Source organism: Emydura macquarii, unplaced genomic scaffold (genome assembly GCF_026122565.2).
Source record: "Emydura macquarii macquarii isolate MOO-44397 ecotype Brisbane River unplaced genomic scaffold, CSIRO-AGI_Emac_v2 contig_1119, whole genome shotgun sequence".
NCBI lineage: Eukaryota > Metazoa > Chordata > Testudines > Chelidae > Emydura > Emydura macquarii.
The window spans coordinates 12368181-12440269 of record NW_027131256.1 but is presented as its reverse complement, the minus strand read 5'-3'; the positions used below and the strand labels follow the sequence as shown (position 1 = coordinate 12440269).

General features: G+C 41.1%; 1 long non-coding RNA gene across 1 annotated transcript; it reads right to left on the bottom strand.

The window, feature by feature from the left end:
* Window positions 1–24832: 24832 nt before the first annotated feature.
* LOC137151884 (uncharacterized) lies at window positions 24833–39854 on the bottom strand. The gene is made up of 3 exons (XR_010919391.1): window positions 39758–39854; window positions 27545–27648; window positions 24833–24948 (listed from the first exon to the last, which is right to left on the bottom strand). It is a non-coding gene; the product is annotated as an uncharacterized lncRNA (long non-coding RNA).
* Window positions 39855–72089: the final 32235 nt, after the last annotated feature.

Sequence of the window (72089 nt, the reverse complement as noted above, 5' to 3'; positions counted from 1 at the left end):
AGAGCGTAAGTGAAACAAAGGAACCTTGGAGGCTTGATGTGACGTTGATGGTGAGAGCTGGACAAGAAAACTAAATTAGGAGGGAAGTGGTGACAGACAAGAAAAGGAAGAAAAAAAGATCAAGGTGAGACACAGGAGTCCTCATAAGAATCTTCCTTCTCTAACTTCCATCAGCTGGGAGAGGGGATAAAAATTAAGGAAAGTAAAGAGGTTGAAGACAAAAATAAATAAATAAAAATTGCAGAGAAGGCAAGCTGTAAACAAACACAAGATACATCTGCATGGCAATTAGACACCCACGGCTGGCCAGCGTCAGCTGACTCAGGCTCAGGGACTGTTTAATTACAGTGTAGACGTCACAGAGTCCTAGAGCCTGGGCTTCAGCCTGAGCCCGAATGTCTACCCTGCAGTTAAACAGCCTCTTAGCTTGAGCCAGCTGCGGGTTTTTAATTGCAATGGAGACACATTCACAGAACTTATGCTCTGACCTTCTGGATGTGGTCCTGAGCACCAGGTCAGGTTTTGGGATGTATGGACAGGTTTTTGTGGAGGATCCCGGACTACTTCTGCCCATGCTGTACTCCTTCTGTGAGTAGACAACGGTCTCCAGTGTTCAGCTACTTTTACAAACAGCTCGTTCACCTTTTAAAAATATTATATCAAGAGACCTTCCCCCTCCCCCTCACTTCTCCCCTTAGAGACGGAATGAGCTTCTGACGGGGAAAAGTAGAGGTGCAAGAGTGGTTCGTAAGTGTACTAAAAAGAAGTAGCCAGTTGGTAACTGGATAGCAGTTTTTCTCAATTTTTGCCAGAAATGGTGACCATTATTCAGAAATGAATGTATTTCAAAGTGAGGCTACGATTATGTGCAAAGTGATATTGCATCTACTTTATTTTTTTTTTGTTTGCTCCCGATAAAACCAGATGATTTTGCACTCCAAGGCTTTTATGTTAATGGCAGCTCCTATTTAACTGCATTCAAAATCCTCTTTAGAATGGAAACTGAAAGAGATCACAAGCAACTTTGATACTATCTGGGTGATTTCTTTTATGCAGGCTTCAGTAACGTTAATATATGTAAGAAATTGCTTCACACTTTTAAACACTTAGGAGGAGAATCTGGGAGGGGGGCAGGGGGAAGTATCCATTGATTGGAGAAAAAGAAAGGGGAAATGTACCACTCCTAGGTGGGAAATAGGATATTAAAGCAAAGAACATCAGATTGGCAAGAGGTTAAAAACTGACTGTTTTATTTGTCAGTGGATAAGTTTTCAAACAAAAAAGAAGTCACTCTCAGAAAGCTGCTGCTCTGCTTTGAGGACCAGATTCTCCTATTGGCTTCATTGAGTTTGGATTAGGCCCTGAGTTGGCCCATGCTATTTATTTGTGCTCTCTCTCACAGGTGAGTGGGGAGGCCAGGTCCACCTCCCTGATGCCAAACAATCACATGTACAGATGGGAAGGAAGTATCATAGGCACATTGTGTCCCACATTGTTTTGCCCCAAAGGAGTTCATTTAATTGGATATTGGGGCTGACAATGTTAATAATGCACAGTGTGACAGGAGGTGATAGAGGCCCATCTGTAGCTGGCAGGCTGGACTGATCAGATCAGGAAGGTTACTGGTCTGATCTCTGGCAGAAGTTCAAAGCTGGAATTAGATTTTGAGACAACATTTCCGTCTTTGTATGCTAAGGCGGGGAGGTGTAATGGTCCTTTTATTTGGAATGGAACTATCCATCTAGGCTATACTGAGAGGTTATTATTTGGATTTTGGTCACTTATTCATTTCCAGTTACGAGGATGGATGGATAGATAGATATATAGATAGATAGATAGATATCTCAAAAAGCGGAAGATGCTGAGAAATCTGTATTTCTTTTCCAGTTTAAATGCTTTATTGACACAAAAATAAAACAACCCATGCAAAACGAGATAGCAAGATAAAGAAAGAATGATGAATCACATCCAAGCATACAAAATCCTAATGGAACCTTAAGGGGGTCAGGGGGAGGCGAGCAAGAACCTTCAAGCATTGTATGAAATAATCAACTCCGTCCTTGTTAAAATAAAATGCATATTATTTTGTGTGGCACTGTGGGCTGAATAAAGTGTTGGCTCCCAACTTTTTTGTATCGGTAAGGTTTCCTGGCCAGAGGCCTTAGAAATTCCCATTGTGAAATGCATGGCGCACCATTCCATGATGTGAAGCATCGGAGAGTTCAGTCACAAAAAAGTACTTGGGTGAGCCTCTTTTGAGCGATACGTCCAATTGATCACTGCACATCAGACCGTGAAACTCATAAGGCTCCTGAATGCAAGGCTTGCACAGAAGCATCATTTACATGCAGCTGAGTGGCAGATTGGAGGTACTTTAGGTGGCCATGTTTCCAATTTCAATGTGTGGCCAGAAAATTTCCTCCATGGCAATGTGCACAGACCAGAACCAGGGCTATTTCTCTGGCTGGATTATCTGGAATACACAATCACAGTTCATGCTCAGCATTCTATGTAAAAATGGCATTTTTAACAAGTCTGCTCATGAGTCTTTATTTGCACATGTACAAAAATGTATGTATTTGTTAATGATCAAACTCTTGAGAAAAGATTTATTTACAACACATACCAAAGCAGGAATAGCCAGCAGAGGTGGGCATAAGACAGGGTTATCACTCAGGACATGTTTTCACTTACATCAGAATGAGGGACTGACCACTCTAAAACTTCCATCCATTCACTACTGGTCTTCAGACAGAAAGCAGTTGACTCCATCCTCTCTGGAGGTGGTTTTGGGTGTTGAAGCAAGGCTGGATACAGTTACAAAGCAGCTAACGTGCTTTGTATATGTATGAATGGGGAACTGCACTTCAGGACCCACTCCTAATTGATGGAAAAAAGCAAATGTAATTTAAAAGCAAGTTGGGGACTTCCCAAAACATCCTGCTTTCAAGTGGAAACTTGGGTGGGAAAAACCAAAGCTACTATCTAATACTTCCAATATACAACAAATAAGAAAAGGTCACAGCTAGAGACGGGGCTCAGGCAAAATAGGAACCAAACCAAGTCTTGGGTCTGAACATGAATCCAATATTTTTGGAAGAGCAGAGGAAACTTTTTACAGCACTGGTTTTTAATCATAGTTTTCACATCTGGTTTCTAGTGAACCACAGCATTTACCATAGGAGGTCGGCAGATTAATTTAATTCAGGACTAGATTGTGCCTGGCCTTTACACAGGTGCACTGCACTCTGCCCCATTCCCTTGAGTGAGCTGCAGAATGGCCAGGTGCAACTGCAGTTCCTGCACTGGGGGGGAAGGAAGGGAAGGTGCTCCCGTCACACCCTCCTATGATTACATAGCACTCCAAGGAAGGCCGGACTGAAAGAAGGTTGTGCTGTGACTCGTGTCTGTCTTTAAGGCTAGCACACATGTAGAGAAGTTTGTTGCACTCCATAATGGAGTATAGAAGTGTCTGTACTCCCCCTTTGGCCAGAAGGGTTATGGTTCCCTAAAGGGGTCTCTCAACCTCTAGTGTGTTGGCGGGGGGGGACACTGTACTTTAAAAACATCCTTTCTCTCTGCCTTCACAGGACCAAGGGCAACATCAGACAAGGAGTACTCTTGCTATAGCCTCAAAACTGACTGTTGTTTTTAATTAGAATGCGGCCACTGTTGCCCTGACTAGACCTCTCCTGTCCTTTAGCACAGAAATGGCTCTGTTCTGCTTTACAGTACTTGCCCTTTTCCATCGAGCTGCAGAGTAAAGCTGACCAGATTCCAAATGTGTCAGCCCACCAGCGCACCGCGTGCTAGATGGGAGGGGGGGGAGAGAGACATCCTTAGAACATTTGTGCAGCTACATCTCCAGCTGATTCTTTTAAATGCTTCCTTGTTCAGCAAGAAACTCAAAAAATACTCCTCCAGAGCTGTTTTCAGGAGCACCCCATTGGGCTTTTATTGTGTTTGTTTGTTTGCAAGTGGTCAACAATTTTGGGAATGAGCACCATGACCGAGAGAGCAAGAGAAAGTTGAACAACATTCTGCTCTGAAACAGGCTGATTAAGGAAGTGAGCACCCACTGTGCTGTATTGAATTTCGATTAGGCATTCTGAAGAAAAGTAATGCTGGCAAACTGAGATTATTTAACCTTTTGGACTCCAACACATCAAGAGATGTCGAGTGAAGCTTGCTTTCTTCTTTAATTCAAGGGCTGGAAAAGAAAACGTGTCTATAGCAGCAATATCAGGTATTTCTAATTTGGTTTCGGGAGGGCCTTGTCTACACTGGGAAAATTTCCCACTGAACAGGTGTTAGCATATATGGTGGCCATTGTGCAGACAAGGCTCTGGAGGCAAGATCCATTTTACCACCCTTTCGAATAGAATTGCAGCTGTTTTAAATCCCTGGTGTTAGAAGAAGTGAACATTATTTTTACTGCTGTTTCCCAGAGGGAAAGAAGTGAAAACAAATTAAAAATCGCTGGTATTGTTACTACAGAGAGATTTGGTCCGGGCCAGATCCACAGCAGGCATTAATTGGCATCGCTCCATTGATGTCATCGAAGCCCTGCTGATTTACACCAGCGGAGGCTCTGTGTGCGCACATGCAGACACAAATGCATACATATTTGTAACTGGGCCCAGGATTTACAATGCTTTTATTTTCTCATTTTTTCTGAGGAGGGCCGTATCTTAGGTGCCCCAATAGCAGAGATGCCACTAGCCCAGTACATGGATTAAATTACCTAGACCAAAACTTGGAAAAAATGCTGGAGTGTTTTCCTTCACTACTCTTCATTTTACTTCTTGTGCCTGTTCCACCCTTTTCACTGCATTTTCTTCCCTTTGCCCTTCCCCGGCACTCAATGGCACACAGAGTGTGTGTACTGTTGCAACCATGGATGCCAATTCTCTTCACTGGAGGCCACATAAAATAGGTACGTTGAATGAATTTTCTTACTTTTGAGCTTATCTTGAGCACCAGCTACTCATTCATGACTGCTGGACTCAAAGTCCTCTGACATTTGCAGTATTGTCAATGCACTCTGGAAACAGAGAGCTGCCACTCCATTTCTCTCTACGTTTTGGTGGTGGTGGTGGTGACGATGGTCTGGCTCAGTCTGCTGCTCCATTCTGTTCTTAGAATCATAGAGTTGGAAGGGACCTCAGGAGGTCATCTAGTCCAACCCCCTGCTCAAAGCAGGACTAACCTCAGCTATATCATCCCAGCCAGGGCTTTGTCAAGCCTCAGCTTAAAAACCTCTAAGGATGGAGATTCCACCACCTCCCTAGGTAACCCATTCCAGTGCTTCACCACCCTCCTAGTGAAAAACTTTTTCCTAATGTCCAACCTAGACCTCCCGCCCTGCAACTTGAGACCGTTGCTTCTTGTTCTGTCATCTGCCACCACCGAGAACAGCCTAGCCCCATCCTCCCTGGAACCCCCTTTCAGGTAGTTAAAGGCCTCTATCAAATCCCCCCTCATTCTTCTCTTTTGCAGACTAAACAAGCCCAGTTCCCTCAGCCTCTCCTCATAAGTCCTGTGCTCCAGCCCCCTAATCATTTTTGTTGCCCTCCACTGGATTCTCTCCAACTTGTCCACATCCTTTTTGTAGTGGGGGGCCCAAAACTGGACACAATATTCTAAATGCGGTGTGACCAATGCTGAATAGAGGGGAATAATCACTTCCCGTGACCTGCTGGCAATGCTCCTCCTAATGCAGCCCAATCTGCTATTAGCCTTCTTGACAACCAGGGCACACTGCTGACTCATATCCAGCTTTTTATCCACTGTTACCCTTTTCTGCAGAGCTGCTGCCTAGCTCGTCGGTCCCCAGTCTATAGATGTGCATGGGATTCTTCCTTCCTAAGTGGAGGACTCTGCACTTTTCTTTGTTGAACCTCATTAGATTTCTTTTGGCCCAATCATCCAGTTTGTTTAGGTCACTCTGTATCCTATCCCTACCCTCCAGGGTATCTACCACTCCCCCCACTCTTAGTTGCACTTTTTTGATGATTCCTGTGCTATCCCACCCTTGTTACGCTGCATTTTAGAGTCGGGAACAAGGATGGCGGAGGGATTAGATGATCAGTGGAGCAGATGAATGGTGCAGCAAATCACACGGTGTCTGAGCACTTCCAAAAACAAGTTATTTGTGAGGAAACAGATTAATTTCTCCACTGCATATTTATTCTTTTACTTGGACCTTACAAGAAGCAGTGATAGGGAGAAGAAATAAAATTGTCTGCTGATAGATTGTGCCCTTTTAACAAAGTACATGCTGCTCCTGTTTGCTTTAAAGAGATTAATTCCATTTAAAGGTGCGCATTTGAAGTATATTCTATATCTTATTCTGAACATCTTTAATTGGCTTAACTGTCAGGGGTCATGGAATTGAGGTAGGGTCTAGATGAAATGTTCATTCTGTACAGGATGCAGCATGACACTGCAGATTGTCAGTTGTCCAAAACAAATTAGGGTTGCTTAGCATCTGTCTTTCTTAGTGTTGTTTTTAATCTAATAGAGCCTCTTGCTCTTTGCTATATTCAGTCCTTTAAATTGAAGGATCCAACTAATCTAATCAATATCAGGGGATGATTTTAAGGATGACACATCTAGTTACAATCTCATTTTAAAAAAATCAGAACCACAAAATATCATTGATTTCCAACATTTATTGCAGTGCAATTGTAAAATAGAGTGCTATAAAGCAATGGATTATTACTATATATTATAGCAATATTATTGTAATATTATCCTTACCTACCATGAGGCAGTGATCATTATTAACATTTCTTTCAGTTTTGCCCGTTGCCTTAACAACAAGATATTCCCCCCAGCTCTTACTTTAATCTTAAAATAATCTATAGTATTATAGTAATCATATTGTTATCTTAACATCTATTTAGTATTATACTATAAGTTGCAGTGGTTGCAATTTAAAATCTTTACAATTGTTATTTGCCAGTATTTAATGTTATCATGATATTCACTGTGGTGATTTGGTTAGTTCACGTAAGCTCTCCATGCCTCAGTTTCCCCATCCATACAATGAGAATTATAATACTAGCTATCTATAAAATGGGGATGTAATATTACATGGGTGTTATGAGGATTGGTTATTTTCTTCACAGTGAGACATGTTAACCTGTGGAATAATCTCCCAAGGGATATGCTGGGAGCTCCATCACTTGAGATTTCTAAAATTAGACTGGACAAAATGGCAGAAAATGTACTATGGCATAGGGAACAATCTTGCACTGGCCTTGAGGGGAATGGACTGGATGATCTAATAGGTCTTTCTCCTTTTCTAAATTCTATGAACAGCAAGTAATCTGTGTGTCATGATTTCCCTATGTCAAGTTCGATATACTGAAAGGACAAAAGTAAAAAAAAACAAAAAAACTCTTAGTTAAAGTTAAGCTAACGCGACAGTTTATTTTGCCTTTTAATTTTCACTAGTGTGAGCATTGCCTATGACCACATCGGATTTCTACAGCTGAATAAAAGCTTTTAAGGCTTCAGCAGCAGCCGCCAGTTTGGAGTCTGAATTTTGTACACATTTTGTTGGCACATTGTGGGGAGTGGAAGGTCCACAGGGGCAATTCAAGAGGCAGCACTGTAAATGGCAAGGATTAGCTTTAAATGTTTCACAGAGTTTTGCAACATTAAGTCGACTTCAAATTTACGATAGTGAATAGCTATATGCAATGAATAATATGTAGATAGCTATACGTTTGGTGGTTATAAATTGCTTTTCAGCTCAAAACTTTACCTACCCTTCTGTGAGTGACAGTAGATAAAGGATCTAGAGTAGAAATCATTTCAAGCAATGGATGCAAACCGATCTTCCCAGATCTGAATTTTAGAGTGGAGTTAGGGGGAGTTTGTAAATCTGAATCTGGATCCAGATCTGAAGATACATAACGGACCAGACCAAAAGCCTGAACCAAAAACTGCAGAACCTTGCAGAGTCGAAAATCAGGATCCAGATTTGGTGATTCAAGTGATCCCTCATTATTTCACCCAGCACCAGGATGGAGCACGGGAGATCTTTAACAGTGCACAGCTGTAAAGACACTACACAACTATTTAAAATAGGGAAGTGAGATTTTCCAAAGCATGCAGTATTAGCATAACTAAACTACCACTGAGGTCAGGGGAAGTTTTAACTTTGACTTCATTAGGAACAGAATTAGGTCAATGCTGTGTGCTTTTGAAAATCGCACTTTTAAGATGCTGATTTTCTGGGGTGCTCCTGTAGCTCCCAATTATTTCAAATGGAGTTGTGGCTGTTCAGCAACTCTGAAAATCATGTCTGAAATATGTTAGATGAAACATGTTACAATACAAGGCATGTTCATATAACTACGCACCACAGGAGGTTTGGGAGACACAATCCCAAAGAACTGACTCAAATGACCAAGAAATGCAGTCGTAATAGCCGTGTAAACCACTTTACCAAAATGCATTATCATTTAATTTTTAGTATGCCCAGAGACCTTAAGTTAAAAGAACCCAGTCCTTTTATAGTTTTTTTTTTTTTTTTTTTTTTTTACCATTTTATTAGTAGAACTGCATACACTTCCACAAGCAAAAGCAGCTTCCAATATTTTACACATAACAGGCATTACACAAAGAAGAGAAACATGAAAATTTAACACTGAACTTTCAAAATCACCATATTGCACAAGTTAATCCGCTCCTAGTCCATTCAGTTGCTGCCACCAGAATTAAAAACCAGCCTGACCACTTTTCCAATGTAAGGAATGTTCTACTGAGCCCTGCTGCAATTTGTTGATGGCACTAAGGTTGTGAGTCACCTCTTGTATTAGTGCATATTAAATTGGATGAGTAGCTACAATTATTGATAACGCCATTTCCTCATTTCAAGTGAAATTTTTATGAAAAACAAACAAACCAACAAACCAACCCAGACCTATAATTATTAGAACAGAGATGATCGAAAAGGGCAGACACCTGCTCTACCTGGCATAATGCTGGAAGTTTCATAGCCAAGAGAGGTAGCAGGAGATTAGTGAGTCTAAGGAATGTTAACTGCTTTTCTTATGCACAAGACAGAACATTATATTCTGGCTGAGTATGTGGAGCCTCATATCTCCATATTCCTTCCTGTCTAAGAGCCAGACTGAGATCCGCCCTCATGGGGGGTGTGCGCACAGGAGGGGCAGAAAGCCTCCTTTCCCCTTGTACCAATCACTATAGCAGTCTGCGAGCAGGGACTGTTCACCTTTTTCTTCTCACTTTTTCTTCTATTTGGGCAAATAGCCCAAAATAAAGCAGGGAAGAGGTGGAGCCAGGCCCCCCACCTGATGGAACTTTGTGGGGTCAGCACACCAGGGAGTTCAATCTGCACCGTACTAACGGAGCAGCTATGCTTCCCCAAGGGCGCTGCAGCTCTGCACTGTCCCCTACACCGGCCTCTGTGTGCATCCCACAAGTTATAGCCCTGTGGGCCAGAAAGGTAAACTGTTGGAAGCAAGGCTTAATGGTTGTTCACAGCAGACTTTAGGTTTCATTTTTCCTTGTGATATTCACCTAAAGCAGTAGTATTTACATGTGCATTCACAGTCCTATTTGCAAAAGGCGCAGTCACATATCCTGCTCCTTTTTCTTTGTTCAGTTGCTTAGGCATCTGGACAGAAGTTGAAAGCTTACAGTCCTATTTCTGTATTGTATTTACTTCTCTCCAGATTCTTTCCCCTGGAGCACACATGCCAAACTCCTCTTCTCCTCACTCACCATCAAACTATGTTGTTTAATGTATCCATTTATTTTTAAACCTCTCTCACTTCAAGTTTTTAACCTCTTACCATCTTCAGTGCAGAACCCGCCCTAATCACTCTCCAAATATCCCCTCCCATGGCCACATGAGTGGTACCTGTTCTTGCACAAAGGAGAACATTTCCACAAATGTTATCTTTCCCCTAAGCAGCCATTGAAACAAAACCTTATTAGCTCACGCATGGAAAGACAAACCCAAAATAAAATTGAGAAGATGAACATGGCTCAAAGCCACGTCATTTTAGCATTTGACAGATTGATCCCAGAATTTTTTTTCCCCACCATTTTCCCAGATTTAGTTAAGCGTTATATTAAACGTCGTCAGGCCTCATTCCTGCATGTAGCCATACTAACATATACCCCTGTGCTTGCGTGGATTCCCTCTGATGTCACATATTTTACCTGTACGCCTATTTAGGACCTGGTTGAAGTCAATCTGACTAAACATAGGCACAGGAGTCTGTGCTAACACATCCTGAAGCCAGGTTGAGGCTTTAGAATGGAAATCAGTTTGCAACCTTCAATTACACCTCATCACAACCAGCAACACAGTCACTAACGAACGCTTGCCGAGTTAGCCAGTAAAATCATTGTTCTGACGAGTAATCATTGCTGCTTTCGAATGAGCTTTTAAAAAATTGAAATCTATCTTTTCTGTCATGAAGCAATAATTTATCTGAACTTTCCATCCTCTCAACAGAAAAAATTCTTTTACAAATCCAAAACTCAGCAGACCCAGCAATCAAAAGTCCAATTGTTCAGGATTTTATTATTTGTAAAAAAACAGTCTGCCAAACAATTCAATTTCTCATCTTTACATAAAACTCAGCAGCAAGTAGGGTTGAACCATTCTAAAGTTGCCTCATCAACTACATTCTTTTTCACAGACAAGAATATGAAGAGTGCCAGAACTGAAAAGACGTATTTTTTGTTTTAAAAACAATGAACATATCCTCTTCTTTTATATACTTATTATTTATAGCTATGGGCAATAAGCATAGCATGTTGGGTAGAATACAAAATAGACCAAAGAATACCTTTTGAATAAGGAACACTATTTACACAGTTCTATTGGCTGTATAACCTTTTCAACTGTGTGGAGGTAATCAGTCTCTAGCTTTCCATCCCAGCAAAATGGCTGTGTACTTCAAGATGTCTTCCGTTTTGTGCTGTGTGTGTGGGGGGGAAGGGGTAAGAAGGCGGAAATACATCAGTGGCCCAGAAAACATGTCTCCTTACTCAAATGATTGGCCATTTCTGTAGTAGGATTTTAAAGTCACATCCTGGGTATCATAGCTGCTTACCCAAAGAATTCCTGATTTGATTGTTTAGCGTAACACATCTTTAATTACTTCTTTTATCAATGTTCCTTGTGAATAGGCTGTAGAAGTTAAGATCCAACTGAAGCTTACTTTCTTGATCTTGTGTCCTTGGTAACAGCACCTAGTAAACACATGGCTTTTACTCTCTCTATGGTTATGATTTCCATTTCATAACCGCAGGGAAGCACCTCACTATATTGATAAGGGATTATTATTGCACTTCTTGCGTGGTTCTATTTACTCAGCCTTTGTCTTTGTCATAACACACCAGCATGTGCAGTCATCTGTGATATCCTCTGTAGGGACCTATGCAAGGAAATCAAACTGCAAGTTGTCAAGGATACCACAGGGCCCACAAGAGGTGTGAGGCCTCCTCCTCTTGTCTTATCACTAGTGAGGGTCTTTTATGCTATTTTTCTCCTGTATCATTAATGGAAGGATTGGGCAGTCATGCCTGATATGCCTTCCCCTCCTATGCTGATGCCAGAGGAGGGAATCAACCTACATGTTGCTATATGAAATTAACCTAGGTCCCCCCAAATGTAGTCACTTGTCCTTCTCATGCTTAAAGCTGACCCTAGAAATGTACACATACTCATATGCACAATGCATACGTTATGTACTGTATGTATAGGTATTTGTGTAGTGGGTACACAAACTGTGATGCCTTTAAAATACAGAAAATTATTTACACCAGAGGTTTTCATGAAAAGCTCCATTTTGGATGATTTTAAGAGACTGACTATTCCAATTGCCATGAATACCATTACCAGAACTGTTCCAGAGGGGTAGCCGTGTTAGTCTGTATACAGCAAAAACAACAAGAGTCCTGCACTAAAGACTAACACATTTCTGCGGGCATAAGCTTTCATGGGCTTCAACCCACTTCATCAGATGCAAGAGTTATGCATCTGACAAAGTGGGTTGCAGCCCACGAAAGCTTATGCCCACAGAAATGTGTTAGTCTTTAAGGTGCTGCAGGACTCTTGTTGTTATTACTAGAACTGTGGCCAGGTATTTCCTTTCATGGATCAGGGAAAGGTGAGGGGGTTTCCTGAAAATCTTTGGCTGCTTTCAATGTACATGCATTCACATCCCTCTCAAAGTGAAATTGTCCACTTAAATTGTCAAGTTTAGCCTGATTTATGGTCAAAGTCATGTGAAATCATTGGGTAGGTCTACACTGCAAACACACACCCACAGCTGGTGCATGTCAGCTGGCTCGGGTTCTCGGGGCTCAGGCTGCAGGGTCATAAAACTGCAGTATAGATATCCAGGCTTGGGCTGGAGCCCTGGCCCTGGGACACCACGAGGGGGAAAGGTGCCTGAGCCTGGGCTCCAGCCCAAGCCAAATCTCTACACCATAATTTCTAGCCCCGGAGCCCGTTCCCTAGTCAGATGACACGGGTATTGAAATGCAGTGTAGACCTACCCATTGAGTCTTGCAGCGTCTCCACTTCAAATTATACAACTCAATCAGGTTTGCTTGAACGTGGGTCCAGGTGGGCAGGAATTTCAACACATAACCCATGTTTTCTGAAAGGTTTGTGAACCTTGCTAAATCTGCAGGAATTCTGGGTTTGAAATCAAACTCAGATTTGACTTAGGGTCAGGTTTTGTTATGAAAGTGTCATACAAATTGCCACCATTCTCTTGTTTGTGTGGTCAGTTCCCCACTACTCTCCAGGGCTGGTTCTTGTACTTTGCAAGTAACACCCTCCCTCCCCAGTGAGTTTAGCTTTGCAGGTCCATTAGCGAACTTCCATTCAGTATGATCATACCTGTGAGGAAAAAATAATTGCACCACATTGCCAAGAACCACGTGGGTAACTAAAGTCTTACTCAACTGACCATGCATCAAGAGCACTGTGACAACCAACTTTACAGCCAGGACTCCTGGAAACATTACAGCCATAGATAAAATTTAAAGGTGCATTTGTGTATAACTGGCAATTGCCTGAGCTTTGATAAAGTGATTACAAGCTCTGACCCATGACAGCTGCAGCCAGCTGGGTTAATTTTCTCCTTTTGCTCAACTTCAGCCTACCTAGAGAGAAAATATCTTTCATTCTCTTGTCTTTGACCTTCCCCTAAATAATCAGAGATGTTTCTGAGGCAGCACAAATAAGCACTAAATATTTTTCTTCTTTTGCTGCATTTGAGAAGGTATGCCGTTGCAGCCTGGTTGGAGTTATGCCCTTTTGACTAGTCACTCACTCACATGTAAAATTCCCAGTTTATATCTGAGACTCTTTCATTCCCTTGTAGTTAAATGTATACAATTTTCCTTTTTTTCTGACATGGCTTTGTGTTTGCCTTGAGTATCTGTGTGCAGCGCATTCCTGTCACACCTCCAAATGGGCCACCCAAAGCTTCCAAGACTCCAAACAGAATAAAAATGATCATGTTTGCACCAAGAAATGCTTTGAATTCTGTCTTTTTCTTTCCCTTAACTTTTCTGACTTTTTTCAGGTTTTGTCACAAAAGTGTCCTTAAGTCAACATCTATACACAGATACTCTAGTGACTAGGACCCTATAAATATAATGAAGGCATATAGGCAGGTGCTATCAAATCTGGTGACAGGAGTTCTTTTAAAAAGGTTGGAGTTCAGGAACAGCTTATGCGTTTATCAGATGCTGTTGCAAACATCTGAACCAGTGGGGTTTGCAAAACTATACTTACAGAATTTCTTACAGAAACTGGCTGATGTGTCAGGTTTTTAGTACCTCCAGTTTCAGAAAAAGCTGGAAATAACATGAGAAAAAAGCTTTCTTGGAATATATCGGCACCCCTAAAAATGCAGACGCTAATGCAAAATAGTGCACATATAAAAAAAAGCTTTTTGAACCTCAGTGACATTTGGTTCTTGTTCTAGGAGCAGATGGTACTAATGTTGCCATAGGAGAGCTACCCATGTAGTCTGGTCATGGCCAATTGTCAAAGTCTTATGGCAAGGGAAACCCCCAAAACTGACAATGGAAATGGGGTAACAACAGAAAGCAAGCAGAGAGGTTTTATTAAGCAAAGTCTGTTGAGGCATTCCTCCTTACTATACAGAATTTCTGCAGGTGATGGAGGAGAAGTGCAAGTGAGCATGTTTCCTTGGTTCTCCATTCGACTTAATTTTGCTCAAATACTCAATATGGCTATAAGAAGCAAGGAAGTTTGCTTAACTATATGTGCTATTGTTTGTTACTTCCCGGTACAGAAAACTCACCATACACACTGCAAAAATCTAACACTCATTACTCAATACTACTGTAAGCACCTCTCTAACCCTTATTAAGGAGAAGGCAGAATATGTTCACAGTTATCTGAAAAATTGAAAGAATATTGAATAGGATATTTGACCATTTGCTTCTGCAAATAATAGGGCTCTTTTGCTAGAGAACTTCCACCCAAATAAATATTTTCTTAGGAGTCAATAAGTATATCTAATCAAACTGGATAAAATCACTAGGGGTAAAATCCATAACTGGTGCTGAGGGCCAGCACTGGCTCCCTTGTAAGTGTTAAAGCCCATAGGAGACCTGCTGAGCTGCCACACGATGGAAAGGATTGCCATAGATTGGTGGATGCAGAAGATCAATACGAGGACAGCATAAAAAAGGTCCTGGGTCAGGATCTACATTCACAGATTAAGTGACCCCAATTCTGCCACACACCCAGCACGTTGGGGCTGCAGCTGCTGTGACAACCTGTAGACTGAAGCACCAGCTTCAGGGAAAGCTGCACAGCAACTTCATATTCTTCCCCTGACACGGGGGTGAAATTTATCTCCCCAGTCTTCTCACACTTATTTGGGCCATATGAAGATAAAGTGGAGAGAATTTTACCCGAGATTCATATTTTTGACTCAACAAGCAGCAGTGAATTGGTCAACACACAAGCATTTAAGTCGTCATTCGTAAGGCCCTATTTAACTTGCAATATTGCAGATTCTGCAATATTAGGCGTCCACCACAATTTTGACAGCAGGAGGCCCTGCTGTCAGCACTGGGCAGCCGGCAGTGAGAGCCTCTGGCAGAAGAAAATTGTGGAAAAGTAATAATGGCCTTTATTGCTGTAAATAATAAGGTCCATTATTACCTTTCCGCAATTTTCCATGGCTTGTCCGCAACTCAGCTGCCATTTTTTGACACTCATCCCTCAATTCAATTAGGACCTTAGTCATACCTTCTTAAGACGAATGGGAGAAGTTTGGGGAGACTCTCTCCTTTACACTGCTAATTCAGACTATCTGCTGCAGAAGACAGATTCAATAAGAAAATCATGCATCACTTTGTAATATCCAGGTTGTTTCTTGCATACATGAGCGCTAGAAAAAATTAATTTGTATTCATTTCTACAATGTCAGAATATATTAGGCAACAGGAAGATCAGATTTTGGCACACCAATTTAAAGAAAGTTTTCAAAGAATTGGCCAAAATTGTTGTTAATATAAAGTTAGAAATGTATGAATCAATTGACTGTCCACCATTTGTGCTAAGAGGCTTTGTTAGATCAATAGAAAAGGTTGTGTTGGCCCCTGTATTTTCATTTGACATGAAAACATTTGGGCAGACTAAACCAAGGGAGTGAATGAATAAGGGACTCTACCTCCTTTTCGTAAAGCTGTATGTGTAATGTAGCCCGTTTTATATGGATTTAAATGTAATCTGCAAGTGTGCAGGACATATAAAAGAATAAATTGAACTAGAACACAGAAAACAATAGCACTGCAGTACTACTCCTCAGCCATCTCCATTTTCTCAAGCCTTAGTTTCTGTCAGAGTCCCCTGAGGTGCTTTGCTGAATTCATTTTTGTTAGAAGTTGTTCCACTGGATCAGGATGCCAGAAAATGAAAATGTATTATTCTCAGGTAGCACTGCCAGCATTCCTGGGTAAAAAGCACTGATGCATATATATTGTGATTCACAAAGGGCCTGATCCTAAAGTCTTTAAATAGGCATAACTCCTGGTGAAAAGAGCACAGGATATGAGTGAGTAAAGGAGAAGGCAGGACAGGGTGAAAAACAGTTCTGCAAGAGGACTTTGTCTGTTTAAAGCTAAGCTGCAATGATATCCAAATCACTTAGACCAGCAGCCAGAGACAAAAGCCAGCAGGAGCAGTGGCATAGTAATTATGTCATCAGGCAGCCTGATATCGTTTTGTCTCTGGACGTTCTCTCCCCTGAAATGGTTGTTTGCTCCAAACCCCTCCCACTGTTCCCTCGAACCCAGCCTTACTGCACCTGCCATCTAGACTCCTCTTTTCTCTCCCCTTCACTCCATCCTTTTAATGTTCAATCTCCCTTCTTTTGTCTTTCCATCTAGCTAGTCTCCTCCTAGCAACACCCCTACTCCCCTAAAATATCAAACCTCCGTTCTCATCCCCCCACCAAATTTTGGCCCTAACGTAACATTTGCAGATCGCTGTTTATAGGTTACATTCCTTTTCTCTACTTCATGTCTGTCTTGCCTATTTAGATTGTAAATGCTTGGTCTCTCATGCTATGTTTGTACCATGCCTATCACAATAGGGCACGGTTAGCTCCTAGGCACCAATATCATACAAATAAATAACAATACTTTGAGGTTCAATCCTGGAAATAAGATCAGTCAAGTTTTGCACAAACTATTTTTGATCTCACAAAGGAATAAATAAAACCACAACAGTTATTTTATTTGTTAAGGATTCCTCTGAGCTCGCTCTCTCTCTCTCTCTATACACACACACATACACACTCTCTAATGACACTATAAATATCATAAAAACAATTTAAAATACCACTGTTTAACTATTAAAAATGGTCCACTTAAAAGTCAAACCAATAAAAGCAAACAAGAGGGCCCCAAATAAAATAAGGGTGAAAGGAATGAGAGTGAAAGATGATACACGTGAGGTTAATCTAAAGCACATATTTGGAAAAAGAAAGTTTTCAGAGGCTTTTTAAAACAGAAGTGAGATGACCTGAGACAGAGTTCAGCAGCAGAGTAGATTCCACAAGTTCATGAGTGCTTGTCAACCCTAGGCATGATAGCGAGATAGCTAAATGGTAAGTGGCATATGGTCACAGCTGGGATATATCCAGCTGGGATGAGGGTTAAAGAGGAAACCTGGCATATAGCTAAGGTCTACACCATAGGGGCTAAAAAACCATCATGAGCAATTTATAGTAAATCTGCCTCTTCATAAATAGTGAATCTAAAAAAAATACAGGGCAGGTATGATATGGTCACAGGATATTACATCAATGAGCAAACATGCTGCTGCACAAGGATCTTTCACATGTGATGCCCCATCCATCTGAAACACCCTGTGAGCATGTGGAGATACCACTCTGATATTCAGATGTGGCCGTGCTCCAGTTTTCCTACCCACAACAGTCCTCCACAAGCTCATAGGTTGCTGTAGTGTTTTCGACCTTCCATTCAAAGCACAAAACTTTCTGTTGTAGGACAAAAATAGTCTTATACAAAGTAAATCCTTTTGCATCATTTCTGCCAGTGTTCCAGCCAGGCTCTCACCGCTTCCTTCCTTCCTTCCACCCCCCACAGGCATTTCCACTCAACTTCCGGGTGGAGCAGCTGAGGTGTATACGTGACTAGTCCCTCTCTCTCTATCCCGGGTCCCACTCCCATACTGTCTACAGAGGTACTCACTATTCCACTTCATGTCTCATCAGAGACCAAGACTCAGGTGAGTTTAATCTCTTTGGAGACTATTTGGTCTTTATATAAATGCACAGATTACAAATGGAGTCTTGTGAAGCAATTCAGTTGCGCATGTAAGTGATCTTATTGCTTCACAATTACACTGTGTCGTGACTTTGTAATGCATATTTCAGAGCATTGGCAAAATGTTTTTGATTGTTGCCGTCTCAGTGGGGTTTTGATTGTTTTCTTTATCTGTCCCATTTATTAATACTTTTAGTTTGCTTAAAGGCATCTACTAGAAGCATTAAAAAGTTAGGACAAAAGATCCAGCCACATATTAGTTGGTGAATTAGAATTTTTCCATGAGCTGGAAACGTTTTTGAATTCAGTACAATTTCTAATCATCAGCTGGAATAAGAAACGGCAGGCAGCACAAGCTAATTATATGCTCAGCATTGTCTGCAGTGAAGTTACAAATACTAATAAAGATTAACTTAAACCATAAAAATTATATTACATAAAAATAAATAATGCTTTGGTGCTGTTAAGGGATAAAGAAGTATATTTATTTAAAATAAACTTAAATGCCATTATCAACTTTCACAAATCCTTGCAGCAGTACAACCAATCAGGAAATAAGCACACTAAGCTAAGAAATATTTATAAGGAGGAGGACTGGATGGCTCAGGAGATTTGTAATGGATTAGAGACCCTTACACTGCTAGGTCACTAAATTTAAAGCCTATCCAGTCCAGAAATGATTAAAACTGGAGAACTATCTACACAGAACAATTTATACAGCAAATGTAGCCCCCCCCTTTTTTTGTGAATTATCCATGAATTATTATTCATAATTATACAACTAATGATTTATGCATTATTTCAGCCTATGGGATGCTTGTGAACTATTTGCTGCTCATAATTTGCTATTTGATTCCACATGGAAAAGCATTACACAATGTAATGATAAATTTTCTATAGGCTTTTCTGAAGCATCCTATAGAATCAAATAGAAAATTATCTCTGTTATAGAAACACCGTAGGAAAACAATGTTGTTATATTGGAAGTCGTTCATGGCTGCCTGTAAGAAACTCTTTGATCCAAAGATAATCACAGACCTAGCTAAAGCCTATGGATTTGCTGACCACGCTCTTGTCAGGTTAAGTAGTGGCAATCAAGTCCCTTTGTATAGTGAGATAGCTGGAAACAAAAAAAGTTACTGCCCAATTCAATAAGCTGTAAACCATGGCCTAAGCAAAAAGTAACCTGGATAGATTAACAGGGGTTTCCCTGATTGCAAGGGAAGGGGCTAGGAGTTTGGGTTTTCAATCTTTGGGGTTAGAGACAGAAAATTCAGGAGAAAGTCAACAGAAAGTGAGAGAAGCAGTAGTGAGCGTGACTGAGCAGAAGCAGAGAGACAAAGCTTCTTGGGCACAAATATCACTGGAGAGGCAGTGACTGGGGATTTCTGAGCAAGGAAAGTCCCCTCATGTGGTTAACAATGGAGGCTACTGACCAAGAACTAGGCTGCACGGCAAGTCAGATCTAAGATGTGTGGACTATGGGATTTCCCTGGTTGCTAGTGCAAGGAAGGCTAGGATATTCGCTTGTGACCTGTGGTGTTGGAGGCAGAAAGCCCAGAGAAGAAGTTGTCAGGAATTTTCAGCATGACCCTCACAGGAAGCAGAAAGCTTCTTGGTCACAGTGTTCAATGGAGGGAGAGACTTGGGGATGTCTCAGCAAGGAAACTGCTGCTGTCGTTGCAACTGTATACAGGGAACGGGGCTAAGTGTTCATTCATTGTAAAATGTACCAAAGAAATACCGGACTTGTATCAATTTCTCCTCTTAACTGAAACAACCTAGTAAGGGCTTGAATAATGGCTAACTGCTCTGGCCAACAGGGGCAACGGTATCATCCTCTGTTAAATTCTAGAGACTTTAAGAGTAATTTCTATGAAACTTCATTCCTATTACATTCAATTGGCCTTTCCAATAAGGGACTGATCATGTAACTCACCTGGGATGAAACTTTATCCTTAAATAGTGGGCCTGTGTAAGGGTTATGCACCTCTTGAATCTCATCCCCATCCTATACTGAAGGACTAAGTGGTTGACACTCTGCTTGGGAGGGAATTCCAGCTACAGTTTCATTTTTACTCAATGACTGAATGACTCGCAAATCTATAAATAACTTTCAAAGATGGCCATGAGAGCACTCGTAATACGAATACCCATGCAAAGACACATTCCCCCAAGTATTTGTGACAGTCCATCAATCCATGAATACACTTGTGAGCTTACTCGCACTTATTTGCAGGAATGTTCATAGACAACCAAAGGATTCACTGATAACCTCAAAGAGAATTCACAGTTTTTAGCCAAACTCACATTTAGGAACATTTTTTTCACCATTTGCCCAGCTGTAATAGTTATGGATGGTGACACTCTGGTCCCGCTGAAGTCTATGGCAAAATGCCCACAGCCGTCAATTCAGCCAGGATTTTACCCCAAAGGGCTAATGGCTTGCCAGTGGCCTATGTGAAATGAATTTGTTGTCTCAGTCTATTTCCAAGTGGATAGGTGACCACAGTAGAAATGTATTAAATACTCATAACAAAAGCCAGCCTGAAATTAAAGGTTTTTCACGTTTCATTAGAAATTCAAAAATGGGCCTAATTTCCCTGAAAATGTTTTATGTACTTTTTTTTTTTAAAAAAAGCCTAATTTCCAGCAGCAATGAGAATTTATCAACCAACAATAAACCTTGGGTTTTTTGTTGTTTTTTTAAGCAAAGATTGCCTTTGCATCAAACGCATGCTGCAATTTCTCTTTAAGCAATTTTTCATGGTGAAAAATAGCAATTTCACTGAAACTGTGAATGAAGTGCAATTTGGGAGAAGAGTAAGAAATGAAAAAGCAAACAAAAAAAAACAAGAAAAGCTGTTGTCAAAGTCCATGAAACGTGTACATTTCACACAGCATTAGCACATGAAACCACCGTGTATGAGAACTATAACTATTGGGCACTTTTTCTAGCAATTTTCAAAGTATCAAGGTATCACTGGAAATATTTGAATTGACTTCAATGGGCTTTAGATCAGCTTCACTTCTGTGGAAAGCGGATTACCATTTTATTTCTAGAGGCAGCTCCTCATGTCACAGCTGAGGCACATTAGTGGGGCAAGATGAGGAATCTTCCACTGCCACTGCATGGGTTGTATTTGTTCTGTGAGTAAAATGAGATCATTTGGTTTTCAGGGATGTCAATATGGCACATTTTTTGAGCAACGTCTCCAGCTGTGCACTTAAAAGTAAAATTTCTATAACAATGAATATTAAACACAGTACCTCAAGTATATTTTAATATGTCATACTCCATCCTCAGTATCAAAACAATTCTTTTGAGAGCAGATTATAAAATCAAGGGAAAAGAAGAGCTTAAGGCTAGATTTAAGAAGTGAAAGTGACTTGCTGTCTTGAAAGGTGAAAGAAGACTCCAAATTAGAACTAGTCAAATAGTATAAAAAGTCATTCATTAATATAGTCACACAAAAATGGTGCCAAGTTATTGCTGCGGTTATTCATGAAGGTCATAATTTGATTTTAGGGAGTATTTAGATCACCAACAGTTTATTTGTCAGATTGTTTGTGAATCCTAAAAATCATGAACATTTTAACACAAATGATTCCTCTGTAAAATTGTACCAGAAATGCGTTTGTTATTCACTACTCATCAGTCACTATTTTCTTCTTTTAAAAAGAAATTTCAGTCTTCGAAAAAGGAAACAAATACTATCACACAACAGAAGAAGAGATGATTACAACTAATTGTAGACATGGGTGAAATCCTGGTTCCACTGAGGTCAATGGCGAAACCTCCAATGACTTCAATGGAACCAGGATTTTATCCATAGTTTAAACCATTAATTCATAAGTAACAAGAGACCAAAATGTTCTTGTTCAAGCTATTCAGAGAAAACCTATGAATAAGACATAAAAGTTAACATATTGTCTCAGACCAGTGGTAGTCCAAGTATGATATTCTGACTCTGGAAGTGCCCATTACCAGATTGTAGGAAGCTGCTGTGGCCTCCCACGGAACCAGAGCCTGAGGAAGGACGCCCGCGCTCTGATTGGCTCAACTCAAACCCTGCCCTGGAGTCTGCCCGGCAACAAAGGTCCCGGGCCGGGACAGGACAACCCAGCCAGGCCAATTGGCTGCCGCAGGGTGGAGCCCCAACAGGAAGGGGAAGTACAAAAGCCTGGCCCCTGAGCTCAGTAGACCCCAGACTGCTGCCAGAGGCGGACGTGCTGCCCCGCCAGCAGAGGCCTAGGCCAGAGCCTAACCGCCGACGAAGAACCCCGGCCCCACCTGGGCCCGGGGATTGGATAGGGCCCTCGAGAAGCTGGACTAGGCAACCCGGCCAGGACGACTGGGCCGAGTTACCCCGACCCCGAGCCCGTACGCTGGAACCGCCAGACTGGGCCGAGACCCCAGAGCGGCCCGAGTGGCGGGCACCCCCGGAGGCTGGGCTAGATCTGGAGGAACTGCCGGCCGCCGAGCGCCTCCCTACAGCGGGGCTGGACTTGGAGGAGCTGCCCGAGGCTGAGCCGCTCCCCACATCCAACGACCTTGAGGAGCTTCCCCCTGAAGAGGAGCTCCCCGCCTTACCCCCGGTCGATGAGGAAGGACTGACGGCGCTACCCCTGGAGGACCACCTTCGTGGCACGGAGGAGGCAGGTACTAGGGTCAGTGGGGAGGAAGTAGCCCAGGGACAGCCACGGCCTGTGGCTGAAGCCGCCTTATAGCCGGTGTGTTGCGGCGGGAGCCCCGCCGGCACAGTGGCAGCCGCTTCTGCCACTGCTAGGGCCCTGGGCTGGGACGCAGTGGAGATGGGTGGGCCTGCGTCCCCCTCCCCTTCCCCTTTGCCTTAGCCACCCCAGGAGGATTGCTCTCCTGACCCCGCCGGAAGCTGTTGCCTCCTCTGCTCACCCTGCCTAGGGGTTGGAGCAACTGACTCCTTGTTCGCTCGCCCTGCCTAAGGGCCTGAGCGATCCTCTGCTCACCCTGCCTAGGGGTTGGAGCAACTGACTCCTTGTTCGCTCGCCCTGCCTAAGGGCCTGAGCGATCCTCTGCTCACCCTGCCGAGGGGTTGGAGCAATAGACTCCTGGTTCGCTCACCCTGCCTGAGGGCCTGAGCGATCTGCCTCTGCTCACCCTCCCTAGGGGTTGAAGCAATAGACTCCTTGTTCGCTCACCCTGCCTGAGGGCCTGAGTGATCTGCCTTTGCTCACCCTGCCTAAGGGTTGGAGCAACTGACTCTTTGCTCGCCCGCCCTGACGGAGGGCCGGAGCGAGTAACTGCTGCTCACCCTGCCTAAGGGCGGACTAGTAGGACTACTCACTCGCCAAACGCGAGCTATTCCCTGTTTGTAGGAAGCCGCTGTGGCCTCCCACGGAACCAGAAACGCTTACACAGATGCTTCAGAGGAAGTTGCATAAATAAATCAATAAATATTCCCTCGGTGAAGTTTAGCTGCTAGTGGTTGGCATATGCCCTGAAGCAAGTGTGTTTGGTGTACTCACTTTGTGGAAGAAGGCAGCAAGCTCACAAGGTATGCGTTTTAACCAGGCCACAACTCCGTCAAATTATATCCATCAGGGGACAGACCAGCACAGTCACTTGCACCCATTGATCCTTTGCCAATTCTTGGGGGCTCCCATCGCTGTGGCAGCCAGTCATCACACTAAGTAGGTGCCTCCACTTGCTCACTAGCATCCCTCCCCCTTTTGGGGGTTGAGGCAAGAGGGGACTTCGACCCCCCGCCAGCTAGAACCACCACCAAGCACATTGATGTGGTGGTCCTCCCAGGTTAGTGCCCTCTCTATGGTATGCATTTGCTCCCGGGAGTTAGATACCCCCATTTCATAAGGAAATGCCCTCAGGATGCCCACTATGTTACCTTTTTGAATCTGGAGCCTGAACCAGTGAGTTCCTGTACTGGGTACTGCCACAAGGAGGTGCCAGCATATGCTTGGCAGCTCCTCACCCCCATCCCCACCCAACACCGAGATTATCCAGCAAAAAAACCAGCCCCTATATCAGAGATGTGCATTCTGCTCTCTCAGTAGAGCTCAGCTGCACTTTGGACTGATAACCGAGTCATCTCAGGACTCCAACCATGTCGATACTTTCCAGTTGGCCTTCCTCCAGACCCTATCCATCTTTTTCATAGGTGAACTGCAGTCCGCCAAACCCTATAGGCTAGTAACTCCAATTATACTATTCCCACACCAGGAGACATTGCTGCTGCTGTCAGTGCAATATCCCTGTTAGCCTTCCAAATCAGCTGGAGCCTGGAGCATGTTCCCAGGTTGTTCTCCCCTCAGTGGATAACAGTGATGTCCAGCATGTTCTCATGGGGCACCCGTCCATGCCAAAGAGGCATGAGCTTGTCCCAGCACATGCCCCGTCTGCTGTGTCAAGACAAAATTCACACCCAGCCCAAGGCCCAGCTGCGAGCCCCTTGCTGAATACATGCTCTTTTGTGAAACCAGTGCACAACACTGTGTTTGAAAATCCATATCCCCAGCCATAGGCATTCTTCAATGCTTATGTGATCGACATGGAGAAGGAAGCCGACATAGTTAAAACCAGTGGTGAGTACAGCCCACCATCTGTGTCAGCCTCCCTTCAGCAGCCACACATATGACTTATAGGCCCTGGATCCCCTGCACCCTATAGCCTGGACTTCTGATGTCCCCAGACCCTACTGGGTATTCAGTGTTGCAGCCCATCTACAGAACAAATGGGAGCCTTACTCTCTTGGTGGCAAGCCCAAGAATGACAGCTCCTTCCTAAGCACTCCCACAAACTGGAATTTGGTTAGTAACAAACAAATCCCCATGCAGGAGCAGGGGACCATCCCTGAGTAGTCACTGAGTTACATATGCCCGCAGTACATGTCAAAGGTACCCCTCATCAGAGTGGTGCAGAGCAGCAGCCTCACCCACCCTGGGTTTTTGATCTGTGGAGTTCGAGTTGTAGAAAGTCACCTTACCATTGAATGTCCTATCGTTTGAGAGCCTGCTTGCCGCAAAGAGGCTCCATGCTGACCTCGACAGCTTCAAAAAAAGTCAACAGAAAGGCAACCTTGAAGAGTATATCCTCACCACCTGCAAAATAGAGCCAAGGAAGAACCTCAACTAATTGCCTAAGGACCTGCAAGGTCATTGGTTTCCTGTCATTGCTCTGCCACCCAGCAACCTGGGTCCAAACCTCCATCATCCTGTGGATCCTGAATGCCTGGTAGGGGTCTGGATGATTCGCAGACCTGGCGTAGAAGGTCACCCCAGATAACCGGTTAGTTATAGCAAGTCCATGAGCCACCAGATTTTGGGTTCTGGTATAGGCCAGGCCTTGGGTAGACCCTCAACCCCCCAAAAAAACTCCTTTAGCACCATCATTTTAGCTGAAAAGGTGCTCCCTTGGCTGTGGATATTGCTTCCAGCAACCAAGATTTCATAGGAGTGCAGGCATTTGTTCTGGCATTTCCCTGGCCTCCGTTGCTAGTGCTAGGAATCTGCTAGCCTGCAATTGAAAGAGCATCGGCTATGCTGCACATAAGCCCAAGCGCATGCTTGGCAGCAAAATTAATATTGCATGCACATTTCTGTTTGGTAGCGTTACTTCTAAAACTCCTCTAGAGAGAAGAGTCTTTGAGAGCCTTAGTCACATTAAGGATTCCATGCAGGTGGAGTCATTCCTTCCCCTCCCAGTGAAGGGCTGCTGTGCTCCAGGTTAGGAAGGAAAATTTCTCTTCCATAGGGCAGTGGGTGAGACCTAAGATAGGACACCAGGGCTTAGTCTCCTCTGAAATCATGCCAGAAAGAGTGGAGTTATGTGCTTTCCTGTCAGGGAGGATAGAGGAGCCTTTGTTCAGAGCACAATGTGCACATTTCACAAAGCGTGGACCATTTGGGGAAAGTAGGACTCCATCCCAGAGGTGACTCTGCTCATTTTAGCCCCTCATCTGCACTCTTCATGAGCACCTGTGGGCACACAAAGAGAGAGCAGGAAGAAATTCCAAAGTTGAGCCATTTCCCCCATTCAGGAATCTGGTACATTTCATCCAGTGAGTGACTGGGGCAGAATTCTGCAGCCAGTCTGTGGGTCCATGAAATACAATGAACACAGTTATGAACACAATATGGTTGGGTTAGGGAATGGAAATTACCTATCTTTGGGGTGGGACAAACATACAGTCTCCTCAGTCTAAGGTCCTAACTACATTAAGGAAATGTGCCCTAATGTAACTACATACGTGTGCAAACTCCTGACTAAAGTGAATGGGTCTGAAGCAGGGTTTTAATCTATTTAGCTGCTGAAGGAAAAGACTCTGTCTATATTTGGAATGGAAAGGGATACTCGTCAACATGTCTGATTATATCAGTCTTGCTGACACATCTCAGAGCGACGAAGTCACCAGGAGCATCAACACCAACATACTATCTATTGCCAGTGGTTGGAGGTTTCCATTTTCACTTCCAAAAGTGCCTCTTCCTGTGCTGTGCATAAGTTTAGACTGCAAGCACGGCTAGTGCCCTACAGGAGATTAGGGAGAGATCACAAGCACAGAGGAATGATTAAATAAAAAGGGGCTCTGCACCAGGAGCAAGAACCTCTCTGAGGAGCATCAGATGTAGTCCCAGATCAGGACGATCAACCCAGCCACCACGCTGCCCTGCTGGAACAGTGATGGGCCCAGGGTAAGAACCAACTAAATTAGCACAACAAGGCAGAGTCACCAGGTAAATTTCGCCTCACAGGTAGGGGGCAGACTGGGCTGACTCCTGGGGGGAGCGTTTGACTGGGGTGATCGCCTCCAAGAGCTGCTGCCAATTCGAGTCCCACAGAGGCAGTAAGCAGCCTCTTGTGGGCATGGCCCACAGCCTGAGGTAGCCAGGATTCCCCACCAGGGCTTTGTTCAGACCTTGGAGCTTAGCCCTGTCCTCCCTAGAAATTCCTACCCTGAGCCCTGCACCACCACCCTGAGCCCACCAACACCCTGAGCCCTGCAGGGTCCCTAGGGGAGGGGAGTCAGCCTTTGCCTTGGCCCAGGACCTAGCCCCTGAGCAGCTCCACATGGGGCACCATGTCAGAGAATCACTCTGAGGGAAAATCATCCAGGCCTGGCCCTGCCGACTCGCACAGCTGTTGGCTCACCTGCAGTGGCAGCCGGAGGCAGCGCCTGTCCCACTGAGGCCCCTTCTGGACAGGCAGAAGAGGGAAGATTAGCTGACTGTTGGAAACCAGCAAAGAGGAAGTGGCTCTGAGCGTATGGCTTTTATCATGGCTCCAAAACTTGTGCCAATCCCATAATACCTCAAACCTACCCCAGAAGTCCTGTGGGGGCTATAAATCCCTCATGGCCCAGCCCGTCCCGCCCTTCTGCCCTCTCCTATCGCAGTAGCAACCAAAACACACCTCTCAGTAGGCTTGGGGCCATCTTGTATTCCTTATTGTTTTTCTGTCCTATCTAACGTAACTGGAAGTCTTCATGAACCATATCATTTTTTTTTAATCCTAACAAATAAATGTAAATGAATTCTCCTGAATAACAAATTCATTTAGTTAAATTAAGATCTATTTGTGAATGATTGGCAAACACACAGACACGCTAAATTAATCAGATAATATCATCACAATGAATATTCAAGCCAACTGTACTCCAGTTACTACTTTTGTCATAAATGAGTGAGGCACACCGACCTGTGGAGACCCAGGTGACAGAGACAAAACCAAGATTAAAGGAGTAAGTGGAATAGGTGCAGTTTTGGTCAGCAAGGTTGGGTAGTAATGGTCTCTGGATTGTCCTGTAAACAAGGAGAGCAATTCTTAATTGAATTTGGTGATCAACAGACAACAAATGATGGTGATGGAGGAGAGGTAGTGGTGTGTGTATATGTGACTGAAAGAATGAGTGAGTCAGTACTGTTAATTGGCTAATTAACTTGACTGTTAACTGGGTCAGATGATAAACAGAATCCCTCTTAAATCAAATTAGCGTTTTCTTGTGGGAAATGTGAAAAAATGTGCCCATAGATTATTAGGGCTACTCATACATTATTGCTGAAATTACAGAGGAATGTCTCACTTGAGAAGAGAAACCAGGGGTAATTTCAAGAGTTTGCATATATCACCAATACCAATTTGTAGTGGTTCCACCAGGCTCAGAAATACAGTTTAAGAGGGGGCGAATTACCCATTTTTATTTCTGAATAGAACTTAAATGTTTAGGTTCTTAGTAAGCAAGTTCCCAGTCGAGCCCCCAAAGCCCACAATGCAGACAGTACCTTCCATGCCTGGGCACAATCTTGGTTGTACAGATCCATTAGAGCCACACTGTTAAGCAGCAGGGATGACAGCTCACAACCCCCAAATAATTATCTTGTGACTCCCTGAGGGGTCACGACCCCCAATTTGAGAACCCCTGGACTATTAGCATGGGGCTCATTTCTTCCAGAACTTTTTATTTGCCAGGATGAATGATGAGGACTGCAGGGGTTTTTTTCCTCTGATATTTTTACACACATTTTGAATTGCAGATTGTATGCATGATTAACAAAGACAAATATCCACACTTTACCTAGGTGTGTCTCCATCGAGGTAGATGGATGTAGTTCATAGCACAGGCAATCAAACAAAGGATTAGGAATGCCATTTTTGCTCAGATAAAAGCTTGCCAACAGCTGGAATTTGTGTAAGAATATATTCCAATGGGCATTAGTAGGATGTTTTTATAAATAATTGTGGTTTTCAAAAAAAAATTGCTTGTGGTTGAATTAATTGCTCATGAGTGAGTAACTAACAGAGTTGGCTGGAGATGAGAATTGTGTAGGCAGGAACTGTGCAAGTTTCCCCACATATCTCTACCCATGTAACTCTGCCCTGCCTTATCCTTTGTTAGTCTACTCTGGGGTCCTCTTAGAGACTGACAATCAGACGAGGTTGTGACAAGCTGTGTGGATATGGTACAGTATTTTGGAGGCATAATCAAATGGCTATAGGGCACTCAAAGAGAAACATCAGATTTATTTTAACATTGGCCTTTCCAACGCTCAAAGCCAGATCTCCAGTGATAAAAGGAAATCCATTCTCTTTAATAAAGCAATAAATATTTTCTATTTTGGGGAAGCTGAAGACTAAGAGCCTATACACACAGCAACTTTTTACCATTCCTCTAACCAGCTGGAGACAAAATTGGCTGTAATCACAATTTATGTCCACACAATACACCATTAATAACCAGAGAATCTTAACTATGTGCCACCTCTGCTAGTGCACTATGGGATATCTGTCTACACAGAGTAACAGGTGGAGAGAGAACTAACTTTATCTGCTACAGTGGCACGGTTCTCATAACAACATTTTTGGTGGCCTCAGAGTGTGGCCACCAACTCTTGCTGGTGGCCACTCTGACAAACCCATCTCTCTGTCATGCCTTCCATGGCCCTTAAGCAAGAGTCTACCCCAGGGAAGGTAGGTCAGGAACTCACCAGCTGCCTGCAGAGTCCCCAGCTCCCCATGCCCTGGCCAGGCAGGAGAAGGCGAGTGGCACAAGGGAGTCCCTGGGTGACTGAATACTGCAGCCACCTCCATTAACAAGAGTCACCTGCAGCGCCACACACAGCAGCCCCATGTGTCTCCAGAGGCACTGCCTGGAGCCATTGAGAAGACTGTGTGGTGCAGGGCACTGATCCCCACTGGTGGCACCAGTGCAAACACCAAGGCGGTGTATCTTGCTGCCCTAGGTAATAGCTATTCAGGAACAACAGCTGGGTGCTGCAGCAGGGGGGCTGTGGCTTTGCCCCTTCCCCCCAATCTTCGTTCATGCTTTGGAGGCTGTCGTGGCTGCAAAAAAGTCCGTTGGTGGCCGCATTTGAGAAACACTTCACGAGTGTGCCTAGCTGGTTACAGGAACCATGTGCCAGATTAGGCAGCTAACAAAACTTAGCATAACTTCTGAAAACATTCCCACAGTTTTGACTGTAGGCATCTGCTCCTGAGGCTTTATAGGATGTCCTGGAATGCACTTGTAAAAACACAGTTAGGCAGAGTGTGCAGTGTGGATGAAAAAGCCCAGTTGTGACAGCAGAAAGGTTGCTGTTACAAACCACACCATGTAACTTGGAACCAGTTAAACTATCTGTGCCTCTAACCAGTTGCAAAATTACAGAGGAGTTGCAGGGTGAAGAACCCTTTCAAATCTTTCCACTTTGTCATGCCAATCTGCAGCTAACTAAACGGTTCCCATCTGCCCCCTTCCCCCACTCGTCAAGAGAATGAAGAGATAAACAGCATAGTCTGCCATCTGATTCTAGCCGTGATCACATCCATCACTGCACCCACAATATGAGAATAGGAGGTTTCCATAAAGAGCTGTTGTATGCCAGGTAAATTAGCGACTCACAGTTCACTGATCCTCTTTGTTACAAAAGCTCAGTGTCGTATCATCAGTTCCTTGATAGACTATTGCAGCATCTACTTATTAATTCCCTTTGTGGAAAGCCTCCCTTTGAGGTGACATGGTGACATGATGAAGCTGGAATTACTACTCACTCCAACACATCCTCTGACGGCTTAAAAACCAAAAATTTTGAAGTCGCTGGCACTTGTGTGTCGAGAATGAAACACTGCAGATAGAGGCTGTAGCACTGGTAATTTCAGGTGTTAACATTCCATAGATCAGTGAGCTTTTACCAGTGGGCGTATTCCAAATAAAAAATAAATAAAAAAAGGCAGAGCACATTTTACCATACAACCATGTGTCACTGTGGATTTCCATTTAAGCTTTGTTTTATGAGGAGGCAGAAGGAGATACCAAAGGGAAGGGGGAGCTGAACTATATTTTTAAAAGTGAGGGAATCTGCTGTCCCAACAGAAATCTATTGTGCAGCACAAAGGAATTAGCCTGTAAATCTGAATTATATACAGAATTTATTTTTAACTGGTGGATTTCTCCACATCTAGCGTATATTATTCTTGTGTGTGTACATAACTTTATTTCATTTGCAAAAGAAAACCCTACATTCCTTAGTTTGTGCCTCCAGGATTTTAAGAATCTGATAAGTTATTTTCCTATTTGGTGCACTGCATTTTTCCATTCAGTGGTATTCTCTTAATTTCTTTATTGGCCCTTGATAAATAAGATTTATTAAAGTAAAACTTTAACCTTATTAAGCTGTTAAAAGCTTTAAACTCCCTTGCATTTTTACAATAATGCTTCCCTTATTTTTCTGAGATATTGCACTACCTTCAGCCACAGGGAAGGCATTCATATTATAGACATAGTTACCACACCCATCTTTCCAAAGCTGCACTAATGAAGAGGAATGTCCTTCACCCTGTCTTACGTTGGTTTGATGCAATTAAGCGCTTTCGTACTGTAATTTATTGACATCAGAAATGTGCTGAATTATGAAATGGCGGTTATAGGAAATGTTAATTATTATAATAAAGAAAGGATCCCTCTGCCATTCCAAGCTTCTTCCTTTGCTGTTTTGTGCAGCGTACTCAGCATTTGGTCTTTTAAAGGCTTCTCTTCTCCTTTTTGTTCTTTAGAGATTTTGTGAACTGTGATCTTATCTATGGGCTTCATTCAATTCTCACTGAAATCAACGGGAGGCTTCCACTTCACTTCTCAACCCTTTTCTCCATTTACATGGGATCTGGAGTGCCCATGATTCTTTGCCATTCTTCTGCTCCATGGCATTCATATGAGTTCCAGTCCTTTTCTCTTCATATTTTTCTTGACAGAGTCTTTCCATCATAACCTTCATTTTCCGCATCCTTTCTTATTGTCTTCTTTTACCCATGTTTTCTTTGCTGGTCATTCTTTTCTCACTTTTACCATATTTCCAGACCACCTCAAATGTGTGGTCTCTAGCTAAGTGTCCCAAGTTTATCTACCCCTTAATTTCTTCCATGCATGCTCTGTCTACCTGCCACTTGCTTGCCATTCTCCTCAGTGTATTATTTTTTCTCTCTCTAACGTCTTTTCTTCTGTCTTCATAAGACCTACTGTTTTCAAACCATAGAGCAGGCAGGGACAAATACCCAGAGAATATATATTTTTCCTTTCAGTTTGTTATTTACTTGCAGGTCCCATGGTACTCCTGCTATCTTTTTCCACTGCTGCCCAGGCAAATTGGGTTTTTCTTGTTAGTTCTCCAGATCTCTTTGATGACATTAAGTGTACTTTCTATGTATACAAATTCTTTCTTCTGATTCAGCTTCTCTCCTGAAACTTCAATCAATAGCTCTTCTTCCACTTACTTGCATACTTTTAGTTTTCTTTGTGTTTATCTTCAAACCATCATCTGTAAACACAGATGTCCACTCTGATATCATATTTACGAAAACCTCTTTGCTGTCAGCCAAAAGGGCCAGATCATCAGCATAAATTAGTTTTCTCCGTTTCTACAAGCTTGGTTATCCTACTATTAAGTTCCACAACAAGGATGGAGAGACGTGGACTCAGCATACTGCTTTTTTTTTTTTTTTCCAAATCCCAAAGCCTCAATGGGAGGCTTTCAATCAGCCGCAACAGGAGTTGGATCAAGTGTTAAACCCAGAAGTGCCTACATATAATAATTGCTGATATGAGGAAGGCGGCTTAAAATCTTCAAAAGTTTGTGTGCATTTTGGGAAGATTTAGGCCAAAATGTTTAAAAGAATCAATTCACTCTATCCCAAGTTATTTTATATAGCTCTCAGATGCAAATTCAACTGATAAGAATTGCTGGATAGATTGGATATACATTTATGATGGGATTTATTTTTGTTTGAAATAATCAAACCTTCTTGCCTTCCCCACCACAATTTCCCATTCTGGGGAAAAAAATGACTAAGTATTTATTTAAGTATTTATCCACGGTAGAATAGTCATGGGGGTCGGGTGGGATGAGGAGAGAAAGAGAGTGATTCTATAATCCAGTGGCTAGGGCCCCCACCTGGGATATAGAGACCGAGGCTTCAGTTCCATATACCCTTTCATTATTTATCCACAGTGAAACAGTTTTAACAGGAGGGACTGAGGGAGTAGCTTTCTGCAACAGAATATCCCATAGCTCAGTGGTTAGAGCACTCTCCTATGAGGTGGGAGAATAAGGTTCAGGTCTTCAGCTGCTGTGTGTTGTTATAGCTTCACTGCTTTCAACAAAGTTCCACTGACTTATACTAGCCGAGCATCTGATCCAGCCTCTTTCAAGTACTGAAAGTTGGTTTCTTAGGTTATTCATATTGCTATGCTGAAAGGTTCTAATGTAATGACCGCCACCGGGAATGGGTTTCAGATCCAAAAACAATTACAACCTAGCTAAAGCCAATGGCTGTGCCAAGCCCCTCTTTCAGGCTCAACAAAACGAGCAAACAACCCCCTTCATGTACCTGCAAACAATGGAGGCTACCACATTTGGACTAGGCTAACTAGCACATCAGAGATCAGGTGTGTGGACTGAATGCTGTCATCAATTGCAAATGCGAGTTCAGGGCAGGGTGTACGATATTGATTTGCAACCTATGTATGTTGGAGGTTGTGACTGAATGCACTCCGGTATTCACACACTATACACCGCTGTAATAGTCTTTGTACAAAATATGCCTTGTGAGGTATCATTTGAAAACTAATAACTTGCTGGTCAATAATGTTATGGTGAAATGTGTGTAGCAACATTATATATAAAGTTATGAATTCCCCCTGTAAGATGTTAGCACATGTTGAAACCCATGTGGCATTGAGCAGGCAGAAGTTGTTAAAAAGGGTCTGTCCTAAACAAAGAAATGTGTGCTTACCTCAATTTATATACAAGTAGTAAACAGGGTCCTCGGGACTGAAAAAGGGGGTGAATTGGTTCCTCAAAGACAATGGAAAAGTTAATGCCTCTAGCCAGGGGTTATGAAAGTTGATTGACAATCACCTGTCAAGTGGCCATTCTTTGGCAATAAAGTGGGGACAGGAACAGATTGATCTGCATTTTAGCAAGCAGCAACACAAAGCATCTTTCACCACGAGACTCCACATCTCTGTCCTGACAGCGGGAAGGAACTTTATCCTGGGGTAAACGTCAGGAAAATGCATTTCAAAAGGTGACTAGACTATAAAAGCGAGGGTCAAAATACCTCAGGTTATATTTCTTTATCTCCCTCCCTGCCTCTCTCTCTTTTACCTAAGACAACAAAGGAACCAACCCTTTGACTTTGGGGGAGGGGGAGAATCCCACCTGAGAATTTGGTCAGCAATATTGCTGAGAACATGTGGTAAGGATTTTACCTTGAACCAAGTCTAATTAGAAAGCATTTTATCTTTATATGTCTCGTAATCATTTCTGACTTTAATACTTTATATTTTTTCTCACTTAAAATCTCTCTTTGTAGTTAAATAAATATATATATTTATACACTAATCCAATGCTGTGTTTAAACTGAGCTGTTTGGTAATTCAATTTAAAATAGTAAATTGGTGGGTATTGAGCCTTTACTGGGGCAATGGACCTATAATACCTGAACTGCCCAGGAAAGGGCTGGACAGTGCAGAACACATGTTTTGGGAAAAATCTGGGACTGGGAGTATGTTGGGGTCACCCTGCCAGTAGTCACCAAGGCTGCTGGAAGCTAGAGAGTGGCTGGGGTGCTGCTGACAGGCTGCTCGAGTCAGAGCTGCTAGATCAAGACTGCCGCTATACACCGACACTCAGGGTATGACCCACACGTTGTTTGTGAGAGGCCCAGATTGGGAGCTACAGCAGCAAAGCATTCTGAGGCACCCAAAGTTGCAGGGCAGGTGATTACAGAACCCCTCATTGGTCTGGATTGCACCCTGGAATGCGACAGAGGCAGGAAGCCTGTAGAAGGAGTTGTGAGAATGACTCTGGAAGGAAGGAGAAGGACAAAGCCTCTTGGGCACAGCTCACTGGAGTGGCACAGCTGAGAATTTCTGAGAAAGGAAATTTCCTGCTGTTGTTTGCCTCTACTGAGTTGACAGGACTTTGCATAAACAAACAAGATTACACTGAGAGTATACCTGATTTATATAATCAATTTCTCATACTAATGGAAACAACCCTGCAGGACTTCAAATTTTGGTTACGGCTCAGGCCAAAAGGAATACTGCATAATAACATTTAAACTGGGACCTGGTACCTAATATACCTCACTGAAGTGAAACAGCAGCATGGTGGGAGAATTCACCCATCCCTGCAAAGTGAGTTGAGTAGCAAGGAGGGAGTTCGAATCTTCAGTGCTATTTAAATGAATTTTTAAATATATTAGGACCAAAAATAATCATGGTATTTGGTCCATTACTAGATGCAAATGGTAGAATTATCAATAATTATGTAGAAAAGGCAGAAATGTTCAATATATATTTCTATTTTGTAGCTGGAGAAAAAACCAGATGATCTATTCTCTTCACATGGTGGTGATAGCCCTATTTCCACTCCATTAGTATCTATGGAAGATGTTTAAAAAGAAGTTACTAACATGACACATTTTAAAATCAGCAGATCTGGATAACTTGCATCCAAGAGTTTTAAAAGAGCTGTCTGAAGATCTTGCTGGATTGTTAATGCTGATTTTCAATAAATCTTGGAACACTGGGGAAGTTCCAGAGGACTGCAAGAAAGGTAATGTTGTGCCAATTTTTTAAAAGTGTAAATGGGAAAACCTGGATAATTATAGGCCTGTTGAGCCTGACATTGATTCCGAGCAAGATACTGGAATGGTTAGTACAGGACTCGATTAAGAAAGAATTAAAGATAATGTAATTATGCAAATGTAATTAATGTAAATGTATGCATCTAGGAACAAAGAATTTAGGCCATCATTACAGGATGGGGACTCTATCCTGGGAAGCAGTGACTCTGAAAAAGAATTGGGGGTCAAGGTGGATAATCAGTAGAACATGACTTCCCCATGTGATGCTGTGGCCGATAGAGCTAACGTGATCCTGGGATCCATAAACAAGGAAATCTCTAGTAGGAGTGGGGAGGTATTTTTCCTCTATGTCTAACCACTGCTGGAATACCGTGACCAGTTCTCATGCCCACAGTTCAAGAAGGACATTGATAAATTGGAGAAGATTCAGAGAAGATCCACAATGATGATTAAAAGGATTAGAAAACATGCCTTATAGAGCTAGACTCAAGGAGCTCAATATATTTTACTTAACAAAGTGAAGGTTAATGGTGACTTGACTACAATCTAAAAGTACCTACATGGGAAACAAATATTTAATAGTGGACTCTTCATTCTAGCAGAAAAAGGCATAATATGATCCAATGGCTGGAAGTTGAAACTAGATAGTGCAGACTACAAATAAGGTGTGATTTTTTAATAGTGAGACTAATTAACCACTGGAACAATTTACCAAGGGTCATGGTGGATTATTCTCCATCACTGACAATTTTAAAATCAAGATGGGATATTTTTCTAAAAGCTCTGCTCTAGGAATTATTTTGGGGAAGTTCTATGGCCTGTGTTATACAGGAGGTTGGACTAGATGATCACAACTAACCTTTTTGACCCTGGAATGTATAAATAAATCAAGTTTTCTACATGGTCAAGTTAATAGGGCACCAGGATATTGTTTTGCCATTTGAAGGCTAGATTTGCAAAATAAAAATAGTTCGAAATTGGAACTTTTTGTATTAAAAACTTACAATCTTTGAGAAACTAACATAAGAATAAAATGCTTAGAAAAAAAGAACAATATTGTACTCAGTAGGCAGAACCCTGAATGGGGATGGTGAACAGGTTGGATTGTGCCTCTCTGATGAACATCAGGGATGACAGTGTCATCTGTAACAATCAGAAGGGTCTTTAAGGGGCAATATAGTTCCTGTTGTGATAAGAGTTCCTATGGGAGGGCAATTCAGGATATGGTTGTTGAACTTAGAGCTGCCTCTGTTCAGCCCTTTCCCCTTGGGTGGAGAGCTAAGTGAGAGAAAGCTAGGACATAAAGGTCTCTAGATAATGGGCAGCATGGTGAGAAAAGGAGTGGGGACAGGTAGTTATTTAAGCCTAGCAAAGAAAGTGCTGCAAGAAAGGACATTAGAGAGGCTGGGAATGGGCAGAGGGCATTTTATGTAGGATTTTGGAGAGCACAAGAAGATCTTGTATTGGATTTTAAAATATAAAGTCAGTTAACATTTCTGAGGATTCAGGTGATGTATATTCCCACCTTCTGGTATGGGCAAAAGGGATGAGCCATTCACATTTTGGACACATTAAATGTTGGTGATTTGAGTTTTTAAAATATAAAAGAAGAGAAGCTTCTGTTTCCTGATGAAGTGGAAGTTCACGATGAAGCGTTTAGGAAGACTATCGGCTGGCTAGTGTCAGATATAGACAGCAGTTCAGGGATGACGATAGGCAGAATTCAAGTCTTGAGAAATGTGGCTAGAGAGAGTTCATTGTGTGTCAGTAGCATATGCACATCACAATAGGGGACAAAAGTGAGATTAGAGTGAAGCAGTGAGCAGGTGGAGTTTTCATCGGGGATGTTCTTCCGGCCAATTATTAGGATACCAATTTCAGATACATTCACTTGGATAAAGCTATGGTGGAGCAAGAAGTTAGTGAGGATGAGGTGATCAGTAAATTAGGGGAAATCAACATTAGCGAACGGGTATAGATTAGGTATCATCAACACAAAAGGGAGACCAAAGATCAAATTTAGGAATGTGATGGCCAAGATTGATGAGACAGACAGAGAATATGAGAGGACTGTGGTGGATACAAGTGTGACGAGGTCTAAAACTGAGGTGTGTCCACTGTCAGTAACAAAATCAGAACAGTTGAATAGGTAAGAGTGAAATTAAGGGAACAAAATCTCTAAGAATCCAGCAGACATTATCAGCAGGTAATAGAGAAATATGTCACGGATGATGATTTGGAGAGAAAGATGCCACTCTCAGCTATGAAATGACTGCTGACATTAGCATCACAGATAGCATAATAGAGAGATCATAAGATGAAGGGCGAATTTGTGGAAGTGAGTAAAGCTGGAAGCTTCCCTGAATGAGGTTGAAAATCTGATAGAGTCAAGCAATAAAAGGAGAATGGAAACCTGAACATTCTGGTGTGTGCCACTTCATCATTCATGTAAAACGTTACTTCCCAGTTGTTCCCATACAGCGTTGAACAGTCTGCTCTACTCTGGAAATCAGTGGGCTACTGCTGCTAGGTTTCCCGGGAAAAGTGTTTAGTAGTTAAAAGAGCCTGTAGTAAAAGTTACAGCCAGTGCAGTACTTTCTCAGATATCTATGGTCTTGTGGTTAAAGAGTAGTTTAAGAGTTAGAAGATGCATGTTCTGTTTTTGGCCCATCAACAGACTGGTTGTGTGATCATGGGCAAATCACTTAGCCTCTCTGTGCCTGAATTTTCTCATCTGTTTAAACAAGGATCTTCCTGCTTACTTAACTCACAGGAGGGGAGGGAGGTGGTTGTGAAGCTTGATTAATATTTATAAAGTGCCCTTGGTTCATTAGTTGGAAGATGAGGTACAGATGTAAAGTATTGTTGTTCTCATGTAAGGCACATTTAAATTGCTAGGAGACTATAATCCCCAGTATGGACTCTCCTATAACAACAGGTTTGCATGTGCATAAGCAGTAGACTCTCTAATGTGAATGCAACGCTGCATGCTGGTTTCCAGTACTCAAAAGACCACATTTTCATGAATATGTAAATTTCATACATAAACATTCAAATTCCTAGCAACAGCATTTTTCTTGGAGGGGGGTGGGAGGAGAGGAGGGAAGAGAGGGATGAATTTAAATCTTCTAGTTGTCCTGTGTTGTGTTAAGAAGGGATGAGGTGAGGTTAGTGATTATTAACACAAGAAGAAAGAATGGAGGAAAAAGTGGATCAGCAGGTGATTAAAAAACACAAGGAAAGAGTAGGATAACTTCATTCAAACCATTGTACACGTGTCAATAGTACTTTAAGCCTTCAGGAAGAAGCCAAAATGTTTATAATGAATCAGACAGAAATGGAGTGCAGTTTGCACTAAACAATTAAATCTACTTCTTTGAAAGAAGATTTTAAAACAATTACCTCATGTGCTAATCAACAGCCTGTCCTCTGTTAAGTGGTCAACAAACTGCTATAAACCTGTTCCTTTGAACTCAGAATTAAAATTCCTTTCATTCTGATCTAGATCTCATTTGGAGTATGTTTACCAGAATTAGATATTTAAATTGACTCATTGACAATTAGGCCTCTGATTTTGAACACAGTGTTGTGTGTGTATGTGTACGTGCACATACATTTGTGCAATGGGGGATATTTTGGGGGCAATATTTCTAGTAAAAAGGTTTAAAAAAAGAAACATTTCTCTATTAGGACAATGCAAGTGAATATCTTGTGTGTAGAAAGGGAGCTTTTAACTTCAACTATGCAGAGGAAAGAGGATGTTCTCTAAACCATGACAAGAGAAGCATCCCTGCAAAAATTAGATTGGAAAAGTGAATTGTAGGCAACATAATTATATTATATATGTTACAAAAATCCAGAAGCATAACAGCTGTTTTATATCTGAGTTGTGGTAAACAGAGTCTCAGCAGACTCAGCCTGAACCATTCAGATACCCAGAGGAAAATTCAAAACTGGTTCAGATGAATATACAATATATATATACCAACGAAGTACAAAAATGTGGATCCACTTGGCCAATTTCCCCAATGTGGTTAAATAGAAAGTTTAAAATACTTGGAAACCTTTTTGTAGGCTCGGTTTTCCATAAAATCCCCCCTCCCCTTATTTTTGTTCTTGCCTCCTAACCCCTATATAGGAAATAGAAAAAAAAAAATAGAGCTATATTGGGCTTATCTGGATTATAAAATCCAGTTCAAATTTCTAACAACTATGGGAGGTGTTTAAACATAAAGAGTTGCAAGCTTTAAATATACACACAGAGCACACCTGGTTCTTCAGTGTTCATTTCTCAAACTGGGATCCATGAAGCACTGTTGATCCACAGATATTGGCTGGTCACATGGTACAGGCTTCTCCTCCTTTTTTCCATCCGCTACACTGAACCAACAAACAAATAAAATATTATAATAAATACTTTCCTAATAATACTTCTCTCCAGAACTAATTGTTGTAGTTGTCATCAAGATGTTATAACGCCAGGAATGGAGGGAGAGGTGGCCTATGCAATTGTGACATCTTGGCTGACACACTAGGATTTGAACCAGAGGCGCCCAGAGCTGAAAGCATGAGCTGCTACATATTGAACTCAAAAACCAGATCTCTCTAGTTAGGGCTCTAGTCATCTGTCGATAGGGAGAAATTCATTATACTACAGAAAAACCAATATAAATCCTGTTCCAGAATACACAGGTAAACGTTTTCTGGACATATAAGCAGTGGCTCATGGTGTCTCATCATTCCAAAAGTCATATGTATTGTTACTATTTGTAAATGGTTCTTTTAATTTCATGATGACCTTGAATAACGGACAGTTGAAAGATGAAGATTAGCATGTTATCTGAAACAACTCCATGGCAAAAAAATATACATGGGCTACAGCCTACAAATTACCATCTTCTGACATTCCTGAGGTTTTCCCAGCTGCTACAGGGAAGAAATGTCTTCTGGCTTTTCTATAGCCCTCAGGACATTTACCGTGCTGAGGGCTAAGAGAAAGGTGCATTCTCTGCTGAGCATTTTCAGTGTCAAACAGCTAATACGAGAGGACAGTTGATATTGCAGCACTTCAAAAATGCATTCTTTTCTGTCACTTAAAATGTGCATTATTTGAGTATATTCATGATAATTACAGAACACTACAGAATATTAGCATTACTATAGCATGATTAGTAGTAACGTTACAGTATATAAATTTTTAAATTACAAATTAAGGGCTAGATTGTGCCTTTAGGCACCACTCTGAGTAAAGAGTGGTGCATAAACTGCATTGCCCTAGGAGTAGCCCTTGGAAGAACTGTGACATGATTACTCTCAGGGCATCACTCTTGCACCAGGGAAGAAAGATTGAAGCTGACTTCCTTCCAAGCATCCAACAAGCTCCACAGGCTAGCAAGGAGGAAAGGAGTCAGATATTCTCCACTCATTTGCTCGTGGGCAGGAGCAGTAGCTCTACAACCGTAGCATGCTGCACGAGACCTAGACCCAGAAAATATCTATTCCTGATATGGTTGAGCAGAGTTGAAGGGAACAGCTTTACTCCCCAACTGCATGGCTACGTTGAACAAGAATCAATCTAGCCCTAATTAACTAACTGTTAATATTATGAGAACATACATGTCTTTGTTATGTTCATGGCATACAAATAGAGAGGCTGGATAAAAACAGAAAATACTCTTTCCGAAAGCTTGCAATGTAACACTACTTTATTTCTAAGACCTTCAATACTTAAGCACCAAAAACAGAGAGAGCGAGAAAGCAGGCTGCTCCCTAAAGCAGAGAGGCACAACTCACCCCATCTTCCTCCACAGTGACTTTTTGCAGACTCATTTCTATTAGACTCAGATTGCACACTTCCCCTACAAGACTCCCTCCCCTGCAAGCAGGACCAAGGAACCTCCTGAGGATTTAAAGTAATAACTTAGGCCTGGTCTACACTGTCGCTGACGGTTGACTTACTTACTTTGCCGTAGCACAGCCTCTTCACTGCGCTGCATCTGCGGGAGAAGCCCTCCGGTCGACCCAGCCTTACTCCTTTTGGGGAGGTGGATTAATGGCATTGATCAGAGAGCACTTCCGAGATCAATTGGGCGGGTCTCCACAACCAGCTCAGTCGATCCTGCTGCATCAATCCCCAAGTCACCGGCAGTGTAGACATACCGTTACTTGCATTTTTAAACACAATTTTCAATACATCATAGTCTTCTTTTCATCTTTACCTTCCCAAAGAAGAACATTTGATTTTTTGCTATATTTAAAAGCACTAGGGGAGAGAATGCATCTTCCTACAATATCGTGGAGAGTCTAGGAAAACAGGAAATCGATTCTGACTGGGGCTTTTTAGATACAAACAGCATATTTCAACAACAACTTCATGAAACTTGACACACCAAGATACATTTCTGGTTACATACTAAACCCCACTCTTGTGTATGCCATTTAGGGTGTATTATTCTAAATATAATCCAGTTTTCTTCATTCTGATTGCATATCATCTCTAAAATAACTTTTATAGTTTAAATATCCAATATTCTAGAAGAAAACAGTGAAGCTTCTCCAAAATAAAGGCCTTTTGCCAATTCTGTTTGGTGTGCATCCCATGATGTGAATAAGGTTGCATAGGACATAAGTCAGTCCCAAATTGTACCTCCACCATTTACACACAGTAAGTGGAAAGTATGATATGGCAAACCTTCTAGGTCTCTTAATTATTTTGCCTGACTTGCTCTTGTTACTTATCTTTATTAGAAATAGATTAAAAACTAGAGGTGGGCAAATAAAGATAACAGATTTTTTTAGTTTGTTGGCAATTTTTAAAAACTAAAAAAAGTTTGATACCTTTATGAACAAGAAATCCTATGCCATTGACATATTTGTCTTCTCCACTGTAGTAGAATACATGGTCTTCTTCTGTTAAGTACTTCTCCAAAGTTCTTCCATCTGACCTTGGATATTCCTAGAAGATGCCAGATGCATCACTCCATTTCATACGAGAGTTCTTTCAACCTCCCTATTTATCTCAACATCCTTACGTTTCATGTGGCTATGGTGACGTTGTCTCTTCCACGAATCTTCTTTGTTGGAGTTCCACCAGTAATATACTTGTCACATATGCCCTGATGGGGGATGGTTGGTGTGGTCATTGTTAACCTAGGCTATGACCAATCCAGTATGGACACGGTTGATTTGTTCATCATATGGTGTGTCTTGGACAAGTTTCTAACCTGGCGGAGTCCATCCCTCTCCGGGCAACCCACTATAAGTCGCCTTTTATGACATGCAGGAGGAGCAGTGGGCCTATTCTATCCCATGGACCCACAGGATAAGAGAGTTAAGAATAGCACCGAGGGAGCTGATAAATACAGGGAGATTGGTAAAAAAGATCAGGAAAGGAATGAAGGTGGCCAAGGAGATATGGATTGAAAAACAGTGCTCTAAAATTGAAGAGTGCATCAACAATAAGAATAGCAAAAGAGTCTTCCATGTTGTAAAGATCTGACGAAGGAAAGATGGACCAAAGCCAATTCAATTCAAGACAAAGAAGGGAACAGCCTCACAGAAGAAAGGAATATCATCAATAGGTGGATAAACTACTGATCTGATCTGTACAACCACCAGACAAATGGAGATCCTAGTGTTCTAGATGGCCCAGATTCAACAGAGGAGGATTTTTCATTACTGCGTTAAGAAGTGGAGGTAGCTATGAAATCACTCAAGAATGGAAAGGCTACAGGTATTGACAACATCCCAGCTGAACTGATGAAATTTGGAGGAGAAAGAGTAATAGATGTACTCACCAAGATCTGCAACAAAATCTGGCAGATCGGTGAGTGGCCCTCCACGTGGACAAAGGCATTAATTATTACTCTGCCAAAGAAAGGCAACCTGCAACTGTGTCAAAACTATCGGACTATAAGCTTAATTAGCCATCCCAGCAAAGTGATGTTGAAAGTTATATTGAACAGATTTAGCCACAATTAGAGAATATAATCGCTGAAGAACAGGCTGACTTTCATGCTGGAAGAAGTACCACAGAACAGATTTTCAACCTTTGTGTTCTATGTGAGAAGTACTTACAACACCAGCAGGACATCTACCACGTCTTTGTTGACTTCAAGAAGGCATTTGACAGAGTATAGCATGAAGCTCTCTGGGCAACCATGAAGAAGTACAACATTGGTCATAAGCTTACTTTTACCTTTAAAGAACTGTATGCCAAGGCCAACAGTGCAGTTCTTGTCAATGGCACAATAGGAGAGCGGCTTTGTACCATTGCTGGAGTCCGGCAAGGCTGGCTTCTTTTACCCACACTGTTCAACATTTACTTGTAGTGAATAACTTTTGATCACATTAGAAGATCACATATGCACAGACAGTATTGGGGGGCGAACAATCTCAAATCTTTGATTCGCTGATGACATTGACGGCCTGGCAGGTAGTGAAGAAGAATTTGCTAATCTTGTGAAATCATGGGATGAAACCTTTACAAAGTACGGCATGGAAATTAATGCAGAGAAAACCAAGCTGATGACAAACAAACGTGGTGGGATCAACTCACACATAACTGTCAGTGGACAAAAGGTAGAGACAGTGAAATAGTTCAAGTATCTGGGGGCAATCATCACCAATGAGGGATCAAAGGCAGAAATTTTGGCAAGAACTGCACAAACAGCAGCAGCACTGGCAAAGTTAAAGCCAATCTGGATGAACAAGAATATCTCCCTGAAGTCCAAACTGAAACTGCTGCATACACTGGTCATCTCCATTTTTTTAATGCATGCAAGACATGGACCCCTATGGGAGATCTTGAATGGAAAATACAGGTAGTAGAGATGAGATATTTCCATAAAATCTTGGGCATCTCCTATCTCGACCAAGACACTAATGAAGAGGTTCATAACATCATCACCCAAGGTGCTAGGTCATATGAAGATCTACTGATAACTGTGAAGTGCAAGCTGAAGTGGTACGGCCATGTGACAAGATCATCTGGCCTATCCAAGATCATCCTCCAAAGGACAGTACAGGGGAAGAGAAGAGGAGGCAGGCAGAAGAAGAGATGGACTGACAATATAAAAGAGTGGACAGGAATGGACTTCGCGGACTCAGGCACTGGCACATAATGGTCAGGGGTGGAGACGATTGATCATTCATCAATGATGGAAGCGATAGTGATAGCACGGTCTAGTGGTTAGCACACAGGATTGGGAGTCAGGAGACCTTGATTCTGTCACCAGCTCTGTCACTGTCCTACTGTGTGATCTTGGAGAAGTCACTTAACCTCTCTCTGTCTCAATTTCTCCTTCAGTAAAATGATAATAAAAGTGCTTATGCACTTTGCTTAGGTGCCTAAAGATACAGATAGGCTCCCAGTTGGATTTTCTCTATACATAGGTGCCTATCTATATCTTTAGGCATCTAAATACATTTTAAAATGTTACCATTGGAGATCCTTGGTACTATATAAAAATACAAAAGTTTACTGCAAACAGGGTCTTGGAGACCCTGATCAATCTCCCTTAGAGATAAATCTGACTGTTGGTTAATGCATAGTCAGATTATACTAAGAGGTCAGAATACAGTAGAAGGAGTCCTGATGCCTTTGGAAAAAGGTTGTAAGAGAATGTGGCAAAGGGAGGGTGCCAACTGGAGTGGGCGGAGCTGACTCTGCTTTCCTGTGCTCCTTGAGGGTATAGCTACACAGTAATTAGACACCTGTGGCTGGCCCAGGTCAGTTGACTCAGACTTGTGGGGTTGGGTTGAACAGCTATAAAATTGCTGTGCAGACATTTGAACTTGGGCCCGTCAGGTTACAGGTCTTTGTTTTACAGTGTAGATGTACCTTAACATTGCAGTACATCCACACAATTAGCCAAACTTTTTAATCTTCGCTAAACAAAATGACCTGCAAAAACAAAAAAGCATTAATCAAATGAGTCTGTTCTTAAATGAAAACAATGGGTTTGTGAATCTCTTCCCTCCCTACCCCCCCCATTTTGGTTCTTGTTAAATTAAAGCTGAGAACCATGAGATTGCATTTTATAATCCTCTGCTGTTCCTCAGTAGGTAGCCAGGGGAAGTAGGTATCATAATCCTCCTCTGAATCTAACTGATAGTTGTCTCTTAGAAAAATAGAAACGCACTTATGAAAGAATTTTAGCTGTTATGCTTTCGTGTCAAACTATCCTATACATTGGTTGGTGGGAGGAAGACAAAAATATAATAAATGACCAATTTACTCCTCCCTTCTTAATCAAATAAGGAAGCTCAGGCCAGCTAATATGGCATTAGCAGGTCATAAGACAGCAATGAAGGTCACGCTTTATATGAAATATCTTCCCTACATCAGTTGGCAAAGGAGAGTAAAACAACTATAAAATACAATAAAACAAAATTCATTCTACTGTAGTTGGATCCCAATCCACTTCTACAGATAGTGACAAGAATGACAGGTCTGATAAAATACTTTGATTGAGCTACTTCTGTTAATAACATGTGACCCAGTCCTGTAGTCCTCAGACAAAACTCTGACTTGGAAAAGTTTGGTTTGTATAAAAACCTCCAAATCTGGCCTGTGTGTACACCAGTTGTACTAATGTGGATTGGCTGGTGGCAAACAAACTACAGTTTTCATAGAGTTTTAACCCATATCCTCTTAATTTTGTACACGGAGTTAGATAAATGGGATATTTCTCCACCTGATTATTGGTTTTCTTTAACAGACTTTGCTCTCAGTATTTAGGCTATGTCTATATTTAAAAAGCTACAATGGCATAGCTGCAGTGTTCCAACTATGCCACTGTTGGGCTTCAGTGTAGATACAATGACCCATCGCTGTAGTTAATCCACCTGTCCAAAGGATCGATAGAAGAATTCTTCTGTCTCCATGAGGGGTTAGGTCAGATCAGATCTCTCGTGGGTATGGATTTTTCACACCCCTGAGAGACATTGCTAAACAAATATAAGTTTTCAGTGTAGATCAACCCTTATTCTTACTCAGTTCTGAAGACAGACCACACACGCACCCCATGACATCTCAATGGTGGGCACTTAAATCACTATCAGATCTCATGGCAAATTAGTTCTGTCTGAATGGGACACTTACATTTCCTTATTTAAACCTCACACCCATAGGGGATTTTCTATCACCAGGGACATTAACAGTGATCTAGATCTAAATACTGTACTGCATTTTCTGCATCCAGGTGACATAAAATGGAAATTTCTATGAGTTTCAGTCTTGACCTTTGGAAGAAAACCATTTTCCCCCTCGTTACAGCCTCAGGTACTACAAGGTGTTTCTTTTCAAGCATAAAAGCAAAATGGTGATTTATGATTAGCATAAGAGAAAAATAGATTGCCCATATGTTTATAACAGGCTAAGACTATTTCTCCTCCGTTGTTATAATAAATCACTCTGTTGCTACTCACCCTCCTTTCATGGTTACCAGAATGCCACTCATCCTACATAGTTTTTCCTGCTCTGATGTTTTTTTAAAGCATTTCATTTATTGATTTATATGTAATATTATATGCATTTTCATCCATAAAAACATATGCAGGAGTAAAACTCACCTTTTTAATGGTCAATATCCTCCACTTTGCTTCACAGGTCAGAATTTTGTTACATATTTAGAATAGTCTGCACTGGCTCCTCCATACTGCAGCAGACTGAAGTGGCAAATTCTGCTCTGGGGGTGAATCTCAGCCCTTTGGAGATGGGATGAGCTTATGCATTACTTAAATTCTCAAAAAAAGGGGTTAAGTAAAAGTTAAAGGTTGCACAGACTCTGCACATGGGCGATTTCATCCTAGAAGAGCAACCTCCATGGCCCTAGGTTTATAAGTACCCAAGAGTTATTCTCTAAGTATTCTCCTCCATTTCCTTCAACCATATTTCAATATTGTGTAATGGGCCTCCCCACCCTTGCTGGCTGGGATGCAGATGAGTGTGGTTTGAAGAAAGGCTGGGGACATGGGAACTGAAACAAAGTAGTCCTCTTTTGGGAGGTGAAGCCACCTGCCACCAGCACTAAGGGACGCAGCCATTGCTGTATGTGAGGTCTTTGGCTGCATGTTAGTTGATTGGTTATTTTAAACAATGTAATCTCACCTCACTCCTTTGGATACCCAGGATGCTACAATTACTTTCCCTATAGGTTCCTTTTTCATGTTCTCATATTCTGGTGATCTTATTGGACTTCTTCCTACTCCCATTAAATCCATGGAGGAGTCTTTCCATGGATTTCAATAAGAGCTGGATTGGGGTCATTTAAAGTAGAATACTACATTCCATAACACACACCGCTCCTGTTGACTTCACTGGAAGATTTCCCTGCAAGACAGTTGAAGGATCAGTCCCCTAATTTCTGCTTCTAAGTGCAATCTTTTGAAGTGGTCATTATTTTAGTGTTGTCAAAGTGAGCACCCAACATTGAGCATATCAGCGGGCACTACTCAAAATAAAGTATTTGGTATTGAACTATGAGGGCCCAACTCTGAAGCCTGTATTCTAGGAAATATTCTATTGATTTCAGGGAGTTTTGTGCAGGTGAGGACTTCAGCATTTGGATTCCAGTTGAGCAATTCATCCCCAATCAGCTAAACACTGAAGCCCATGTTTATATCCCAAAGCATGTACTTAAGGTTAAGCACAGGCTTAAGTGCCTGGCTGAATAGGGATGGACTGAAGCAAATGCTTTAAAGCTCTGCTGAACTGGAGCCTTGGCCCTATTTCTGTAAGTACAGAACGATATCAGAATTACTGCAGGTACCTGTGGTGGTGATTATCTGTTAGTTCTTAATGACTCCCACTGTATAAAATCACTGTTGTTCTGCAGGGTTTGGGTTTTTTTACAGGCCTCTATTTACTTACATAAAAACAAAACACAAAAAATTATCCTCTTATATTTAAATCATTAAAACTCTGATACTTGATCTTTGTTATTCTCCATCCATTTCACTTGCTTCGATCCATGTCAGTTTTAGCTCAGTTAATTTTCTCTCTGGTGAATTTTCCCAACTTCGTCTTCCATTTGATATCTTTGTGACTGCATGAGGGCAATTACCTAGCAGTAAAAAGAGCATTGTGATTCATCATTTTAGCTTAAAAATACATAAATTCAAATGTAACTTGTTTTTTGACATCTCCTTACTTTATTGCAGAGAAGCATGTGAATTCAATTAAATGTACTTATGTAATTTATCTAGTTAATATGATTCTTCAAGATCATTTGGTGCATGTGATAATACATAATCAATGTGACTTGCAGGAGTCATTCTATGCTGAACACAACATGAGCCATGGGTCACTGAGACAAGTAAGTGTTTGTGTTTTTTGGTTTAGTATTTAATGACTTACATCGTTAAGACTGAACAGCACAACACTGTCATGGAGTTACTGACGTAGCCAGAAAATGTGATGTTTCCAGAAGCATTGTAAATAACATTAAATTACTTCTGCTAGACATGGTAGTTTATATTTTAGTTAAAATCAATTTAATCAGAGTGTTGTACAAAAAAAACCAGAGATAAATCTGGCATCATATTTTCCGTTAGGAATAATGCTTAACACTTATGTACTGCTTTTCAAACAGAGCTCTCAAATAGCTTCAAAAGGTGAGAAACCATTGTGATTGCCACTAGAGATAAGGTAACTAACACAGAGTTTAAACTGACTTACCCAATATCATATACTCAGGCAAGAATAGAATTTTACTCCTAACCTCACTTTCTAACAACTCAGACTGATGTGATGTCCTCAGTGTGCTTTATGAAAACATCTGGCAAGCTCTACGTAACAGGTTTAGACTTTAGATTGGCTTAGTCAGGACAGTCCATTTAACTCACCCAAGTGGTTTCTTGTTTTGAATCATGGTTAAAATGAATTTAAAAGATGCATCCATTACGGTGGAAGACAAAGGTTTTGAAAATAATGTATGTGCTTGATTTACAAGTCCAGACAAAATCTTCTGCTGGTCACAGCTAAATATAGACATTTGAGAAAAGGGTGGGGTAAATAATGTAGTGTCAAGCTCATTAGTGTGGAAATAGCATTGAAGATTGATGCCATCCTGGTCAACTTTGTATTAGCCATATCCATTATTCAATAAATTATTAAATTAATAGACAGACAATAACAATGAGTTTATGTCCTCATTTAATTAATTAATGAGAAGGAACTCAACTCATGGTTATCTTCTGTCTATAGATTTAATAATTTATAGAATAATAATTTATTGATTCCCCACTATTTCTACAGGAGATGCAATTCTCTTTCAATAACCATCCATTATTGTCGGAAGCTATTACTACTAGGCATTCTGGTAGCGTTTCATGCTATAATTGCAAAATGGGCTAATTCTTCTGGGATACCCTTCTAATGTTGAGTCTGAAACACAATAAAAAACTCTAAAATAACCTTACTGCTGCTCAATCACTAAAATGACCTCTGAAGAAATGAATATATGAAGGGGTAAATGATGTTATGTTCCATAAGTTTGAGCAGAATTCATTGGGCTTCTTGTTGATTTATTGTGCTTTTCTATTAGAACAAAGTGTAGAGTTAAGTGGTTTGTTTGGTTGGGTTTTTTTTGAAAATCAGTATTTTTGTACGCTTTATCCTAAGAGAATAAAATTGTTTTCAAGTCAAAAAATAAATCTTTTCAGTCAGTCATCTGAGTGTTGAGTTGCTTTTTAGATTGAATATGCAAACTGTGAAACACTAGATTTAAATATTAACATGTAATAGCCATTTTCCCAATTTTTATTTTATTATTTTAGTAAAATAAAATGATTTTAAGAAAAAGTACACCTTTCCAGCTCTCCCTTTTTAATAGGGAAGTGTCTGATAGCTAGTTAAAATTCTCGATGTGTCTCAGTTTAATCATACATTTTAGATAAAGTATTTTCATACAAATAATACTATTAGAAGTTCATTGGATGCCAATTACTGCCTACTTATTCCTATCTGCAAGGAGGGAGAAGGCTGGGGGGGTGGCAAAGTGTGTTCTCTCTCCAATGTGGCTGTTCGCAAAAGACAGAACACTTAAAGATGTAATCTCAAAACGGGTCCCTAAACTGAGTGAACTCAGAAAGATGATCCCACTTCATTCTGCAACTTACAGAAGGGGAAACCTCTTCAGCGAAGAGAAGAGAGCGCCGCTCAATGCTGTGAAATACTTGGTGGCGATAGGGAAAGAGGTATAGGAATAAAAAGGGGGGGATGGGCGGGAGTGTGAGGTGGACAGACAAAGAGCTATTCCTAAGTGTGTTCCTGATTAATGCATGTGTTTAAGACCATCCCTAGTCAGAAACACACTTAGGAATGTGCTTAACTTCAAGCAGTTGCTTAAATCCCATTGAGTTCAAATTGACTTAAAGTTAAGCACATGCTTAAGTGCTTTCCTGACTTAACGGGGTTAATGTACCCTTCAAAAAATGTTGATATTTGCAGCGCACTGTACATCTTGAATCACCAGAGTAGCTGCCCCCCCACAGGAATCCTTCATCTGAAAGAACGATTCCCTTTAACAGCTGAGAGTGGTGCACAGAAATGGGATGAAGAATGGGATGAGATTTATTTAACTCTTATTTTATTAGCTAATTTTTCTGAGTAGCCCTTAGCACCCCCGTGCTGGAGTCACTAATGAAGAGACACGAGAAAAGAGATTTTTTTTTTCAAGAACTGTGCAATGAATCACCTTAAAAGGACATTAAGCATGTTTGCACCAAAAAAGTGACATTTTAACTTGGTTCAAGTGCCCAGTGTTTTAATACTGTACTTAATTCAAACGTGTAACAAAGCTGTGAGTAATATTATGAAATAAACATACAAGATATGAAGTAGTTTAGCTAAATTTTAAAACTTCTTTAAGAAACAAATTCACTTCTCTCATAAATAATGTTGTACACTATATATTATTAAGTACACAATTACTGTGTAACACAGCACAGCTATAAAATATTTAAATTGCTTTTCACTAATTGTAGCATGGCAAAACTGCAAGAAATTTCATAATTCAAGCATGGTTAATGCAATGAAATAATTCTTGGACAAAGACAAGGTGGGTGAGGTAATATCTTTTACTAGACCAACTTCTGTTGGCAGAAGGGACAAGATTTTAGCTTCACAGAGCTCTTCCTCAGGTCTGGAGAAGGTAACCAGAGCATCCAAGACAAATGTAAGGTGGGACAGATTCTTAAGCATAAGAGGTTCAGACAGGCTGTAGGAAATCACGCGGAAGGAAGTGGACAATTGAGGATTAGAAGGCAGTAGGGGGATTACAAATTGTTGTAATGAGCCATAACTAAGTCCATGGCTTTCAGTGTCCAACAGAATTATGAATTTAAGTTCCCAGGCTCGTGTTTTGGAAGCGTTGTGCAGGTTTCCTTTGAGGATGAGCACTGACAGGTCCGATATGTAATGAGTGCTTTGTGAAAAGTGTTCCCCCATGGGTGATATGGTGTTTTTGTCTTTTATCAGTTTTTTATGAGAGTTCATTTAAGAAAGTAGTGATTGTCTGGTTTCACCCACTATTGTTGTTGGGGCATTTAATGCACTAGCTGAGGTACACTATGTGTAGTGACAGGCATGTTTAGGACCCATGGATCTGGAAAGTATCGTCATGGGGAAAAGTGTTATTGATCATTGTAGCAGTGGAGAAAAGTGTGCAGGCTTTGTTCTGACAGCGACTGGTGCCACTTTGAGTTGGTGTGTCCCAGACTGTGGGGAGCTTGCTTCTGATGATGTGCGGGGCAAGGTTGAGGGGGTTGGTTGAAGTCCAGGAGAGGGGATTCTGGAAAGATTTATTTCAGGATGTGGTCCCCATCAAGTAAGGGCTGTAACTGTTTAATGATACCACTTATAGATTCTAGCATGGGGTGGCAGGTGACAACCAGGGCTGAGTGGTCAGAGGGTTTCTTTTTCTTTACTGAAGCAGGTTCTCCCAGGGCATTTGGGTGGTCCTTTCAGTGGCGTACCGAGGGGCTGCCGGCCAGGCCCTCGGAAGAGGAGCCGCCCCCTATCGCAGGCCAGGCAGCCAGGGCGTCCTCCTGGCTGCTCCGCCGCTGCATTGGGTCCAAGGAGGGAGCCATGGGGACCGGAGTCCATCACGTCCCCCCCTCCCCCACCACTGGACAGCCCCTGACACCCCCACATCAGTGGGAGAATGGGACATGGGCCCGCAGACCCCCCCTCCAGAGGGGCGCTGCCAATGGGGGGGCGCCAATGTAAGAATGGGCCCCAGGCACCAGAGACCCACGGTACGCCACTGGATCCTTTTCACCATGCAATCTACTTCTCTGGTAGCATGTCCGTGTTTAGTGGAGGCAATTCTAAGCAAGTTTAGATGTGTATCCTGGAATTTCTCCTTGGAGCATATTCTGTGGTATCTGAGTGCCTCACTTTAGATAAGATATTGTGGTGTGTCTGGGGTGGTTGCTGGATCTGTGGATGTAAGTGTGGTGATCCATGGGTTGCTTGTATATAGTTGACTGCAAGGTTCCATTGCTGAAGCTGATCATGGTGTCCAGTATGTTGATGCTGTTAAGGGAGTGTTCTAGAGAGACAGCTTAATGGATAGGGGGAGGTAGTGATTGAAATCTATCAGGGAGTTTAATCATCTGTCCAGAGGATAAAAGTATCATTGATGTATCTCAGATCTATGATTGGTTTTGTGATGTATTTTTGCATTTCTTTAACTATTTCTGTTTGAAGCTGGTAAAGTTATACAAACCTTTAGTGTGGATGCAGTTATACAGATAAATAGTCTTATACTGGTATAGTTTATTCCTACAAATTTAGGGAGGAAAGCTATAGTGGTATAAAGCACCTTTACATTAGTATAAATAGGTCCATTGTAGGGTTATACACATTTAGCTCTTCCAGTAAAATATAACACCCTTAGCTGAAACAGTTAAATGAGTACAAAAACTGTTTGTAGACCAGGCCTAAATCCCTTTTCAAAATTGGATGTATTATCAGTTTTATCCTGAATCCTTGATACAAAGTTAGAAATCAGAGCAACCAATCTATAGTGCTTTGAATTCCAAGGGAGTCTTTCTGTTGACTTCAATGAAATTTGGATTGGGCTCTTACTGTAATTTTTGAGGCAGAAACTGTTTTATTGGTTAAGCATACAGCAAGGACAATCTTTGTCATATAATAATGTAAGTTATATTGAGTTATTGACATTTGTCTTAAATATAACTGATCATTCAGTTAATATATTTGTATATGTCTATATTGCTATATCAGATTTATAATTCAGTTCCGATTTCGACAAAGCAAATTTGGAGGCCAAGAGTGCAAACATTTTTCTACTCTGATTTCGCAAGCATATACTGTCATGAATTACAGCCGATTCTGATCTTTTCTATTACTGATGATTTCTCTTACAAAGAATGTTCCTTGTGTTACAAGCACAGTATTTACTACTATTTCTAGGGGATTTATTCCTGATTGTTTTTGTTCTTTTTTCTCTGGAAACCATTTTTGGTGGTGGTGGTGGTTCTCCTCCCTCCCCTTATCTAATTAAATACCATTTGGCCACATTCAGTTGGTCAATTTTCAGTTGGAGGGTCAACTCTCTGAATTACTCATCCTTCGTAAAACTAGGAGGCAACACATGGGTATTGGTACAGGAGGTGGGGGAATTGCCTTTTGCTCATTAGTGTCCCCTCCAGTTTTTTAATGAGTGACATTTATGATCTTGGAAGGGAGCCACATTCAGTCTCTCATCATAATCATTCATGGTTGCCACATTGCAGTAACTTGATGGAGTGGGGAGGAGAGGGGAGCAAGAGAAACTGGGTTAGGGGTGAGGGGAACATGACAAGAGTGTCGACGACTTTGACAAGGATCCAGCAGATCCTTGGAAAATATAAGCCAACTCTGAGATTAAAAAAAAAAATTCCACTCGCAGAATTTGTTTTCAGTTTTTTTGGTAGCTTCTCTGTACCTAGAGAAAATATAATGAGAGAAAGTTCTCTCTCATAGTACTTTGGACACATCATTTAAGCTACAGTGGCCAGAGGCAAATTTGGGAGCAGTGAAGCAGTGATGAAAGCACAGAATCTTCAATTCACTCACTAGGTCCAAAGCTTCTACGTACAGGCCATTCCAGGTCATTTTCCCCCCTTCAGAATATGAGGAGGTTTTCTATTTCCATGCACTTTTTTGGCATTCATGAATTCTAATATTCTAAAATCTAAAGGTTTATGCTGGCACATAATTAACCCTATGGTCCAGAAAAAAAAAAGAAAAGAAAAAAGATAGGGCTTTTATTAGTACACTTTCCTGTCCCCACCCTTTGCCCCCACAAACTCGGTGTATCTTGTTGTGTCATATCTGGCTACATCAGGCATGGGATGTACATGAAGTTAATGCAACATGACGGATGCATGCAAGTTGATATGACACAGCAAGACATAACATAGCATTGCCAAAATGTGGAAAAGTCCATCGAACAAAAAAAATCACAGTTAGAGGAAACAAGACACCTGAGGAGAGCCACTCACAGCAAGGTTTAGGTCAGGTGTTTTGACACACCTAAAATCTTTCAACAGACACTTATGAGGGATTAGCTACAGAAACATGCACTGTGTTTTCAGGTAAATATTTCAGTATTAGAAAGCATCCGAATTTCCACTAATATATAGTTATCCCTGCAATATAACCATTACATTAAAATGATATATTAATGCAACAGGGAGATGTGATTTAGATTCAATATAGCTATTGTAAAATTTTGGCATGAGTCAGCAAATGATTCTTGGTTAGGAGTTGGGGGCACAGAAACTATGAATAACAGTGAGATTTTATTTGGATTCTATATAGGCTTCAGATAAAATCTCATTAATATACACACCCACAGACAGTAGCATCAGGGGCAACTGAATGAATGAGGTGACACCACGGCCTCTTTCAATCTATCACTCCTTGAAATACAACAGAGCTCTCACTGACATACCGGTCCTCCACAAAGCACCACACTAAAAAACACTGTTTCTTGCATTTTCCATTCTCCCAGCATCCATCTCTGCAACCAAGTTAGTGAAGGAAGGGAAATGCAGCTGTCAGGTTCTGCACAGTATTACGTTTCCAGGAATGAGAGTGGGTCACTTATTTACCCTCACCCCATGCCCTGTAACCCTCTCCCCTTCTCCTCCATGCTGTGGTACTGAGGAAGACCCACAAGACAACTGGTTAGCTCATATCAGGATGAGCCGGTCCAGTAGAGCAGAGGGAAAGGCTCTATGTTTTTTTTGGAGGCAGGAAGAAGACACAGTGAGTTGGGAACCTCTAGACCTGAATGAAATGTGAAGGTCCCTGTTGCTGTTCATCATCCTTCATGCACCATCAGTGCATCAGGCTGAAGTCAAACCTACCCCGGGCTCATTTCACCTGGTCTTTTATATTCAGAGGTAATAATAATGCTTCATCTCGGTTGCTATTGGCACTAAGAAAAGGAATGCGTTGTCCTTACCACCCTGTGACTTGCTAGTGTTCATGCTGCCACTCCCCAGGATGCCACCACACTTGCAATTGGTCATTTCCAGTGGATAGCCCACTCTAATAATCTGATTTTTACTACAAGTGCCCTGGTACAATCCTGAAGCTTAGTTTGGTTGCTAGCTCCCTGCCTGCAGGCTGGGCCACACATGAAGGAATTATGCCTAAATTACTTTGCTTGTTTTGTTTTGTATGTGAAAAATATACCCTATATATCCTGTCCAAAAGTATATAGATAGCTGTAACCAAAGACTAAAGTGCCCCTGAGGAATGAGAGTAAGAGCATGCAGCATATAGGGTACGAGGAGACAACTGGACCTTTTAATGTGACTGGGAGACTCTTCCCTTTATTAGGTATGCTGTTAAACAGTCAGATAAGCCCAATCATAAAGGGATTCAGGACCAATCACAGTTCAGAAGAAAACTGTTCTAAGGAGCGCCTTGCTCAGGGAAGTTAAGAGGCACAAAGAAAAATTACTGTAAGTGACTTTCGGCCTCCGTGCAATAAAGTTCTGTTCAGATTCCCAGCAAGCATTTATGTACAGTGTAGTCTTTCCCACCTTCCATCTCATCCACAGTGCAGCACATGCACACACTTTTTCCATACAGTTCTAGATCTATAATTGGCATGCTCTCAGGTGCACACGCTTCTCTTGGAGGTGAGGTTAATCTTCATTTAAGACATAGGTTTTACTCCTGTTTAATTTTGCTCAGTGAAATTCCTTGCCGTTACATAAAACCACACTGGAAACCACGCTGTGATGTTCAATGCATGTTATCCTTGACTTGAAGAAAAATCCCCAGAAAGTTGGGTTTTTTTTTTAAAAAATTACCACATGATTCTTGGAGTACTTAATGTTACTTTTTAGGCCCATGGTTTTCAAAATGCTTAAACAACCTCAACAGTAGGATTGCTTATTGGTTGCAGAAGCACAAGAGAGATTAGATGCACTGTGTCTGAGTAAAGCTTTATTGATTTTTGCAAACTTAAATAAGTGCAAGCTTTACGAGACGCTTCTTTGGTATCTCATCTCTCTGCATATGTGTACAGTGTAAACATATAATTAATAAAAACGGAGCTCAAACTGTCAATGGTTCATTGTAATGAGTTGTAGACTGTTGCTTTGGTTTGTGGATCCTGAGAGATACATAGATCTACATCATCTATAGATCTATCTATATAGATGTTAATCTCTCAAACTTGAATAAAGCAGGATATGGTATTAGTTTAAAAGTAAACTACGGCTAACTGTGTGTACCTTGTTCTGAAGGTATTGAGTCATGACTGGGTCAAACAATCTGGTTTGTTTCATTCCATTGTATTGAAGATTATGCTGGTCAAATTTAGGCATGCTAGTCTGCAGCACAGATGTGCAAAAGAAGATATGAGCACAAAACAAACGGAAGGCACGTTAGATACCTGTCCTGAGTGGTAGTATTTTGCCCTCCTTAACACCGAGACAGGATCTGACAGCCAGACCAGTGGGTCAAGCAGGCCAATGGGGCCACATGTGGGGTTGGGCAAATTCCTGAAGCTTTCAGTTTGGGTGGGAGGGGCAACACTGCTCACGTCCCCCCAAACTACACACATGCTTTTTTATTCAACAGAAATACAAATTCTGACAATTAAACAACTCCAGAATCTAGGTCTTAGATAGGAGACTATAGAATCTATACCCTTAAACTCAGGCCTGGAATCAAAGGTCATCTTAAGAAAAAACAGGCTCACACTGCATGAGGGTACAGCTATTAAAAGGGAAATAGGTACCCAGAGTGAAAAGTAACTCTAAACTGGAGATTGTGCGCACCTCCATGTTTGTACACCACAGGATGGGATCTTGATACAATACAGGTAATAAAACAACAACAAAGGATGGCCCCACTTATGCTCATTGGATATTCTTATATCCTGCCTGGGAGAACTGAGAAAAGGAACTGCCACCCACCTTAGCTTTTCAGACAAACTCGGGTTGAGAGCAATTGGGTAATAAAAAGCTCACACACAGATTTCTGAGCATCCGTCTCTGCAAAGCAGAACATCACAAACCACTTAGCAGATATTAGAAATGAAAAGGAATGAGCCCAGTGGGGCACCTATACAGAGGCTTCCAATCCCTGTGACAAAAGCAGACAGCAGGGTAATCCTGAAGTTGACCTGGGCATCAGGAATATTTTCAATAAAGCTAGGTGCAACCTGAAGAGTATGCAGTGATCATTGGGATAATGCCCCCATAATTGCCAGAAATCTGTGTGCTTAAACCTGAGATGTGTTTTGGGTATGTGGGAAGAAGATCATCTGTGACAAGGGAGCAGGTGCTAAAGGGGCCATGTAAAATAATTCCTCGCAGGGACAATTTATCCACAGAGCAAATTCAGTGCAGAGAGGTGGAATATGAGCTTCTTCACAGTGTCTCAAGAATCCCTTATTTTATTAGTTCATTATCCGTGCTGCACTGCCAAGTGTCTAGAACTGTACCAAGCTCTGGTTCCATTATAGTAAACGGAGAACAACATAGAGGTGGACTGGATGGGAGAGGTGGGAGAGAAACCTAAACTAAAATGGATATTACTTAGGAATAAGAGCCCAACTTCCTTTCCTGAAAAAATAACTCTCTTTTTGTTATATCACACGATTCATCCATCTGTCTCAAATGCACTGAGTGGTTAGCACTGAACATCTCAATGAAATTTGGAGTACATAATTCATCCTGAATGCCCCCGACCCTGGGAAGTTTATTTCATTAAGGAAAAACAAATCTATTAAAAACAGCTACCATACAGCATTTTCACTTAAAAAAAGCCTTGATCTTAAAGAAGGCAGCCTCACTGGCCTCACTCATTTCTTGTGTGTACTCCAATAATCAAAGATAAAATACCACTTACAAGTCATTCTTTTAAACTTTTAATTAAAATACACTTTCTCCTTTTTAAATGCTTGATTGTCCCCCTTTTATTTGCAATGGAAAGTTTTTGCCAGAAAACAACCCCATGAAAGCGTAATATTATTCTATCTGAAAGGAGTAATCAGAGTGCAGGGAGACGACTGACAAGTTGTACCATTGTTTTAGCTCTCTCTTCTACTCACCATTAACAGGAGAAAAGGCGATGAGATGAAGATTAGCAGTGTATTTTGGATCTCTGCTGTTTCTTCTCTGGGCCAAGTGGTGTGTCCTTCTGACAACCATTTCCTTCACAGACAGACAGCTCAGTACTGCTCTCTGCTGCCTGCTTGCGGCTTTTGCAGCATCAGCTTTTAACGGAGCTGTGATAGTGAAGAGAAATCTATGGGGTGTAGAAAACAGATAAGCATGTTCACTTCTCAGTTGGTTCAGATAGTTAATTTTAAAATTAAAGTCAATTCCCCACTTCTCCCTTCCATTTTTATCATCTTCTTTTATATTAGGGTTGCTCTTTGTATGAAACTTTTTCTCTTTCTTTTTGTATTATGCAAATGCTTTCTATTTTGCAGTGTTGTTTTTCCATCTTACAGGTTATACAAACCCATCTAGAATTAATCTTTAAAAGAAGAAGGCCCCTTTAATCACATACATTAACTACATTATACATATCTCATCCCTCTCTGCATTACCACTTTTATCTGCATATAAGTTAGCTGATCTACTGCAGTCAAGGTTCCAATGAATTAAAACATTAGAAATAAAGCAAATCGGAGAGTCTCCAAAGATGAGGGGAACTTGTGAAACTGCGCAGAGTGAATACATAGGGAACCGCTTTTCCCTGTTTCATAGCCTGAGTGCTAATCGACCTGAGGCTCAGCTAGCCATCACTCTCTAGAAAGAAGGTATCACAGAAGCTGCATTCTGCCACTCAGCCTAGCAGTATCTCAGGAGGAACAACTGGCGCTTTATTAACAACATGTGACAATCGGAATAAGACAACAATCTTAGTCTCACTCCCATCCATTACAAGGGAAATCAGCTGTATGATAGCTGGCAATGTTGCTCAGATTCATTTTCAAGTTTCTCCCAACAGAGAAAAGAAACTAAGCAGCTCATGTCTGGAACAGTGGCCTTGGTATATTACACCTTGGCATAAATAGCAAACGGATGAAAGCTGAGGTATAGAATGGTAACTGTGGTCTTTTCCTTAAGTGGGTACTGGTGGGCTGCAGTCTGCTCCAATACCATGCCCACTACCGAAGCCGACAGATCTGCTGTTAAAAGATTTACTACTCCTAGCAGCAGATAAGAAAACAGGACACCAAGATTCCTTTCTACAGTTCGGGGTACATTCGATGGCAAAGGCAGTTGCAAAGGAGGCGCATATGTAGACTACTATGTAGACTACTACATTTCAAGAGAAAGTGGCAGCTCTCCCCTTCTTCCCCCCCATTTAGAGAGAAAACTTTGGGAAGAGACTGAAAATTGCACACTCCCTTCTTCCTCTAGACAGATCTAATTTGTGGTACAGATACAAATGGCACATTAAATATTAACTCAGCTGGCGGAGAAAAGTGAGCCCCACCCATCTAACAGTTATGGGCATCCTCAGAGGGAAGCTCACATCATTATATAGGCAAAACAATTCTTCACAGGCTGTTGAAAGATAAGATCAATTGCCACACTGGATGGGTGGCCTTGTGACTAAGGCACTGGCCTGGGTTCCCAGCTCTGCCACAGATGTCCTGTGTGAGCATGGACAAGTCACTTCACCTATGTGTGGCGCAGCTTCCCACCTGTCCAATAGGGACAATCCTACCCCCTCCTTTTCCCCCACCCTTTGTCAGGCTTGTCTCCTCAGACTATTTAAGCTCTTCAACACAGCCACGGTCTTACCATGTGTTTGTATAGCACCTAGCATAAAGGAGCCCTGATCTTTGTTGGGGCTTCTGGTCGCTCTTGAAATGCAAATAATGAATATATAATTGCCAATCAGAAATGTTACTTAATGAAGATCACTATGACTTTGCCTTTCTTTGGCCAGCAGATTGTGTCCTCTAAAAACTCAAAGCCAATACTATGGTATTTCAGGTCTATTCTGGAACTATGATGGTGAGGATTTAGGACTTAGAAAATACTAGATAAGAAAGAAGTGCTGTACACTATTGTGGCAACAGTAAAGGAACAGTAGTGTATTAGGGGAGCTTGGATTTTTCATACCATTTTGTAAATCTCCTTCCAATTAGGGCTCAGCCCAACTCTGACTGAAGTCAATGGAAAGACTCCCATTGAGTTCAGCTGGAGCTTGATCAGGCCCTCAAGTAGGCATAGGATTTTGTTAATTCTGCATTCTACCTTCAGGAGTGGTTATTACAAAGTGGTTACAGAATGGACTTCTTGGTGAAGAATAATTCCTATCTGCTCCATCTGATTTCCATCAAAATGTTAGATTTGCTGCTTCAGTGGATGAAGTTACCCTAAGATATTTTTTAATTGCCCACCTGATGTGAACTTTATTATTTCCATATACATCATGCACAGCAAAAACATTAACACAATGTAAAAAACAGGTTGCATAGGTATAACTGACTCATATTATACATGCAAGTTTTATTGTTGCTGTTTCTAATTACCCAAGACTCTGAATCTCAGGAGTAACATAAGGAATCCATCAAGCATGGCTCATATTACGCAGTGATAGTTCATTCTTTCTAAGAAGGCAGACTCTGTTCAGTATTAAATGATGATTTTCAGATGCTAGCCTATAGTCATCCACACAAGTTTGAAATATGGCTTGTCTCTATAGAATCTATAATACTTAAACCAAAGGAAGTTTGGCTCCCCCAGTCTGACGACATGTGCTTAAATAAGTTGGATGCCTTGTTTTGACTTGCATGGGAGAAAAGTACAGGAAAACACTTTTAAACCCTTTGATTTTATTTAACAGCACTGCCATTTGGACTTCAGCATTGGGTTATGTAAAATCCAGGACTGACAACACAGAGGGAGAGAGAAAGCTCAGGATGAAACATCTCAGAGACTATCATCTCCCAGTGAAAATGCTCCTTTAGTTTAAACAGAGGCACACCACCAGTGTTACGAAAAATACTAAGCGTGATTTATTTCCCTTTGTCCTTTTCAGTCTCTGGCAGCACGAATGGAGTGCCAGAAGCAAAAACTGCAGTTGTGTTGCATTGAAGAATTTTTCCTGACAAAGGCTGGTTAACAAGGAATGTTTCCAATGACAGAGTAGTTGTAAGGTTGCATTTTGCACTGACTTAATAACTGTTTTAACTCCTAGGAGTCTCCAGATTTCTCCTTGTCAGGCATTCCACATGGCACCCTGGTGAATAACTTTAACAGAAACCTCATGAGTGAAAAAGGACTTGTGAAGCAGTCCACAAAATTTCCAAAGTTTGTACAAGCTGCATTCAGTTATTTCCAATGAATTACAGTGGTCCCATTTGTTCACTGACCCAAACCACATGTGCCAAGAAAAATACCCTCTGAAATGAAACAGGAAGCCCCACTGAGAATTTTTAGAGCTGAATTCCAGCCCATATTGCTTTAAAAAAGAAAAACAAGCCTCAAACGAAGAAGAGCGGCAGCCTCTTCTGACACATGGTCCCATCAACCCTAATTTTAACTTCTCCACGGATTCCTTATTGGTTTGACTAAACCAAGGGAAAGCGCCAGATTTAAAGGGACCCTGACTAATCACACAACCTCATCAATCACAGCACTTTCCTTGCCTGGCTCTCAAAGATTTATCTAGAGAAGAATATCATAAATTTCCCCAAAGTACCTCCCCATGTGGTTTGCATCCCACATACCAAAAAAAAGGAGGTGGGGGACAAAAGGACTAAGCCATTTTGAGGATGTTTCTTCACATCCCACTGTCAGTGTTAGGCTTGCACTTCTTCCTATTTTTGGACCACAGTGAAGCCAATAGGGAGTCCTGTGACTTCCCAGTTTAACTCCTGTGAGCCTTCATTCATCTCTTTTGGGTTGAGGGGTGGTTAAAAAAAGAAAATTAATCCACTAGAGCCAACTAGCCATCAGGAAGGAAGAGCATGCAGAAAATATGCTTTCTTCCTGGCTTTCTTTCCAAATCAGTGTCTTGTATCAGAGAGTCATAGGACCCAGTTAGCAGACTGCGTACAAGGGACCGACCTGCTACCTGATAAGTCAACAAACCTCAAAATCACTCTCCCTTCTTAAGGTTCCATTTCTGTGACTAGAGCTTAAAGTTACCCAAAATGACACATTGCATAAGGAACCCAGGAAGGGAGAGATACCTTTTGACCTTGGTTAACTGGTGCAATAAAAAAAAATGGTACTAGCAGCAGTTGTGAAGCACTAAGGAGGTAAGGTCAACAAAAAATAAACCTTAAAACACCAGAGTAGGCACTAGATATGAAAAGTAAGTAGCCCACAGAAGTGGAATTAGTTTTGCCTTTCAATTACTTAAGAGTGTGACCATTAACTGGTTCACTGAATCCAAACCAAGTTTCCAGATTTGAACATCCTAAAACTTTTAGGATGTTTGAAATCTGGACTTGGATGTAGATCCAAACTTTGCAAATAACCCCATCTACATTCTAGCAGAAATCAGTTAGGTTGTTAAATCATTTATAAAACCAAAGTACTTAAAAGCAAATAAGCGAATATCTAAAGGATATCAGAAATTTTACTCTGACCACATAAACAAATTACTCATCTTTTATTCACATTTAATACAAGGAAATTCATCTCCTTCCATTGCACAACAACCTTAACTCTGACCCATGGATTATGTTAATAAATATTATTGTTATCCTGAACTCAGTATCTAAATATTTTCTGTTAAGAGTTACAGTTGGATGGGAAATATCAGTTTTTAAATTTATCAACTGACAGAATTATAATGGATTTTTCTAGAGACTAATGTTGAGTATGTTGTTTAATAGAAAAAGTATATAATGTTATTGATTTATGGTGAAAGTATGTACCCAGACTGGCAATTGAGACTGATTAAAGTATTACTAACATGTACATACATCATTTAAATGTTCCATATGGATTTTGTGTTGGGCTTCTATTTGAAGTTTACTTAAAAAAAATATTTTTTCTACTGGTTCACACATCCAAAACCATGTGCCTTTTCTGCTTAAACTATAGGGAGATTTTGCTAACTGTCAGCCAGAGAAGCACACTTTTGTTCTTTCTAACCTACAAACAGAAACAGAAGGCAACATATCTGGTCATACATAAAGGCCCTGATCTTGCAGAGACTCATGCATATGAACTTTACTGCTCCAAGTAGTTCTACTGAAATAAGTGGAGGGACAAGGCTAAATTGTTGTATGGTGATGAAATATGCATTTCCTTATACTTGATGTGAATAGATGAATAATTTGTATTTATTATACGGACAGTGTAAAATTGATGAGGTCCTTGAATATTCACTTGTTTGCAAGTTTTGTAAATGATGCAACACAAATATCATTTAGTAATCTGTCTTGTTTTAGAGAAAGGTGAGATGGGGTCATTTGCAAAATTTGGATCCAAACCTAGATCCAGATTTCAAACACCATAAACATTTTTGGGTGTTCAGTGAAATCAATGAGATTACTCCTGGTAAACTACTCCTGGTAGTAAACTTAAGAACATGCCTAAATGTTGGCCATAGTGCCCTATTCTGCTTCCACTGAAAAATGCCAAAAAGCCCCACTGACATTAATAATGAAAATCCAGGCGTGAGCATTAATATCATTAATGTTTACCAAGTATCTGTGACTGAGTATCTATAGTAATTATTTCTCTAAACATCTTGGTACAGTACTTGGCATCACTTCTGTCCCTTGGCACAGATCTCCTATTGCAAGGCATTTTGTCTTAAGTTATTTAAAGAAACCTCAACCTTGGGAACCCAAAAGGTATTTTTAAAACCTTTTTATTTTAAAACCTTTGTTTATCAGTGGGAGATTTTGTGTGTGTGTGTGTAAAAAAAGACAAGTTGAAACTGAAATGAGGAACTCAATTAAAGATGGCAAGAATCCACATGTGAAAAAAATGTTTAAGAACACACGTCAATACAAAAAACCTATCAATCTCATTATGAATACATTAGAAAACTGTAGCTAGTGTTTTTTCTCAAATATGAAGTCAGTAATTCTTTTCTTTATTATTATATATTATAATGACATGACTTAGGTACTATACTGGGGAGATCTAATTATCAACTGATGAGTCATACCATACAATTTTGGTTGTAATCAGTCATGTTCTAAATGAAATCCAAGCTACATGATGGTAATTATCCATTGTGGATGGGAGGACATGGTGATTTATTTTTCAAAGTGGTGATGCCATCTAATATATTCATGAAAAGGCTGCAAAAAGAGTTGGCTGCATGACAAAACGTTTATGCAGTGTGAAAAGGAACTACTTATTTAGAAGACCTGACTGATAACAGTAAACTATGCACTTTACCCCCAACTCCATATAAATGTGTTATAAAGTTCCCATATAAAACACTACAAGTACACACTCACCTCCTCCTCTCTTTCTGCCCTGCAAAACATTTGGCTCCTAAAAAAACACAACATCCAGCACATTTGTGTACCGATATTAAAGCGCAGGCTGTGGCTGCTATTACTAAGAATTGGGAGCCACAGTATTTCCGGGAGTGATCTAGCATAAGAATATACAGGCGCTGCCACTGGGATTGAGGTCTGAATCTGCCGCCCCTTTGCACACCAGCACAAGGGACAGCCATAGATCTGGCCTTATGTTACTAACATTTTGTAATACACATAAAGCCAGGTCATCAGCTAATGTAGATGGGTGTAGATTCATCAAATTTAATGGAGCTAAATCAATTTACACCAGCTAAGGAACTGGTCCATAACCCGTGGCATATTCTTTTGGTGTGATTATGAACTCAAAAATATTAACATTTGGCATCTCTATGGTATCTCCATTGGAAGAGCTCTAAACACTTTTATATTCACTAATAAATTAAGAATTTTAATACTTCTATGAGGAAGATATCCCCATCTTACAGACGGGGAAACTGAGGCACAGGTTCAAGGTAATGTGGCAAACCTGTAGCAGAGCCAGGAGTTAATATCTCCACTCCCATTCCTGTTTTGTTTTGTTTTTTTTAATGCCAGACCATATTTCCACCTCTTATTTCTTTAAACAGGGAAGATTCTCTGTGTGACCTTGGGCAAGTCATTTAGTTTCTCTCTCAATTTCCCCATCTGTAGAATGGGGAAAATAGCACTGCCCTACCTCCTGGGTTGAGAGGATAACTACATTAAAGATTGTGGGACTCCTATGCTACAGTAATGGGGGTCATAGAAGTACTTAAAATAGATAGAATACATCAAAACCCAACACTTTCAGTTGCACCTGGAAACAAGTTGGTGAAATTAGCAAGAAGTGAACCTAAAAAGTTTTGGAGCTTTGGGCTGGTTTGGTCAATTTTTGGATGCTCAGTTGGAGCCTATTTTAACTTGTCCAAATGCCTTTACTCTAAAAATTTGACTACAAATTATATGAAAACAGGTTTTTTCAAGGGTTTTTGGCATTCAGCCTCAGGTCGCATTTGAAACCAGGCATTTCCAGAGGCACGTAAAAAAGAGTGTGAGGAGGAGGAGGAGGAATGTAACCACATTGTTTTTAACACTCAAATCAGTTTAAGTTTCAGAGTTTGAGCTATTTTTTTCATATCAGTTTGATCTCCTCTAATAAAGTTAATATAGAGTTTATAAAACAGGTATTATTATTTACTTAATAACCCATAGCAATTTCCAGAGAGAATTTATATTTCACAGATCATTGACTTGATAGATTGTGACAGCTCTTCTGAAGATGTTCTGGTCTAGTAGGTCATTATGGACACCATGCATAGATAGTAAATTAATGTCCTAACTTCCCTAGAAACATTTTTGCTCAAAATATTTTATCACACGGGATACAAATACAAAATCAAATATTGTAATTTATTTTTATAAAGCGAGAACAGACCATTTTTTTTTAAATAAGACTGAGTGGTTTTAAAAGTCATTTTATGAATTATATAATGCAGAAAGTCTTATTTGCGTGCCACTAGACTGGGCGAGGTAATTCATAGAAGTTATAGGATGAAATGGTCCCTGCCTCAAAGAACTTACAATCTAAGGCCTGGATCCTGCGGAGACTTGCACAGCTAGTCCTACCACACATTTACAATAGTCCCCCATTCACTTCAAACTACCTAACAGTACATAAGTTTCACCACCTCGCTCCAGTACTGAAAATTCTTATCCATATGCACAACATTACCCACATATGTGGCATTCCCCTGGCGCAATTTGGACTGGTATATTGCTGCATCACCCCAATCCCCCACTCCTGGAGCCTGTCTTACTCTGCTCTGCTATGAGAACACCCCACTCCTGAGCTGTTCACGTGCAACCTACAGCACGTAAGCTGATCCCAACTCAGTGGCCAGCCACTTTTTGGATTATGCAACAGAATGACCCCAGCAAGTACCCCCAGTCCCAGATGCAACCCTAGAAACCTCCATCTTTCAATGTTCAGTTATGCCCATTGAACACTGCAAGCTCATATAAGTTTGTCAATTTAAGAAAGAAACTGACATGCACCAGGCTTGTTATTCCAAGTGGAGTCTCCAATACACTTCAAACCAAATGCACTGCTTTAGGTAAAACAAACAAATGTATTAACTACAGAAGGATTTGACGTTATTATAAGACAAAGCATAACAAGTCAGATTTGGTCAAGAGCAGCAAAAGTAAAATGCATTCTAAACTAAGTTTAACACTTTCAGCAATCTTACAAACTTAGGTGATTCTCACCACATGCTGGCTGGTTTCCTTTCAGCCAGGCTCTCTCCTTTGGTCGGCACCTCAATTGTTTGGTGATGTTTGTAGGTGGAGGTGAAAGAGAGAGAGAGAAAGCATGGCAAATGTCTCTTCCTTCTCCCCTCTGGGTCTTTGCCGCTCCCTTAGGGTCAGGTGACAAACAATGTCCTTATATGGACCCATTCATGTCCTGAGTCAGTGAGCATTACCTCATCATGGTTTCAACCTGGCCAAGGGAAGGGAGACAACTCACTCGAGAGTCCAGTTGATGCCCAGGCCAGTACTTTGTTTCTGGAAGACTGAGCTGGGTTTGTCCTATGCATGCCTTCATGAGGTGCAAACCGCCTCTCTGCTCCTGGAGAGTTTTGCCTGGATATATGTTTTAAGGCATGAGCACACATCTTTGGGAATATTGCATAGTGAAGCCTCATAACCATACACATGACATTGCAAGAAACATATTACTACAACAATAATGATCAGTACCTCATGAGCATACCAAAGACATCTTATATGACAATATATAATTATACTGTAAGGCTAAACAATACACAATTATACTGTAAGGGGAAATATAATTAGTCCCATTGATTTAAATGGGACTACTCATGTGGGTAAAGTTGTACCCACACGCACATGAATGCAGGATCACAAACTAAATTTTAATGAGCAGCTGAGCACAGTTCACAATGAGCAGAATGGCAAACAGGAAGAGATGGGGAGAATGGACAAAGGTTATAGCAATACATAAGCATGTGCTCGTTCAGTTAAGATGTGCACATTTTGGTAATTCTTGTTGCTCTTTTGTTAAATTAAGACAAAGAAAAATATAAGATTATGAATATTATCGATTTACTCTTGCGATTTTAAAGTGACTCAAACAGAGCTTTATGTCTTTCAAATGTTGTTTGAAAAAAACTAACCATTTCTGGAATTGATATCATGTCTTGCCAAGACCCAACCTGAAGCAAGTTTATGTGACCCAAATTATAAGACATTAGAAAAGGAAATATTTAGCCCTTGAACTGTAGCGATGGTAATTGCACCACTATAGTATTTCATTGACTTAAATACTGTTAACATAGATTCAGTTGAAATGTATGGACTAATTAAGCAGCAGCAAACCCATGATGAGTTCATGCAAATTCAAAACAAGATATTAAAAACAAAGGAGGAAGGAATTTAGGACTACAGCTGGTCAAGAAATGGAATTTCTGTCCCATGGGAAATTCTGATATTTTGATGTTTATTTCCATCCTAAATCAGGATTAAAATGTAAAATATCTAAAATTTTCACAAAATGAAAAGTTTTGAACAATTATTTGCAAGTATTGAATTTTTTAAATACACATTTTCAGTGAAAACATAATATTCTGAGATTTCAAAACTACATTTTAAGAGGAAATTTTGAACCCTCCAATGGGTGGGGGAAGTCAATATTTTCCCATGGAAAACTTTAATTTAGCAAAGCCACATTTCCTGATGAGAAAAAATTTCAGTCAAAAAATGCAATGCTTAACACTTCCTGCCTTCTCAAATCCTGTGCTCATTCCTTCAGACCACATTATCTTTCAATAGCCCAACTTCTCTGAAAACTTGGGCAAAAGATTGGTTAGTGTACATCAAAGAAATTAGTCCCACTGTGAGGACCAAAATAAAACTCAAAAAACAAGGTAGATTAATCTAGTAAAAGTTTTCTATCAATAATGTGCATAGCTATTCAACCCAGTCAGCCAGCACAGATTTAATGAGATTATGTACAAATCATGACACATTTGGATACAAATTTAGGAACATGACCTTTGGATGAGTTCAGATCTTTTTCATTCTGGCCCAGTTTAAACAAGAGCTGTTCTGCTTTTTATACATAAAGAAGTGAATTTTTAAAATGTTACTAATTATTTATATACCTCAGTAATGGCTAAGCTTCTTCATCTGCAGGAAAAATGATAACATCTACTCATCCACATACACCAACTCCTACTTATTTTAATGTATTTTAGGTAAATTTAATTGGCTGCTTAATTAAATATAAGTGAGAAGATGAGTGAGCTCAACAGTTATAAAGAGAGTAATCAGCTGAGAAAAGATACTGTTATCTGTTACCAACTTGTGAATGTCAGATTTTGTCTGAGACCATAGCTTTCAAAGATCCTTAATTGGATGAGACTAAAATGCACAAGCTTTCACATTAGTATATTAAAACAATGGAGAAATACAGAATGGAAGAGAGGTCCTCTTTATTCATTTATATGGAATGTAGTTGACAACAATGATGCTTTGAGTAGAGCTAGTGGACTATTTGTAACAACTGATTTATATGATAGATTTATCCCATTTCCATCTGTGATATCCATAGCTAGATTTCAAGTTGTACAAATTTGGTCATTACTCAGAATTATTGCATGTAAATGTACTTCATCTTATGGGTTATCTTACTGCTCATCTTGAGTATGCGGTGTTTAGGAAATGTGATTGGTTACCCAAGACAAGGTACTTTTGCTTTCTGGCTGGCTAACTGAAAAATGTAACAACAGGAGAAGGGCTTGAAAAAAGTCATTGGGCTCTGATTATTCTTAAGGAGTGGGTGAGTTACCAGGAGACAAGCAGATTAGGAAAATTTAAAACTTTTCCTTTCCTCTTTTCAATAACAGTATTATTAGTCTGACTGTATATGCAGATCCCAGATTTTAAAATACCTGGGTTCCTCCCTGACTGGGGCAGAGACACAAACCACTGAAAGCAAGATTTATTTCTCTGTTTACAATAGCTTAAATTTAATTTGCTCAGCACATTCACAAAGTAATTGTTTGTATGTGCACAATCCTTGTGCAGGCTGAGCGAGCCAGATCTTTATTTGACTATCTTTGTGTCAGAGCTATGGTCAAGGTTTTAGCATTGTCCTAGCTGCAAGAAGCATATTTCAATACACTTTTGATTAACAGTGTTAGTGTCAGGTCCCTGACCTGGGGTTTTGAGAACACCACAGTCCCTGCCATGCTGTGCTGGCAAAAAACCACTCATCCTATATACAGCAGTATTTCATATATCTGCCAAGTGCTTTTATTGAATATACCAATCTCCATTTTCTGCTGTCTTCACTACTATCATTAAGGGCCTTTGCACTGATATGACCATTCTCCTGGCCATATTCCAGGTAAACAGACAGATGACCAGGTACCTTCTTGACCCTGTAATCCTGCCTGATTAAAAGACTTGTGTCTTGGTACTAGTTGCAACCTCCCCATCTCTGCCTCACAACTGCTTCTGCAGCTGAATTTATTCATTCATTCATTCGTAACACTTATGCAAAACCCTCCCAAATCTACAAAGACCTTTAATGAGAGCTGTGCAAACACTTCATCCACTAACGCCCTCCAATACAAGGTCACACAAGAATATGACACTCATTTTTCATGAATATTAAGGTGCTCAAAATTTTGCTTGCAAGAATGTTCCCCAAAAGTGAATAAAAGGAGTTGTGAATACTACAGAAATGTACTTTGGTGGACAGCGCCCTAGACTGGGAGTCAGAAGTTCTGAGTTCTCTTTCCAACTCTACCACTGACCTGCTGGGTGATGTTGGGGACAAGTCCCTGTATCCATTCCATTTAAATTGCTAGTTCTTCAAGTCAAACCAACCTAATTTCCTTCTTTAACAGGGTTAGTGGATGGGGGAAGCATAGTCATACTATATCTTGATTTTTGTAAGGCTTGAGACACAGTTCTAGAAGACATTCTTATAAGCAAACTAGGAAAAAGTTGATGAAATTACTATAAGGTGGGTGCACAATTAGTTGAAACACTCTAATTAAAGAGTGGTTATCAATAGTTTACCAGGGCCACACAGAGGGGCCCAGGACAAAAATCTGAAACTGAGCCCCCCTTCCAAAAAAATTACCACTGTGGAAAGGCAGGAGATGGGTGTTTGGAGAGTAAGCCTGCCCTTCATTCACCCAGCAGTAACAGTTCCTCTCCCACTGGGCTGGCCCAGTTCCCTGCTCTGGGCGTTTCAACCTGGTACACAGGGTTGCAACAACATTCAAGGTATGCCTGGCCACTCCCACCGCAATGGAGGTGCAGTTGGGCCAAAATTGAGTGAGTAGCATTGCAACCTGGCAAACAGGATTGCACTAGCAGTCAAGTTTGGCCTGGCTGCCCCTCCGTTAACACATATTTTAAACATCCACCAGCTCTGTTTGTACGCTGCCCACATATGACAGTCGCCACCTGCTTGATGTCAAGTCTAGACAGGTTAAATACTGAGCTGGTTCTAATCTGGAGCTGGAGGTTGCTTGATGGTAATGGCAGGTACTTACTTTTAACTGGATTAA